This window comes from Netta rufina (assembly GCF_964035555.1).
Source record: "Netta rufina genome assembly, chromosome: 4".
Lineage (NCBI taxonomy): Eukaryota > Metazoa > Chordata > Aves > Anseriformes > Anatidae > Netta > Netta rufina.
The window spans coordinates 46,993,324-47,064,160 of record NC_140127.1 but is presented as its reverse complement, the minus strand read 5'-3'; the positions used below and the strand labels follow the sequence as shown (position 1 = coordinate 47,064,160).

Below are 70,837 nucleotides of genomic sequence, written 5' to 3'. Positions count from 1 at the left end.
AAAACACCGAGCAGGCAGCGCCTGTCTCATCTCCTTTTCCTCGTGTCTGGCTGCGATACTGGAGGGGCTGAGCAGCTAGGGGCCTTGCCCAGTCCGTATGAAGGGACACTGTCCATAGGCCACAACTGCAACGTGGTCCCCATGTCTCTCCCCACTGAGGAGGCTTTTCCTCTAACCCAGCAACCTCTCTCTCTCCTGGTTTCTCTCTTTGGACAAAGAATAGAGAATTGAGTGATTGAAACTGTTTTACCCTGTACTCACAGAGGTGTGAGGGAACTGGAAGGAGGCTGTGGTGAGGTTACAGGTGGCACAAGCATCATCTGAGAGTCTCAAGAGTGAGGACATTCAAAATGGGGATTTTCCTACCCTTTTCCCGAGGAATTCTCTAGGAACCTGGTATTTCTTTGAGACCTGGACAGATGCAAGATGCACATGCCTGGAAAACTGACTGGAAATTCAGTCAGAGAAGCAGGGAGAAATGAAGTGTGAGCACTGTGCTGCAAGAGTTCCTTCAGAACCTGCTCTTTGCAGGCAGCACAACACGGCTCCATGTGGTGTGGACAGCCAGGGTTCATGCATGCCACTGAGTGCTGGATGCAACAGACACTTAGAAGCACATCTCCATCAGCATCACATGAGGCAAGGGGTACTGCTTTCCCCTGCTGGCAGAGAGGGTGGGGTGTAAGGATTGGTTTTGGCAGGAAGCAGGGCTCCTCTGTGCAGTTCCTGAGCTTGCAGCAACTCAGAGCTGCTGTCAGTCCTGTCATGTAGTGAGGAAGAGATGTGCTACGTCACCAGGCCTGGTGTCTTGACACTTCTCTTGGGAGATCCTTCAGGGAAACACAGCAGCAAATCTGCAAGTATCAGATAATTGTAGATAGGTCATTCCTGAAGCAGCAGGTACCTGGAAGCAATTGTTTTGACTAATATCCTGTTGCATACCGTGAAGCAACAGAGAGGAAAGAATAACAGGCACATTATCTGCTCAATCAGAAGTCAGCACAAACTTCTGATGAAGAGCTGGGAGCATCACCAGGAACATTCAGACAGAAATTGAAGGATGAGGAAAAATACTGTATAGCCATCCCCATTGTAAAAGCTACACTAAAAAGGTAAAAGCAGAAATGGGGGGAATTTCTCACTTCAGCTTTTCTGTTGCCTGCTGAGGTCACAGCAGATTTCTAGAGCAAAGGGCAGACGTGACTCAAGAGTCTACGAAACTTCACCAGGAAATTGTCTCAAGACCCCAGTAATCACATCAGAGCACTTCAGCACGGAGCTGGGCGCAGCTTGGACACTCGCGTGCTCTCTGTGCATGGGAAGAGCACTCCTCTGCAGAGGGCCAACTCAGGGATTTGTACAGATGATGCAACCAGCCCAAGAGTGCACATCAAGAAGATAGCTTTGGATAAAGGGTATCTCTTCTAAGTTGCCAGGTGTCTGACATATCTGCCAGAAGACCAGATGACTCCACAGGCATGCAGAGCACAGAATCACAGAATCATCTAGGTTGGAAGAGTCCTCCACACAACAAACAAGTGCAAGATGTGACACTTCTTGTAGCTGGGAGCCCTTCAAGGCCACCAACGGAGTGCCAGAAAAACCTAGCACTGCTTGCAGCTCCCCTCGGTAGCATCCATCATTCAGGGGATACTAACACAGAGTCCTCGAGGTGGCCCAGAAAGTGGCAAAACTCCCAGCAGTTTGAGCCCCCTCAGGCCCCCGTCCAAACCCCATTACCTTTGGCATGGCAGCCAGGCCTGTGGCTTGCAGCTGCACATGTGCTTCAAAATGCTACGAAAGGCAGGTTGTCTGCGTCCTGCCAGGAAGAGCTGTGAGTAATCAGCCACCTGAAGCTGAGGTTGCGCAGGGTGGAAGCCTTGTATCAGTTGCCCAACCGTCACCCCCTTCCTTTCCATTGAAGTGCACAGCATGTGAGATAAAATCAGTTCCAGACAGATTATGACAAAAAGTGAAGTGTATAATAAAGTACATTCTTATCCAAGTGGATTTCCTGGCCTGATGAGTGAACCTGCGTGTTTCTGCTCTACCTTTGGCGTATGCCTGTGCAGCTGGGCTTGCTGACACAACCCTGTCTTTTCCTGCAGCAAAAGGATCAGTTACCCTGGCAAGTGGCCTGCTGATGTGTTCTCTGTCCTCGCCTCTGCTGGCTCAGCCTCAGCACCAGCCCTTGTGAGCGTTTGCTGTGGGGCAGGTACACAGGAGGGAGAAGGGGCGAGCCAACATCCCCTTTTTTGTATTTTAAAGCACCTTGGCTACCTGTAACAAGATAGCTCAAACACTTTCACCTACTGCTCACACCCTCTGTGATCTCAAGCATGCTCATATTTCCGGTCAGATAAAGCATTTCATTCAGCCTGGGTGATTTTTACTAACTCCTTGATTTACTGCGTCCTAAGTAAACGAGCAGCCCTGCAGTCAATTTTGCAATGCACACCGGAGCAGCAGCTTAACAAAAAGGAGCTGGTGAGAGGGGAGAAGAGGGGACTGGATGGGCAGCTCAATTCCTGAGCTTGTCCCAGATCAAGCTACTCGTGTGCAGAGGTCACGCAGTGGTGCAGGGGAAATTTTAGGTCTTTTAACTTGGTCCAGTGCTCTTCCTCTGAGACTGTGTCACCTCTTCATCAGAGAATGGACAGACAGGCCTTCAGGTTTCCACAGACATCACCACAGGTTTCTAAAGTCTGAACCTAACCTGACAAAGTGCTGGCATTGGCCTGATGCCTGAAGCATAACAGGATCCCTCCTGTTCCACCCAAGGAGCAGGGACAGGGGGACTGGCCATCCCACATCTCCCAGGGACACCCATCTTTACCGGAGAATTCAGCAAAAGTTCCATGTTTGCTGCTTAAGAAATACACAACAGAAATTTCTGGATTTCACAAGCTGGAAGGCAGGAGCACAGTAACAGGGAACCACTGCAGGAATGCAAAAAAGTTTCACTGTAGAGAAGGAGGCAAGGCTTTTCTGATCCTGGAGACAAAAGGGGATGTCTCAGCCTGTCCTCTACAAACCCAGGCAGTTCTGCTACAGGCCACAAGCTTAATGCCACACGGGCCTTCCAGAGAATGCTCTGCAAGGACAGATCAGAGGAGATGGGACAGGATGGGCCAGCCCTGAGCCCTGTGTGCCCACAGTGTGGTCATTTAATACAGGACAACTACTGAATGTCTGTGAGATGTGCTACCTTCTGCTCGTCGTGTGAAGGCCCAGAAGCATGGCCTCACACTGACTGCAGGGAAGCCCCACTACACCGTTTGCCTGGAGCTGCTAGCTCCAGTGCAGCAAGGGTGAGAACCTGCATCCCACAGGATGTCCAGCTATGCCAACCCTGCCCAAGGGCTTGAGCTCATCAAAGCTGCAGCCCTACAAGACATGAGGGGCTGCCAACCCAGCTCTGTGCAAGCTTGGAGACCGTCTCACTTCAGTCTTTCCTACAAACAGAGCATGGCTTTCTGTAGTCCTCCGTGTATGCTGAAGCCCAGAGATGTCCAAGGTTAGCTATGCATGCAGGAACAGTCTCCTTACCTCTCACCTAAGGTATAAAACCACACGGTGCAACACTGCACCAGTCACAACGAGCCAGCAGTCCCAGGAGGGAAAGCACGTGGGACCTGGTGCCTGGCACAGCATGTATCTTCCCCATGCATCCAGATACCTCTGGGGACTATAACAGCCAAGACCCACAGCAGCAGCCTGCAAGCAGAGAGTAAAAAGTGTGTGTCCGTGCGTTGCTGAACAGGGCCCCAGCTCCAAGGAAAGCCTTGCGTTACGACCTGGCAGTCTGTCCTATTTTTCCTCTTTCTGTGAGTACCATACTAGAAAAAAGAGAGTACGCATGTACACACACACGCCACTAACAACACTCCCACCAAATCTGTCAAAGCCAACTCTTCCTCAGCATCTGTACTACCACTGGACAATGCTGTGCAGGTTTGAAATGGCAGCACAGCCCATGGTAAGCTGCTTAGCAGAAGATTAAAATTGCCTTTTTTTAGGACAGCAGGGCAGGACAATGCTAAAAGTTAGGCTGAACTGCCTAAAGCCAGCATGGTCATCAGCAAACACAAGCAGCACAGTAGCAGATGGCTCCGGGGCTCCACACAGCTACTATGGGCTGAGAATTGCTAGATTTAGGGATTTAGGTAGCATTCTAACAAGTTTGGTGGACTTTTTTATTTATTTTTTTTTTTTTTTAGTAGCGTTTGCCTTAAAGCTCTGCTTAAAACCAGAAGCTACCATCTAGCTGGCTCTGGAATGCTGACACTGGTTTAACCTTTGTAGCTCCTCAGCTCCGGCTCCCAGCACCCAGCTCAGGGCTGCTGTAGTGGGGTTTTGGTGCCGTCTGTGGGAACACCATGACCTCTGGTGGCCACGCTGGAGCTCGACGAGTGCTACCCTCGGCGCTGAGTGCTAGGCTGCAGGAGGATTCACACCACAGGGACTGAGGAGGAAGGATGAGCAAGGCACACCCTGGACTGCGCCCATTGTCCAGTGCCACTGGTTTGTGCAGAGGGGTGGAACTGGTGCAGACTGGTGCCCGCTGCCCCCTCCCCACAGAGGCACACACAGTGCCAGGGGAGCAGCTCCATGCTGGGGCTGCCGGTCACTGGAAGGGACTGGGCAGGAGCGCAGCCAGCAAGCAGCTCCATGCCCACGCCAGGTGGTTTTCTCCTGTTTATGAAAAGCAGCTCACTGCAGCCCAAAGCAGAAAGGGTTATAACTAGGCTTAAAACCCTCCTTTCACATCTATTTCTTTGGCTAGCCTTCACCACACAAGAGCTATTCCTGCATCGGCCCTGCTGTGCTTTTCTTTGTCAGGGGAGGTGGTGGCAAAGCGCTCTCCGGTATGGCTGTGGTAGGCCCAGACGGCTATAGAGACGTGCCTAAGGATAAACAACTTTAACTAATTACCTCAGCAGCTTTCTCCCTCCCAGCCACATGCACACCTTCCCAAGCCACCGGGAGAAGAATGCAGCCTGCAGCAAACCCGCTGTCCCTTGCATCATCATTTTGGGGCTGAAAGCACGCAGGTGAGAGTCTGGTGTCCCCCAGGAGGGCAAGTGGAGTTGGCGTGTGACCAAACTCTCATTACCAACTTGTTCAAATCATCAGGAATGACATGAAATCAATGTTTAGCTGTGCTTTGGTCTCAGCTCAGTATTAATCTCAGTGTGTTCAGCATCCAGAGTCTATCACCAAATGAGGTCAGGAAGGCTTGTGCTGATAGCTTCAACCACTGTGTGTCTTGGGACTTCCCTAATTACCAGGAAAGCCCCATTTCTCCTTTGCTTTTGGACTACATTTATCAGGGAGCTAAGCTGACTAGCCAGTGAAACATCCACACCTGATGCTTTTTTTTAGCAGCAAATGCAGTCATGCAAGTGCTGGCAAAGCTTTGCCCTAGACTTGTGCTCTTTTGCAGGTTGCCTCCGATTTTGTTGGAAGTCGGGATCCGGCCCTACTGAGAAGCATGAAAGCATCAACTCGGTCTTTGGCTCCTCCTTGACCCAAATGGGAGCCAAGAGGCCAAGGAGCAAGCTGGTTTCCTTTTGTGGCTGCAGAACTTTTCTTATTTGGGCTCACCATCAGCTGAATTTCTTGACAAGGCTTCCAGGCACAGCCAGGGACTAGCAGAAAAGTCAGACCGTTCTGCCATTGCCTAACTGGAGATACAGCAACGGGAGAGCCAGAAATTGTTCATTCCTGCAGCCACGAGCTGCATGCTCCCTGTCAGCCCTGTGAGCTGGGAAGCACCTCTCTCACCCGCTCTGTCACGTAGCCCCAGCACCCCGGGTCAGCCAGGAGATACAGATCTGGCTGGGGGAGTCTCGGCTGCCCTGTGCCTCAGGTCTCACCGACAGTCAGGGCAGGGCTGAGTCTTTTTTCTTAGGGCTGTGTCTTGGGGCCCAGCTGTTACAGGGGTCACTCTGAGGCCCCTGTATAACACTAACCCCAGAAAACTTGCTTTCTGAAGGATCTTCACGCACATGTATGCATCAGCCCCTTAGCAGTGGCTCTTCTTGATGGGCATTTGTATCTCCCTCTAGTCAAGCAGGCTGTCCACCTGGTGATTTATTACACTGCTGCTAGCAAAACACGTGTGGCCTGGAGCAGCTGTCAGTGACCACTGACTGCCCTCTCTTTCCCCAGCAGTGAAATTTTCAGCTTTGAGGCATGACACTGTGCAGCAAGGGTATTTTCTGCCTTGGCCTGACCTTCACCGTTAGCCTCAGGATCCACGTCTGTTGCATCACAAAAATTTGCTCCCACTATGATGTCCTTTATCAAGAAAAGCATCAAGGTTATTGCCTTCTGATATAAGGAGTAGGAAGTGATCACATGCTTGTGCAGGCCAAGAAAAGTGCACGACTCAGGCAACCACAGGGACTTCGTTCTTGTTTGATGGTAACCACCCCTCTGTACTGGGGCCCTTTTCCTTGTGAATGAATGAGGCTGAGGTAACCTGGTCCCCCACTTCTTTAACGTGAGGATGCTGTTAGGGCAGTTGAAGAACATAAAAGGCTGTTTTTCTCCTCCCCTTCCTCTTCAGACTGAGGATGTCATCTCCAGGCCCCATGCATTTCTCAACCCTTTGTTATCGTTTTATTTTCTAGGATGAACTTCACAGAAATAAACAGGATTTGATCATTTTTGAGCTTGCCCTGACCCCATGAGGGCTGGACCCTTCCTGAACACCCTTTTGCCTGGAATAGGTGCATAGAAATGAACCCACGCTGCCTGCTCTGGACACTCAGTGTGAGTTACAGTGCTTTAATATTACCATACAACAGTCAGAATTACTTTATTATTATTATTATTATTATTATTATTATTGTTATTCACTCCTGATCCTCTCTACAACTTAGTGTCTCTTAGCCTGTTAATGTGTGCTGTTCTCACCATGTGTAACAATCAAGCTAGAAATCTTTGATCTATTCACCTCCTTGGTATCAATTGCTTGATTTGACAAAGAGTGTGGAAGCGCTTCACATCCTGCTCAGAGAGAGAAAAAATACCTGCATTCATGATGGCTTGATCATGATGGGACAAAAAGAGAGTCCATAAAAATTAAAATCTCTGTATTCTTGACTGTGTCATGACACCGTCAAGTGAATACCTGCAGGGCAAAGGCTACCATGACAATTGTACAGTTACAATCTAGATACATCTACTACCAGGATGAAGAGGCACGGATGGAATGGTGCAATAAAATAATCAACAAAAACAGGTTTTCTAGTTGGGAAGAGAGCTTTGAATAAGCCTCTTTGAAACCTGTTTGTAACCTGTTTGTCTGTCTCCTGAACTTTCCACCTTGCCTAGTTTTTTTCCTTTCCAATTTCAAACATTTTCAATTTGCATCCAAAAGTAGAAACTTCCCAAGTATAACTGCAGAGAGTGGCAATAAAAAAAAAAATGTTATGATGTACCATTCTTTGGGAGAGGCACTGATGCTGGGGTAAGGGTGCCTGGTTAACTGTTTCTCACTGACATCAGGCCAGACCATCAATCACACGCCTTGTGCTTTCTCATCCCGAATCTGCATTCATGTTGATTTTTCAGTGATTCGATCCCATCAGTGGAATGACCAGGTTTGTTCCCCCCCCCCCCCCCCTTCTCCTTTCTTTACTCCCTTTCCCTGTAATTGAGAGGTACTTTTGATTTCTAGGGCATGTTTAGATAACATAGCCAACTTCAAAAGTATCTCTGCCCACAGTGTTTTTATAGACTTGGTGCAAGAAGCAACCAGAAATCAAAGTAGAAACATCTGGGAAAATGTAAGTGCATAGCCTGGACAACAGGTTTGCAAGGCACAGATCACCCAGCAGGACACAGGGAGTAAAGAGCCAATTTCCCTGCTGTTTCTACTTCACAGGCCACATAAGTTACCAAACTTGTCATAGGTAACAAAGCCATGAGGCTTCCTGACACCAATCCTTCTCCATAGCTGCCTTTGCTCTCCACTGAAGGAGCCAACTGTTGCAAAGAACAGTACATGCTCCACAGGACAATTAACAGTGATGGGGAAAGGGTTTCAATTAGATAGACTCATTATATCTTCTCAAAATAGTAGGACAAATTGTCACCAGCACCCTGGTGGTGGTATTGCTGACAAAAGCAACCAGCAATGCCAGTGCTCACAGGACACAAGGGTACTGAAGCTGTCACTGCCAGCAGTGATAATGGAAAAAAAAAAAAAAAAAGCCACAACACTTAAAACTTGACTTTTACTTGATAACAGTTGTGACTGAATCACTTGGTGGAAGTTTCATCTCCTTACAAATTGAGCACGTCCTTCCTTTCCACTCCTCTGTTATGAAGGACCTATTCATAATGGCACATGGGCACAGTCAAATGCTTTGCAACTCCCATCATAGCTCTGGTTAGACTCAAGCCGATCTCTCTGAGCTCTGGGAACACCCAAATTACCATCTGGGCTGGAGTAAAAATTCCACCGCAATTCTTATCAACGCCGTTTACCTAAGGGACAGGGAAGCCATCACAACAGCTTCATCCTCAGCACAGATGAGTACCTAATTTGTGTGTTCCAGCCACAATGAAATAAAATCCAGCAGGCACAGTCAGGACAGACAGTAAGTGGAATTATCTAGGTCACCAAATAAAATTCATACCCTAACATCTTGATTTAAGTTTCTGACACAGTTTACAGTCAACATTTTACGTCAAAGACTTGGTGGGTGTTGTAGCCCGCAAACATCCTGCCTGATGACTCTCATAACATTGTACCTGAGGAAGAAACTGTCACATCCAGAATTTTCAGGGGGTGGTAGATATTTCACCCTATATCCGTGCACACAGTGGGAGTTAGGCACTTAGATTCTTAAGCTATTTTTAATAAGAATCCAATCCTGTGACAATAGTACCTTAAAGTAAGGGTGGTAGCGTACCATTTCAGAGACTTGGTGCCAAATTCAACCACAGAGCTTGGGCAGAAGCAACACATCAACTGGCAAAAGTCACAATATTTAGTTATTAGTGCCCCTAGTGATTTTAAAAGCCATGCATCCCTCCATCCAGTTTTTCATCTTCAAGAACTCCAAAATACTCTTGGCAAAGCAAATACTCCTCAATTCCCCCATTTCCATAGAAATAAAAATACAGGAAAACCTGTCAGCTCTCAAAGCCACAATTGTGGCTTGTGAATCCTCCTCCTTGTGTTTCATGTCAAGAGAGTTTTGGTCATACCATGAAGTGAGATTTGTCTAGGTAAATGGGGCTTAATTTCTACAAAGTGTTTCTTGGGAGGTTTTGCAAGCAGACAAAACCTCACTTTTAGAACTGTCACATCACTGAGCAAAGAGTAAGAGCACTTCACAACTTATTCTCTGGCTTTCTTTTTGTAATTTGTGCATCTCCTGCTTCCCCCCCCCCCCCCCCTTTTTTTTTTTTTTAAGGAAGTACTGCCTACGAAACAAAAGTAAATTTATCAAGAACTATCCACAATTCTCGCTGCATAAGGTGGTAAAGCCATCTAAACAGCCCCTGGGGCCTGTATGCCTTCTTCCCTCATTGTTGAATTTTGTATGGCCAGCTGCTTGGTCACAGCTCCTTCATGTTCCATCACATTCAGCAGAACGCAAGTCACACTGATGACAACAGCCAGGCCATCATCTGTAGGAGTTCTTCTCCCCATACGTACTCACACACAAACACAATTCAGCTCCTATGCTAACATTGTTTCCGCTGCTTGCTCTTCTCCCACCAGTTCTGAAAAAAACTGTCCAAGGATGCAATGCATGAGTGGAGCTTAATTTAACACTACTTCCAAACATTTCTTGTTACGCAAACAAACTATGACATGTAAAAATATTTATATTAACAAGCCAGTGTTCTCTGGTCTACATCAAATAATCTTATGATCAAGTAACTACTGTGTGTTTACAAAAAAAGTTCTAAGTTAAGCAGCTACTGAAGTTGATGCTTTTGGAAAAAGCAAAAACTGAACTACCCCACTATGTGCTCATTTGATTAGCCCCCCAGTTCAGTGTATTTTATTCCTTTAATTTGTCACACTTGACTGGATTTTAAACAATTTCAAATATGTATTAAAATATATTTTATTAAAACAAGACAAGAGAATTAAATGCGTGCTAAGTGGACATACCTATTTTTGTTACCAAGAACGGATGCATTTACTCTATTCATTTTTTTCTTTTAAAATTCAACCTTTTATTCACTCATCAAGAGCCAATAAGTTATATAAATCATAGTAGTTTTCATTTCCTTACTGAAGTAGTCAACAGATTTTTTTTTAACTTATCTTTATGCTGACTTGGTAGCACATTAGATCCTTAGAATGAGTATATTGGTCTTCGTTTTTCCAAAGAGATTCTTCTTAAAAACACTACCTTGCTTGTGCACATTTCTGTGAAGCCTCTTCCACGTTATTAGCATAACGTTGCAGTTCCCTCGGGTTCCCTCCAGGAGGTACCAAATGCAGCTGTACCAGGCGTCAAGGCACTCGATGCTCAGGTCCATTCACACCTAGAGAACTAGCTCAGGAGGGCAGCAGAGTGGCCAGCGCACACCACAGCCACCCCAGCCCTTCCACCTCGCCACTGCTCTTTAAAGGAAGCCACAAATTACACTGAAGCTCCATGCTGACAGCAGAGGCAATGATTCCATTTGACAGATGTTAAACCAAATACTTCTGTATTTAATTACGTTAAGAGTTCCAGAAGGTTAAAATGGTAAACAAATGCACAGAACTCTTGTAATGACAATGAACAGCATTGTCATCCCCATAATTTAAACAGTGTCTAAAGCAACTTCTAAACAAGTAAAGTTTGGGATACTCATATAGAACTTAGTAATTTTTGTTTGCTTTACCTAGTATGAAGGGTTTCCAGACACTTCAGTAACTTATAACTTGTCCCATAGTTGCCACTTTCCCCTCTGCTTCTTGTAAGCAAATGTTTTGGGTTGTATACCAATAATGGATTTTTTCCCCCCACTAACAATGCAATCTAGTTTTCATTGTAACACACAAAAGAACATTAGTCTTGCTCCTCTTCATCCCCATCCTCATCTTCATCTGCTTGATCTCCAGATTCAATATCATCCTCATCTTCAACCTGAAATGAATGAAGATCTGTTGTGAGCAATAAGGTCCTTTCCGTCAAAGGATCCAATCCTTTGAAGATGAAACAAATGCAGAGGGAGTGAAAGCAGGCTTAAAAGGTAACCTAAAATCATCATGCTGTATCAATTAATTCTTCAAATTGTCATCTTACAATCTCACAGTTTAACTTCTACACATGCTACGAGTACCCCCCCCCCAGACTAACATTTTATCCAGATATCAGAAGCTAGACCAGGTTAACTTAACTACTAAGAAGTAATCTTTAATACATAAATGATTTGCATCAGAAAGAATGATTGCTTTTGGATAAGAAACACAGGCTCAAGTCTGGCATTCAGCCACAAGAACTGCAGCACATCACCTAGTGACATCCACCTTACAGTCACAAGTTCAGCTGCAAGCCACAAGGGTTCTTAAAATCAACTGCCCAGAGTTGCTCTCAGATGCTGCAGTGACCATTTGCAGCAGAGCTAGAAAGCTTTAGTTGCTTGCTAAGTTATCACTTGGATTTTCTGCAGAGCAAGCCCTTGCTTGGATCATCACAATGCCACCCTTTGTATTCTAGCTGGCAGCCAGGACAAGCAGCAGCAAGGGCAGATGGTCAGATAGCATTCCAGACACATGGATATAGTATAAGGTGTTTTCATCACAATGCTTATGCAGGTACCTCTGAACACTTCTTCCAAGAGGCAATTTTCTTGCTAGCTGCCAACTTAAGTTCAGAAAGCAACTTTGGTAGATCCAACAGCCCTACATTTATAGGAGGATGCCTCACCAGATGTGTTGGATAAAGCACTGTCATACCCTGACTGCTCAGGCGAGCCTTGGACCTGAGAACTTACTTGAAACATTGTTTTGCTTACCGGTACACCAAGATCCTTCAGTTTATTCTTCAGGGCAGATAGTTTCTGATCCTGGTCAGCCAAAAGCACCAGAAGATCATCCTGTTCTTTTTTTGATTCTGCAACTTCTTGCTGAAGTTTGCTTTTCTCATCTTGCAAGATGGCAACTGTACTGTTAGATGAATCTAGGTGCTGTTTTAGTGATGCTTTTTCTTCAGAAAGGGCTTTGACTTCATTCTGGCAACAGGAAAGAGCCCACACCAAGTCACACCTTAAGCAAGGAAAACTGCTTTGTTTCCTACAAACACTTCCCATACCCTACTTGTAACAGCTCAATCCCTACCAACGGTCCTGTGGCCTCACTCCTACAGTTCCTTAACCAAACTCCCCCTATTACCAGCCAAGAGAAAGGTAGGTAGGAGTTTTAAAGAGTGACTACCCTCCCCCAGTCAAGTCAGGTTGTCCATGTCACAGTAAAGCTATTTCCTAGACCCTTCTTACTAAATCTTTAAAGGCTTCAAAGGCAGGCAAGGCCTAAGTTCCACAAGTGAAAAACAACAGAAGAGATGCATTCAACTTCCCTTCTGTTGTCTAAAAGAGAAAATCCTGACAGCACAAACCCCCTCCATCCAAAGCGTTTCCAGTTGCACAAGTCCTAACTGAAGGCTGAGCGTCAAGTGACCTGGTCTGGCGTTCATCCACTACTGACCTTCAGATCTTTCACTTCTTGCACAAGTCGTCCCTCTAATTCCAAGTTCTTTGCTGCTGTTGCACTGCTGTCACCTAATGCAGGATCTGTGCTTGTGTTCTGTGCAAAAGAAAAAGCAGTGTCAGGAGCACTGAATGCCTCACAAAGTCAGCATGCCAAGACATTACACAATTACCTGTAGATGTTAAAAGCTTACTTTCTCGCTACAGCATAGCCAAGGTATGGTAGTTATTTACATCATACACTGGAAGGCATCAGAAAACAGACATACACTTTCTGGGGTCTGAATACATGCATAGGCGTACACAAAAAAGAAGGTATAACCTTTAATTCACAGAAATTATGGTGTACAGAGTATTTTCTACGCCAACTCAGTCACTTACAGGCCACCAGCTCTCACCTCAAATGGTTCTTAAGTGCCAAAGGGTTGATTTTTTTGTTGTTGTTTTGATTTTTAATTAGGCTAAATATCCAGCATGGTTGAACCTTAAACCTCACCTAGTTGCAACCCCCTGCCACGTTCAGGGACATCTTCCATTTGTGCAAAGCCCCATCCAACCTGGCCTTCAATACTTGCAGAGATGGGGCAGTATCTGCATCTTTTATGTGACTACTGAAAATAGGAATAGTGTGGTGTAAGCCAGCCCTTCCCAAAATTAAGGTTACCAAAATGTGGCAGCTGTCTTTCAGTTAAAACTACCAACACAGCATGAACGTGCTACAACTGCTTCTGTTGTAGCACGTTCAACTCAGAGCTCTAGGAAAGGCTAGCAGTCTGTTGGATGGCAATGAAATGGCCTGACAGCTGATGATAGCATGAAACACTTGAATGTGCCTTTGCCACACAAGCACACACAGCCAACACATGTTAAATGGAATCTCATGTGGCAGCTGAGCCTTTTTACACTGGAAAATATCAAAACCCTTCCTCACCAAGCTCATCTGTGCATTAAACACTTGATCTTCTCCCCACACAAAGTTCTTTTCTTGTGATGTTGAAATCATACTGTGATGCGTAAGTCAGAACAAGCCAGCCAGAAGCAAGAGTTTCAGCAAACCCAGCTTCCTTATCTTTGTCATTGCAGAGCTACAAACAGGGCACACAACAACTACTCCTGTTCTGCTTGAGCACCATCACTGAATGATCTCCTTCCAGTTGTTCACGTGGCCCACAGACCTACAGCTTGAACCATGAGCTCTGCTGCAGAAACATGTCAGTAGGATGTTCACACAACTCTCTAATGAGGTATGCAGGCTCAACATATGCTTTCTAATGCCATTAGCTAGTTCTGAGGACAGGATTGCCTTTTTTTAAAAAAAAAAAAAAAAAAAAACTTTCCTCAACAGCTTTCTTGGCCATTTTTTTCAATATATAATATTTAGTATTCAACATGTAACATATTATGTTTGGAGGTCTGCACAGACAGTTGTACCTGTTTGCCAAACAATTTTATCTAAGTTTCCAAAGTAGTATCCTCCAATAATTGAAAAATAATCATCCCTCTAATGTATACTATATCATGCATTGTGCTTCACAGGAGGGGTTTGTTTGTTTTTCCCCTTTGGTAACAGTAGAAACTTAAAACACTGAAGGACTTCTGTAAAAACACCAATGACCAATGGCTTCACAATTCGCAAAGCACTAACTAAAGTAACATCTACTCTTTCCTCAGGAAGGATTTGTCTAGGTAATACATTACTTCATTTAAAACAATATTGGAATCACTTTCTGACATGCATGTTTTAAACAAGCTCGGTTTAGGACAAATGCTACTGACAGCACAGGCAGGAAAGTTTGTCTCAAAAGAAAAAAATAAGTATTTTACTAGTACCATTACTTGTAGCTTCTGATTCTCAGCCTGAAGCTTAGCGATTTCTGCAGACTGTAGTTGTATCTGAGTCCTGAGCATTTCCAATTCCTTTGGAAAACAAAAAAGGAAAATACTTTCAGTTTTAGAAAGCAAAGCAGTTCTTCCCACTAGCTTTTTGTTAGGTTAAATGCTACCAGAAAAATTGCTTTGCACTAGCTACATGAGTGGAAGGGTGCAAATGTCTTAGTGACAACACAGCAACCATTTCTCTAGAAGACAAAGCTAGACAGCAACAAACATCACTTCCACCCCATACTCTGAAAAATTTATTCTTTATGCATTGCTCAAAGCCACTTGCCAGACTGATGTTTATAACAGGGTTTCACCCCACTAGCACTCCCACCGGCACCCTCTGTGGATATCCATCCACTCTGTGCAGAAAGTCACTAAGGCACATCAGCCTGGGCATTCTTTGTTTTCCAATCACAATTCTCAATCAAGTTTTTGCAAAACTGCTAGGTATTTTTTTGCACAACAGCTATCCTAAATCATTGAACCTACAGATACATCAGCACTCGTTCTGTGCTGTACATCTGATACGTGGAAGCTTTCTTATGAACACTTAACAATACTTGGCAATGGGTAAACACAAAAATCTCTCAAGTCTGCACAAGTTGACATTTCTATTCCTGGCTTAAAACTGCTTAGCAAAAGCAAGCAATTCATTTTTGGATACATGATCTCCACGCTCCAAGATCACTACTATCATCACAAAGGAAGGCCATGAATATTATCAGGAAGCACAGAAATCCTGACACTCCCTGAAACTTGACCCTTCCCATCCCAAGCTACTGCTGTTCACTACAGCTTTGCTAAAGCAACACAAGTTCACCTTCTGTAGTTCATTATTGTGCTCCAAGCCACTGGATTTGCTCATCTGTGAAGACTGTTCTGTTCCTGTTTCCAACTGCGAAGGCTTCTGTAATAGCAACAGAAAAATCAATCAGACAACTAAACAGACTATAGTTATGTTGTCCAAACACACAGTGAACTGTGTGCTTGAATCACTGTTCCCTGGTTAAAAGGTTAAAACAGGTTAATAAATGCATGTCATAAAGCTCTGATAGCAAGAGCGCAACTGAATCGTCTCCTCTAAGGTAGAAGCAAAATATATCTTTCACCAATTGAGATGCAGAAGGCAAGCAAAAGAAGGCAGATTCTACACTACAGCAGATGAGCTAGAGAGGTTACTCCTGGGAACAGTGTGAAGCAGAAAACAAGTAAGGAAAAAACACACACTCCCATTAAGCCATCCTGCACTGTATTTCTTATTATCAGCACGCAATCATAACTGATTGCATGACTGCCATCACAGTGATGACCTTCGCAGCATAAGGCAAATAAAATTTTAAAACAAAAACAGAAGCCCTGTCAAGATCTGCTGAGACAGTAGTTAGACCTTACCAATTTTTCAATCAAAGAATCCTTTTCCCTCAACTGCCCTTGCAGCAGCTCATGCTTGTTTTTCCATTCTTCCAACTCCTCTTTCAGTTTGCTCACTTCCTCCACCTGAATGCCATTCATCTGAACTGTATCACTGTGGGAGTTATGATGCTGATTGTCCTTTCCTAGGAGACAGATTATAACAAAGTTCACTAACATCATTTTCAAAGTTGTTTTTTAACACAAAAATCAAAGAATTCATTGCTCCTCCTCCCCTCACCCTACAAGGCAATACAAGTTATTTGAAGTAAAGAGCCCAAGTACAGAGTTTTAAAATTCTCTATCAGAAGTCTAAGGACAAGGTCTAATTTGCTATTCCTTATTTGTGACTAATCTGCATGCTGCTCTAGCCATTCAGTTCAACCCAAAGAAATACATACACAGTTCATTCTATAATGACTGGCATGACTGGCAGTTGTTCCCTTACCTTATGTTTAATACTAACAAACCAGGTCAATGGCACACACAGCTCGTCAGGCATCTTGCCCTTGGATTAACTCGCATGTGCTGTCCTGATTTAAGCATTCCATTAGCCCCCTCTACTGACAATGACATGCTTCATCTTGTGCATCTGCCATACCACAGATTCTTCCCTGATTCAAATTTTCACTCTGAGACACAAGCTGTAGCACACATGGACTCCCTCTGTTTTAAGACTGAACAGGGCACAACGGTTTTGGAATAAGCTTCTACCAGCAGTTCCCTAGTAGCCACCACTTCCCACAGCATCAGCTCCAGCCCTTCACCCAGCACAGCTGCAGCTAAGGAGCTAGGGTTGCAAGGAAGGGCTTGTCTTTTCATGGCGGGCAACTGAACTAACACCACCATCAGATCAGAAGCTATTTCTAATCCCAGTATTTCCATGTGTCCATGGAAATGGATTGTCTGGGCTGTAGCCATCTTCTCTAGGTGCTTGTTTTCCCAGGTAGCAGCATGGCAGGTAGGCCCTAGCTCAAGATACACTAACAGGCCGTTCTGAGAAAGGAACTAGTATTGCAAGACTCCTAAAACTTGGGCACAAATCAAAAACAAGTGATACTTCCACCACATTTTCAGGTTGTCCTTTCAGTTCTCACTGCACATTATTCTGTAGTTTGAAGGCATTTAAAGTAAGATATTTTAAGTATTATTAACTTATGATTTAATATTTTATATTTGTTATTTATATTTATTTCTATTTTATATTAAATTGTATTTTAATATTATTAAAAATACCTTACTAATATTTTTAGTTAAAGCAAATCTGATGCTTAAATGAAGTTTATAGCAATGCTCAACATCGACTTTCCCCAAAGTCTTCATCTCTATGGGAAATTTTCATATACTGTGTAATAAAGCAGCATGTCTGCAATGACAAAGGATTATTTGCTGCACCTGTTCTATAGCTTGGCATAAACTACATACAATCTTCAGCACTAGCAAGGTTACTGTTATTCTTTCTGAAGCATACCTAGCTGTACTTTAAGGAGATTATATTGGTCTTTGTGCTGCTGGATCTGCGACACTTGCTGTGTAACAGTTGTTTGAAGCTGCTCATTTTGAGATTTTAAAGTGTTAACCTGTTGTTTCAATTCTTCAAGCTCCTGGTCCTGTGAAAGGAAAAGAAAGCACTTTCAGTAATAACATTGGAATACAATGCTCTAAGGTACAAAAAAACAGATGAAAAAACTTGACTCCACCAGTAGACATCACTAGTTACAGAAATTGTCAGTGCTACCTATGACAGATTAGCAGAAAAGTTTCATACAAATGTAGATAGCTTTCCTAGGGAAAAAGGCGGGGGAAAGATAGAAGCAGTCTGTCACACAAAACCAACGCATTCTTAATCTCTCAGAGGAGAGCTCCACCATCTCCATACCAGGGACAGCAGGAAGAGTCAACGATAAAAAAATCTTTGAATTTTTCTCCCCACCCCACTGAATCCTGCACACATTTGGTCTGCTTACAAAGTCTTGAAAGAAACAGTGGTAATTGCAGTCATATGTTCAATAAAGCCTCACTGGAGGTTCAAAAGTGTCCCTTAATTCCAGGTATACTGCAGCAGGCTGTGTCCAGGAACTATGAAAACCTGCTGCAGTTCCCCTTTAGCTAAATTACTTAGCTTTGCTCCTTTACTTCTCAATTTAAGCTGTGGCAGGAAAAAAAAGAAAAAAGCAAACTACCATTGGAAAAGATTCACCAAGTATACCCAAATTTGATCAAGGAAACTTTGTTTCCTTTTGAGTCACATTTCATCTATTATCTTTTGAGAAGCAAGAGCATAGAAATAAAAATTTCACCTTTTTGAAAAAAGTTGCTGCACATTTCTCAGTTACTTAGTTGAAGAGAAATAAACACAAAAGAGAAAGATGTACCTCAGGAAAGGAATTAAACTTAACCAGTATTCTAAACACTGACACTTGAGTTCAGCCAGTTATTCTTGGCCTTAGTGTTTTTAAAGCATACCCGCATTGCTAGAATCCTTCTTACTTGTTTTACTACATCTGCATTGTGATAGCTCCAAAAGCCAGTATAAACAGCTTCCAAAAACAGGGATATGGAGCGACTGCCTCTTACCTGCTCCCTGATGACTTTTTTGTAGTGAGTCACAATGTTGTCATGCTGTTCCAATGTCTTCTTAACCTCCTCCTCTTTTTTATCTTCTTCACTGGACTTGTAAATAGCTTTACTTATGACACCTGTTGACAAGAGTTTGTCAAGTCTTAAAAAAAATAGTCTTAAAAATAGGAAAAGGCAGTGTTTTTTTTTATAGGAAGGTTTGCATGCTTACTGCTCGACAGTTTCAGAACAGGAAATGTGTGTTTTGAGTTCTTTCCATCAGCAAAGGTGTGTTTCACTTGCATTATGCTCCATTACAACTATTTGCCTAAGTGGCTGCACAAGTAAGAGATTTAGGACTGTGAAGGCAATATGTAGATGAAGCCTTATTAAGAATGGAGTCCCCATTATTTTCTAACAAGCCAGGAAATTCATTATTCATAATTTGTCTTAACAAATCTGCAAAGTGCTGGCTTGTGTACTTCTGTGAGTCGAGCTTCCATCACCACCCATTTCAGTCTGTGTGAACACAGACAAATACACTCCTTTGCCACAGTGTGGCAACTCACAGCACATAGTAAGAATTGTTTTATTTAACAGTAAGTCTAATTACTAGAAGTCCTGATTACGGATGTGTACTGGGAATAATTTTACAAAATATTTGAACTGCAAGTTTGGATTTATGATAGCTTAGAGCAATCCATGTCCCGTGCTTCTTAGAATGCTGTATTTTCATATAATCACACTACTTTTAATAGGACATTCAGCATGTTTGGTAATTCAGTCATCAGCTCATCACAAGGAAACCCACAAATTAAAATACATCTCACCTTCCAATTCCTTTACAAGCTTGGTAAATTCATGATCAAACATCATGTGGTCTGGGCTAGAAAAACTAGGCTGTGGTTTCTGAGCAGCTCTGGAATAAAGTTCATGTTTGCTAATGAAGCCAAGCTTCTCAATGAAGTTCTCCCTGCCAATCCTCTTCTCAATCAGCTGTTTCAGTTTCTCTCTAAAAAAAAAGAGGAGAAAAATCAACCACAGTGCAACAATTCAAGAAAAAAAACATTCTTAGCTCATAGAATCATTCAGATTGGAAAAGACCTGTAAGGTCACCTAGTCCAACCTTTATTAACCTAGTAGTCAAGTTTAGCACTATACCACACTAAGTTCTCAAACTACACATTTTTTGAAGACCTCCAGGGACAGCGACTCAACCACTTCCCTGGACAGCCTATTCGAATGCCACACAACCGTTTCAGTAAAGACATTTCTCCTAATACCCAGCATAAACCTCCCCTGGCACAACTTGAGGCCATTTCCCCTCGTCTTAGTGAGGCTTTTGTTTTCCCAGTTACAATTTTGATTATCTGCCTCAAGTCTTATCTGCATTACATGCTTAACATTCAACACCTAGGATTTTTCAGTGTGACACTGGCATTTGTTCACACCCTAGGAATACACAGGTTAGGACCTATGCAAAACAATGATTTGTTTTGCCTAGCTAAAAGTGGGGTCCAGTTACTTTGCATCCTGTAAGGAACATGCACAGAAAATATTCAACCAAGTATTTAAGAGACTCTTAAACTACTATCTGCCATTCAGACCTTTCCCTACAGTCTTATTTGTACATCATACTTACTTCCTATAATTTTCAAGAGAATTATCGTTGTAGTAGATGGAAATGCCAAGTAGAAGTGCACACAGGCCTTGCACGAGCTGTTCCTCTTCTCCAAGGTTCTCAGCTATCTGCCCTGTGAGCTAGAGCTCTTGTTAAGGATTTTTGAGATACTAAATAAGCACAAAACATACCGCATAGTTCTCTGTTCCAAATCTGCTGTTTCAGTCTAAGTTTCCTCTTAAAATTATTTGCCCATCTAAAACCAAGCTTAATTAGTACACCAACAAGCTATCTTACAATTGAAAGGATTTGAGAAACCAGTGGTACTGCTTAACCTAAGAGATTCACTTGTTCCCAAACAAATCTTTAGCTTAAATAACAGTTTAGCCTAGAGTACTGTAGTCAAATATTTTTCTCAAGAGTAAGCATAGAAATAAGCTTCAATACAAGTTAGAAACATGCCCCCTACTTCTGGAGAAGAGCCTAATTCATACTAAATACTTCAATGAACTTGTTAAAATGAAAAAGAAAAAAACACACAATACTTAATTGGCAGAATCCCTCCCCAAGATGGCCTAGCTTTCTGCTGTGCCTGAAGTTACACGCACATCTTACAGGCAGATTAGCATACAGAGAGCTCTGGCAGTAAAAGGCTGCTTCCATCTCCTGCCCTGATATATTTCCTTGCACTGCATGCAATATCCCTGCTAACTGATCTAGATTAGCATTTGATTTTAACATGGACAGTCCAAATAACTACTAGGCAAGTCATTCTAATCTGCTAACAAGTCAAGGATACAAAAGGTATATTGGCTGGATTGTGAAGGAAGTGTGTGACAGCAATTGAGCAGTTGCTTAGCCAAGTACAAAGCAACATCAGCAGTCCAACCCTGGTCTGTACTTTGCTGCCCTGGAAAAAATAACACCCCCCTCATTACTATCTTTCCACAATCAAAGGCTAAAATACCAAAAAAAGAGCTGTACCGATTCAAAACTCACCTTTCAGTGCATTTTAGAACAAAAAGTAACACCTTTCAAAATACCCATTCGTTAGTTATACTGAACACAGCTCTAGTGCTTTGGTGAAACAAGTATTAAACCACTCGTATTTAGCTGCTTTCAGAGCAAAAAAACAAGCAACACAGATGTGAAATATGACTCAAGGCAAATTAGCATCAATATCAACTCATAACAAATTAGTTTTGCATGTAATTAATACTAGGGTAACATAAAGGAACATACACACAACCCTTGCAAAGAAGGAACAAGGTGTAAATTAAGGCAGGTAAGGATGCCCTGTAAGAGATTCATCACTACAGCCACTTCCATTTGCTGCTGCCTACAAAATACCATGTGTTCTTAACATAATATTGAAGTACCTTTCTATTCAGACAAAAGAGTATGTACATTAAGCCAGGAAGGGGAAAGCTCACTACCATGATTGAGGGATTTATTTTTTTACCGGAAAAAAAAAATAAGAAAGTCTATTTGTGGATGAAAACATCAGTTCTCTCCCCCTTGTCTTTGCTGCAGATAAATATGGACACAGCAGCATTAAGGCAGGCATGCATTCCTTCACAGACGGTCAGCGTTCACGAGGCAGCCTGGCAAAATGTTCCCTGCATGGAAAACCGCTTCACGAGTTTGGTAAAGTAACTGGAAGATTAAGTCAAGTCTCAAATACAAGACAAAGCATATGGACCTGTTGGGATGCCTTCAAAAGGGAGGCAAGAAAATACACTGATAGGAGTGGTCACAGGGATCAAAACAGCAGCAAGAAGTATTAGTCAATGACAAAGAAGAGTCCATGCCTGAGAATTATCTGTGCTTGAGACACTGGACTTCAATCCTTGCCTCTGGTAATCCCTACACTTTAGGGCTAAAGACAGTATTTTTTTTAAGCATTAAAGCACGACAAAAACAAGCTTCCCAAGCTCTTTAAATAAGCCTTTTAGCCACCGAAACAGCCAGTGAGCATCACTCTGGCAAGAAGCTTCTTCTGCAGCAGGCTCCCAGCAACCATCTGCCACTGTGGACTGCAGGACAGACAGGAACGGAGCCTACCAACTCCACTGGGACTAAAGACCATGCCCTGAAGGGACTGCCTTCAAGCACTATTGAGGTGCTGTGATCTGTTTTAAGATATCGTCATCGCTAAAATGAAACAGATATCCTCTAAGGGGAAAAAGAAAACACAGAATTATAGTCAGACTGTGGCAGCCAACCATAATACTGCTTACATGGGAAAGGAGAGTGTTTGGCCCTTTGGCCCTCATCCTCACCTTGACTTCCAGAGACCCAAGTGAACAGTGTCAGAACAGCAGAGACTACAGCCATCAGCACCAACTGCACGTTACCACATTGTATTGCCAGAGTAAGTACTACATATGCTGTTAGGAGTCACTGTTCAGCTTCTCTGCGACCCTGTTGTTGCATTGCATTAATGCACATATTATTTTCCTTGCTGCTAACCTCCTACCTGAAACCCATGACTGGTTGCCACTGACCTGCATCTCCCTGCAGGCTGCCTAGTCCCAGTAAACTTTTCTCTTTTTTGCTCTTTCTGTCCTCAGGACCAGTCCACTGAGCTTTCCCCACCTGCACTGGGGGGTCTCCCCTCCCACCACATACTTCAAAATTAGTTCATAACCTCCATGATCTAGAACACTTCTACATGTCTGCTCATGAGATGACACGACAGTCCTCTAACAACACGTTTCAACAAATATTCCCTCACAAGCCCTTACTACCCACTAGGTAAGAACTGTGTTCACGCTCCAATCCTCCGGTAAATCAAATTTAAACAAAATAAGACATCTCTTGCATTTTTCAAGTTCTTAGAGAAAAAAGCTACCATGCCACACTGGTGCAGTGGATTGCACTAGTACTGCCTTGTCAGACACCATAGCTGATGAACCTGCTGACCACACTGGCCCTTCTTGCTAGACCAAAACTGATGTGCAGGTGATTTTCCTCACAGAACTATGGGGCCACTTAGATGCCACTACGGGGCCTCTGGGAGTCACCTGTTCTGTACATTGCCTTACCACAAAAAAGCTGTAAAAACATCAGTTCTTCCTAAATCCCTTCCAGATTAGATGCATTAACATCCTCATGACACAGGCAACTGCGTAACAGCCTACCACAGAAATGCCTGCAGAGGAACATACCCTAATACTCCCACCTGCCAGTACCCAGTGGACAGGCAGACTGCTCATTTTTCCCCACCGAGTGTTCCTCACACTTTGGACTGGTTCAAAACTGCTGGCAATCCGTTTCCCCAGACCTCCTGCTCTGAGAGTAACTGCTTTAACTGGCAGTCTTGTCCCACAGGACATTTGCAGACTTCTGAACTGACACTTCCACCAGTCTTCTATTAAAATCTAGTCAGCAGCACAAGGCTGCCTGTGCTTGTGCAGGTTGGCATTTCCAGCACACATCCCCCCTGGAAGCAGCTGCACACCACGTGTACTCGAGCATGGCATCCTAGACTGAAGATTAAAATGCTTGGCCTAATCATTCCCACACAGCCCAGAAGAGCCTAACACACACCTAATTAACTAATACACACCCATTTTCTAGCCATGCCACGAGAATCACTACTCTAACAGGTTCCAGTCCTCCATGGCAGCTGTCCTACAATTCATGGCTGGTAACAATCCAACCCCACCCCTCTGCACAACTACAAATAAGCTAATTCAGCACACAACTCCACAGCAGTGATATTTCAAGAACTGTTTCTGCTCAGCTGACTGTGTTGGGTCTGTCTGAGCTGGAGTCACCTTTTCCCTGCAGCAGCCCACACAGTGCTGTACTCTGCACTCGTAGCTGGAACAGCACTGATATCACTCCAGTGTTGTGTCTATTGCTGCATAGTGCTGGCACAGCATCAGGACTCCTTCCAAGCCCCCAAAAGCCAGCAGACTGGGGGTGGGCAAGTGATGGGGAGGGGACATTGCTGGGGCAGCTGACCTAAACCAACCAAAGGGATATTCCATAACACCTGATGTCACACTCAGCAATAAAAGGGGGGGCTCTCGTGGGGGAGGGGGCTGTTCCTCCTGAACAACCACTACGCGTTTGGGGCCCTGCTTCCCAGGACGTGGCCGAACACCGCTCGCTGATGGGAAGTAGAGAATAATTTTTCCTCTCTCTGTGCTTCCGCGCGGACTGATTGCTTCTTTTGTCTCTGTTTTTTTCTCCCATTCCCTTTCCCTTTAATTAAACCTTTCTTATCTCAAACCTCGAGTTCTCTGTGTTGTATTTTCTCCCCCTTCCTCTTTGAGGAGAGGGGGAGTGAGAGAGCGGTTGTGGTGGAGCTCGGCTGCCCACCTGAGTAAAACCACCACACTGACAACTACATCAGCAGTGCTCTAAGTAACACAGCCTGAAAGTCAGGCAACTCACTTCAGGGGTCATTCACTAGTAATAAGTAATTGAATGCTAGTAATTTGAATGCTATTCAAATCACTGGCTCCGTGGTTAAAACTCAAAAGCTTCTGCTGTTAAGTGTAACAGAGTGGCTGAAAGGCAGGTTAAACACCATCTTTCTTTTAGCAGCCAGGAAATGAGCAGCATGTTCCCACTTCAGATGGCACCAGCTGTTTGCTACAGGCCTGTCTGAGGAAACAGAGTTTCTAACAGTTTAATTTTTCTTAAAAGCAAAGTGTGCCTGTCAGGTGTACAAACGGCAAATGAGTACACCCCATTGGAAAGAAAGCACCCATGTTCCCCAAGATCTTGACCCCATAGTTTTATGGAGCACCCCCAGAGAATCCCCTGGAGACACAGAAAGAGGTGGTTATGCTAGGAAAAAACCCAAACCCAACTGCAACACAAAGCTGTGAGTGGAAACACATCAAAGAGCAGTTAAAGAAAACCTCCCCAGCAAAACCCAAGACAAAAGGAAAAGGCCTGCTGTTGGCAAGAAAATGCCGAAGCTGTGCCAAAAAATACATACCCGTCTGTCGATCTTATCACCCTGCAAGTTACACACACGTTACTTGAGAACGTTTAAGATGAACACATTTCAGAAACATTCCCCCAAAGTTTCAATCCCCTGCATCATTTAAGGCTACATAGCCACAGGCAGTTATATCATCTCAAATTCATCTTAAACAAAAATGCAGGGAAAAGGATAAAGAGTTCTGCTTATAATCAGGGAAAGCAAATTAAAGAAGTCCCATCAATTAATTTAAAACTCCAGCATTTTGCCATTATTCCTAACTGCAGGAACTGCCCAGAGCTAACCATCTCCTTATCATTACAACCATTTGGGAAGAAAGGATGTGTAACAGCAGTTAATGTCACAAGGAAGCGTGGTCTGGAATGTAAAGTTAAGCCACCTGTTTCCAAAGCCAGGTATTAAAACTGTACAACTTCAGAACAAGTTTTTGGCTTCCATCAGCAAAACCAACAGCCACCAATAGATGACAGACTGTTCTTCTAAAGATGTTTCAGGTTTGCAGGTACAGGCTAAATGCCAACCAGGCACTTCTGCAGCAACAGCAAGATGTGCCTGAGGATCCTGCCTCTCTGCTTTGTCTTTTAAACCAAGTTTAAAGTTCCATGTGCTTTAAAGCCCACTGCCTACTGACAGCAAGCAAGATAAATGCTTGATGAATAATAAGATTTGCTGCTCCTCCCTCCCTTCAGCACAGGGTGCTTTAAGCAAATTTTAAACAGGAGGGGAGAGAATCCTTGTCCTTGGGCTAACACTAACGTCTTCCTGTGATGCACCTGCTCAAGAACATTTTTCCTGTACACCTGAATTTTTATCCCATTGATGGGCCAGTCAGGGCCATACCTGTGAGAGGATGTTGGTGCACTGCTGTAGCAGCGACACTGGTGGGTTGCCAATGCTCGTCGCCAGCTGAACTCTCAGGAGCTGTTCTTTCAGAGTCGCGTTTTCCTGTAAGGCGTGGGCCAGGGCCACGGCAGCACACCAGTTAGAGAGAGAGTCCGTTGAAAAGAGGCCCCCGCAGAGCAGCTGACCAGCCGATACGGAGTTACCTGTAGCTACCAAAAGGGGCCGGAGGTACAAATGAGATTACAACACACCACAGAAACAGCAAGATATTTAAGGCATAACTGTACCGTAAATGAACAAAAAAATTAAAGGCCACCTATTTCAAGTCTTAGAGAAACCCTAAACCAAATCATCACGCTTGGATCTGGCACCCAGTAACAGGTAAATAGTTTTGGGGAAGATAACACTTGATTCAGTGGACTATTCCACTGCTTCACAACTCAGTGCAGAGATGGTGGTCTTACGTACCGTCAATAGTAGATGGCAAAAGTGTCGAAACAATTTCTCCTTGTCCTTTTTGGTTTTTGTATAAAAAGCACTGGAAACAGTAGAGAACAGCACATCGGAGCACAAAAGGCTGCCTTTCATTTACCATGGACATCAGAAGCACTACAATTGCAGGTCTATTTGGTAATAAAAATAAAGGCTATTAGGACAAAGTTGTGCATGAAGACAACTGTAGATAAACCATTTGGGGTGTTTTCTTAATTTCCCACCTGTTTTTCTACCCTCTAAATCCTTTTGTAGACTATCCTCTGGCTGACAGCAGCAGCTCCTCCTGACCTAGGAACTTGTCAACTAATTGCTCATTCACTTTTTAAGTACCACCAAGTAAAGTTAAATGAAATGACTTCTAAGCCTCATCTCTGTGGAAACACAACTGACACCTTCATGCTATACCTATTATGCCCAATGTGAACTTGAAGCTGTTTGCCTGTATCTGAATTTCAAGTTCTGAACTGAAAAATCCTTTGGATTTGACTGTTGTTGTCTATACCAATACATCATTACCTGACATAATTGAACACTTGCCTTGGTGGATTAGAAGGTGCATTGACAGAGGCAAAGTAGTCTTGATTCATCTGGCATCCTCGAATGACCTCTGACACGGTATTAATGGTCTACAAAGAGGGCAGACAAAAAATGGAACAGTTAAATATGAGCAATAAAAAGACAAAAACAACAAAAGAAATAGACACAGATGGGAAGAATGTGAATTAGTTCAGCCTCTTTGGGATATCCTGAAATCCAAAAGAAAAAAATAAGCAAACGCAAGTATTTTCTGGCTGCAGATTATAATTCAAAAGACTCTTAAATGTGAGTTCTCCATATAGGAAGCCAACATCTGAGATAAATGCTTAACAAGTACTGTAACCAGTTGCTGCAGAGACACTGCAGTCATCCCTGTAGATTCCTGTTTTCACCCACTCCCGTGTCTATTTGTTCCCTCTTACTTCTGTCAGGATATCAGCAGGAACTCCCGTTGCCATCAGGATAGTGCAGAGCTGCTGTAACAACCCACAGTGAAACATGGCCTTCTGACAACTGCTGGTAGCACCTGGAGGATTTGTGGGAGACACGAGTACCCGAACAAGCTAGAGGGGAAAAAGAAGTCCATATGTAAAGAGTCACAGACTTTCCAAAAGGCAGAACATGATTTATCCATAAAAAACAATTGCTCCTAAAAACAGGCATAAAAGACAACAATTAAACAGCATGTCCACCTCATTACTAAGTATGGTCAACTGATGCTGCGTTTAGTGTAACCCTCAAAGTCTCAAGTACTGGACTCCATTGCAGAGGTTCCAGCTAAGTTGTGAACAATCACACTGATTTTTCATTTGGCTCACAATTTGTCAGAGCTACATTTTGGGAAGCAAGAAACTAGCTTCATAAATCTCAAGTTTCTACATGAAGTGTTCCGTAACAGGAAAATGTGTTTTTCTGGAGGGGTGAGCAGAAGGCAATGTGTCCTACAATCAATAATTATGAACCCACCATAATGGTAAATGCACCATAACTACACATGAATTCAGGAGGATTCTTTATAAGAACACCTCTAGTCATATATTTAACTCCGATCACTGTTACATCTTAAGTTACATGAAATGAAGTTACTTGATGCACCACCCATTACGAGTTCAGCATTTAGAAATAGTACGTGCACTGAAAGGAGTATCTCTCATTAATACTGGCACACTAATACTGTGAGCTAAAGAAAGCACACATTTCTCAGCTGTCACATGTTGCACATGTTCCTCACTGTAAGCAAAGCTGAAGAAGCCTTGATATTGGTACTAGCAGCTAGAAGTGTTTTACCTGCAGCATTAGATGAAGATTAGTTACTTTCTGTGCAGACCAACCACAATTGTCATCCCCGACTTCAAACCAAGGCTTCATGCGCTGAATGTATGAACCCTCTTTAAAGAAATTCTGATTGGAATTATTATTCTTCAGTAAGTTTTGTAAAAGGAGGAGACAGTCTTCCACTACTATTCCTGGTGGAACAAAAAGAAGATTAATCAAAGGTGAGACAGAAGTTACTAGTTTCTCCACATTCTCAGCAGATTCTAGGAGGCACAGAACACACAATTCTGAACTCTTTGTTCTTAACACCATCAAATTTTGATCAAGAACTGTGAACCTCAAGCATGAAAAAATAATCAAAGATCAAGTGAAATATATCACTGTTGATCCAGCATATTTCAAATGAAACCAAAATTATGGTTCTTCCACAAGTCTGAAGCAGAAACTGTATTTTCGAAGAATACATAGTTATAATGATAAGTTAATTGGTAGTCACATGAAGGACTTGAAACAAAGCCTCACGAACACTTGGTGTCTTGAAATATATGTACTTCAAGTTAAGACAGAGACAGTAGTGTTGCTTAAGTACTAAAATTAAATTCCTCTTAAAGTGCACCTAAATTTTAACTGATTATACACGCTTGTAATCACTAGCTACAATTTTGGCTCATTTCAGAGTTTCATTTTACTTTTTTAATGAAGAATAAAATGACACGAGAAGCAATTCTTAGCAACATCCCTTACAACAAACCAATATAGACTGCGCTCCTTGGAGTTGAAGCAAATGGGTTTTTTGTTTGTGGGTGTTTTTAGGTTTTGCTTTTGTTGCTTTTTTTGTTGTTGTTTTTACTTACAGACTGCATTTGCTGAAAACAAACTACAGGTGCTAATCAACTATGTGCTCTGAGAGAAAGTCCTTGGACAACTTAGTCCAGAGGACAACACAAATAAAGGTAGCCTGCTCCTGGTACTGCTGGGCTGCCTTCTGGACTTCATAGAAAGGATAAATATTTAGTTCTTACACTTGTTAGAACACACAGACAGTGCCAGACTTGAGAGTGGGATAACCAAGAGACCAGCTGTCACATTCCCCCCTTCCCACTCCCACTGCAGAGCCACAGCTGGTAATCCAGCCCTCAGCAGGCCACAGGCAGGAGGAACACACATGTAAAAATGAGAAAAGAAACAATTCTTGGCACATGGGAGTTTACATACCAAGTCCCCTAAAATTATTAGCTGCCCAAAAATAGCAGCTTTAACTTAAAGGATTGCTTAATCCTTCCACGCCAAGATACCTGGAATAGCTCGGCTGGGAGAGCAGCAGTATGTTAACTGCTGCTGCAGCTTGCAGGAAGGTCATCTTTTTACTCAACTAGATCCTGCACCAAACTGCAGCCGGTGGTAAACTCAAGTTGCCAAGAGAAAAAAAGGAAATATGTAAGAACATCATTTTTGCTCATTCTTTTTCTTATCCTTCACCCCCAGGTAAATGATTTGCCTAGGAGCTGACCAGAAAACTGAAGTCACCAGTAATGCTGAAGATACACAGCAAGCTGTTACTTCCAAGCATCCAAGGATTTTGCAGGAGGAATGCCAACACAACTCAGTAAGTGACAAAAGGGGACACTGCCCAAGTACATGCACTCACAAATATAAACCAAATATGAACACTTATGCACACATGCCCATACAAATTAACTGTTATCTTAACTCAAATATCTCAAAGCTAGATTTCAAAATATGCTGAGAACCTGCCTACTTGCTCATGTTTCTGCTTAATTTGTTACAACCCAGGTATGCGTTTTGATCCTTCTAACCATTTAACAAGCTCCAATTGCACACTCATGTCAACTTTTAAACAGTCACCCATTAACTTGTGTAAAAACAGAAGGAACAATCATGAAAAGAGCCTTAGACACATCTGTACCTCCATCACTGTTCCCTTCTTCTGTTATGATATCCAGAAGTCTCTCAAAGGCATTTTCAAAGGCAACAATCTTCTGTATGGCTGCATTACTTTTTGTCAGTTGCTGTAACAGCAAGACTCCCTTGGTAGAAAGAGGGAAGAAGTGATTAAAAACTTAGTTTTACTGAATTTTACTAAAGAACACCACTTGTCACAAGTCACAGCTCTCAGAAGAATGCTAAAAGAGCAGCATAAGCCCTGGCCAGGATCAGAGAACAGAATCGCATATTCCCCGCATTCTGGCACAGGTAACCAAACCCAACATGGACATCACCCAGTATTTACCACACGCCTCACCACACTTGAAAAGAGAAGCACAACACTGCCAAAAAGGATGCTAAGTGGCTATACACAAGAACAAAGAGTAAACTTGTAAGACACCTCATTTTTTCTGTACTAAGTAATTTGAGCTTTCTGCTGTTTGATGAGTAAAGAGGAAAAAGACAATTGAACCTGACAGAAGGCCACGAGAAAGATCAGCTAACACAATAGGAATACAACACTCGATGCTTGCAAATACACAGGAACAGCTTGTCTTCGTTATCTGATTTGTGGCAAGACATGCAGAAACCACCTGACTCAAGGGAAGACTCAAGTATTTTTAATTAATAATCATGATGCTTCCCTCACATGCATTCTTTTAACTTAATCCAAATTCTGCACAAATATTAAGCAGCTCACACAGTTGACAGCTGCTAATTATGAAGAGAATCAACAGCCTCTGTTCTATACTTACATCATTTCGTATAACTTCCCTCGAGTCTGCTAATAAATCCATGAGTCTAGAAACGCCTGCAAAAAGTACACAAAAACAGGCATAAACATAAACAGGCATCTTTTCTTGCTAGAGGTCTTGATAACACCTCACTCAAAACTGCTCTAGCTCTCTACCTTCTGCTTGGTGAGCTTCCAAGCTGAAGCTCACATGCAAACAACGGGAGCACTCACCCATAGGACTGACAAGAATTATCTGCTGCACCTGAGGTCCTTGCTGCTTTAAAAGTGATGTAAGTAGTTTCACTCCAGGCCAACGAACATGGAAATCAAATTCCTGCAAAGATAGAGAGGTAATTAAGTAGTAAATTCCTCATTATTCCACTTCCTCTTGGAGACAACAGTTATGAACAGACACAAAACTGGCAAGGGATTTTATCTCCTGTCCATTTCTTTTTCCATTCATCCTACATGTATTACAACACATGGCCGACAAATCAAAACACTGGTTCTTGATTTTATTATACAAGCAAGACGAAGTCCCAGCGGTTTCCTTCCCTCCCTTCCCCCCCTCAGGGGTTGCTTTCCTAGCTAATTCTTCTTTCTAGAACAGACAGCCCAACCCTCATGGGATCAACCCATGTTACTCAGAAATTTTGGGAAAAAAAACAATGCCTTTGGCTCTTTTTTTATCTTCTCCCCATTCCCAAACAACAACAACTTCTGTTAAAGTAGGATCTTGAAAGAAATAGAAAGCTCAAGAACTAATGAGTCTACACACTGGCTTTGACCACCACCACCACCACCACACCTTTGGGCTCCCCAGGTCAGCTTAAACTCAGGAACTGGTGACTGGGCCTACATCTCAACTGAGTCACCCCACAGAGCTTTCTGTACTTCTAAGCCTTATGGTTTTAAGGCGTCACCTTGAAGTCACCCACTGAATCACCAATTCAGATGACAAATATTATTTTAACTCTGTACCAAGTTACAGGTGAAGACTGAACGTACATCATCCCTTCCTCAGCATCCCCTCCTCCCTCTCAGTGGTATCTTGTTTTAAGGTTGAAACAAATGGCTTTCATCCAGGTCATAGACTTGGCTCATTTCCAACCCCAAACTTGCTAGGCAGTCAGGCACTTGACATTTGACACATGTTTCCATGGAAAGGTGAAAACATGCATTAAGGTAAGCTCACTGTGCAGCACTACATATCCTTCAGTATTCCCAGCACCAAGCCGTTGCTTACCTCCACAAGTGTCAACAAGAGTGTGACATTTTCTTGCTGTTTAATGAAAATCTCTGTGAACTGACTTCCCAAATCATCAACTTGTTTAGGTGAGTTTTCTTCTGTAATAGTCAAAAGCAATGTATTACAACACATGAACAGAGTAGCTTTGGTTAGTTGTATTTTTATTCTCACTAAAATAGAGCCAAGGGTGACAGACAAGCTTTTGATCACTGATACGGTGTTAATAAGTTTAAATAATTTTCAAAAACCAAACACAGCCACAAGCTGTGCACACAAAAAAAAAAAAAAAAAAAAAAAAGCAGCAGCTTAGGCTACTCTAAATTTTTATTGAGAGCTGTTTTAAAATCAAGGAAGGAACTAACAATCTACCAAACAGAAACCTAATCCAGTATAAATATTAAAAAAAAATCCTCTTCCCATTGATCACATCCACATTCACAGTTCTCAGACCGTCACCTATTTCAGATAAAACCAAACAATTCTATGGGACCAGAGAACTCAGACAAAGAAAGAGCCCTTGCAGCATAGGAGGAGCAGAAAGACTCAATATTTCCACGAAGGTCACCTAAACTGGTACAGGATTTTTCACCTTTCACCTTTTTGCAAGGGTCATGTTTATTTCACACCAAGAAGCTTCAAAAGAGAGTAGTGAAGAAAGTAAGCCACAGAATCACAGAATAAATAACCTCAGTTATATTTTGACACAGCAGTTAGACAGGACTTAAACATCAGGAAGAGAGAATAATTGTGAAAGAGCTAAGTATCAAAACCTCCCAGCCTTGGCATCTAAATTAATTTCACAAAGAAAATCAAGTGTCATTCCATTTACTCTCTGGTTGTGCGCAAAGTAGTGGATCAATTCAGTCTCACAGAATTATTTGATCATTGTTGCATAAATGGATAATAAGCAAAAGTATCCCACAAGACAACACAAAACATGCAAACTAAATCTCTGCCTCACTGCTGGCTTTCCAGTCTGAGTGACAATTTACAAAACTCTCTCACAAAACTATCTTATTTAGGCACTAATGGTTGGCACAGTTAATGAACTTCCACTGACATACTCACAAATTGCAATTTTAACTCAGAGGTAGCTTCAGATTGTTTTCGTTTTGGACAGGAGGAGAAGGTATTTTCAGCTCCAATACAGTTTCTGGGACTGGAGCTTTTCAGCCAAGGCAGTTGAGCAACCCAGTCCCACTCAAGAGATGAGAATTCAGTTCTGTGACACCTGTGGCCACCTCTAAGAAATTAGTATCTCATTGAGTTAAAAAATCACATCAGTTCCTTGCTCAGCTGTGTTTCTATGAGGTTTCTCAAAGCGACATAACAAACCAAGGGGCTAAATGCACATTAATCAGCCACAGGGGTAGCAACACAACACAGCCACTCACATTCCCAACTCTGGCTTAGCACTTTTCTCCCTACAAAGCTTCTCGCCCCACACGTATCTCCTGAACAGTTTCCTTCATTGTTCCTCCTTTCTCCATAACCTCAAAGCAACTCCCTTCCCACAGAGCATGCTGCCATCAGCCCTGCCTCTGTCCCATGTGCCAGGTAGGACAGACCAGAAACACAACAGGTAAGGCCTGCAGCAAAAGCACTGCCACTTACCTTCTAAACTAGGTTACCCTACCAACCACACACATACATTCAGCACTGCAACGCCATCCCATGCCAGCTGATGAAACCACAGGCACAAGAATGGCTCGAAGCATAATACACAGGGAAAAACAAAAACAATTTCTGACCAAATCTGAATGTCTGATTTGGGTAATGGAAAGCAAAGAGAGGATTTTTTTCCTTTCACTTGAACCATAAGATTCACAGCCACCAACTGCTGGCAGCCAATCTCCTATAAATAGGGTCAAAGACCAGAAATAATCTTGAAACTCTGTACCTTGTTAGGGGCACACCAAAACTGAGAAATCAAAGGACTACCTATTTGCTTGGACTGGCGCCAAGAAAAAAATGTAATTCAGTCAAGCCAATTTCCTTCAAGTTGAAACTGTTCCTAACCATAAAACACTGCAAGCTGAGTTTATTATAACATCTATTTTTAAGGATTTCAGTACAGTTAAGAGGTCTTTTTATGTGGCCTTAGAGTAATCAGACTGAAGCTGATCATTCCTGTAACATAGTCTTGTTATAATCCTCCCAATGAGGCTGAGATTGGTAGGTAGTTTACATGAGGGACAGAGAAGCAGCACCAATCTGCTGCAAATTTTTAAGAGGACTAACTATGAAATACAGAAGGTAGCAAAAGGGAAGACAAATCACATGCAAGATTAACTCTAGCCCTGACATCTAGCAAAATGCAAGTACACCCTCTCTGAAGAGGAGGGGTCTTATCAAGTCTGGGCCACTCCCACAGTGCATCAATAAAAAAAAACCACAACAGACAAACCAAATCCACAAAAGGGCAGTTACCAAACTTGCTCCTGTAGAGTAGGGCAGCAGATCCCTACTGAATCATATATGGATTGTGCACACTGTAGCTTGCTGCAAACAAAGCAAAGCATAAACCTGAACTTCTTTGCCCTTTATTTAAGAATACGGGCTTAGATGAAAATATTTCACTTGGAATTTGCCACAGGCTGTGACTGCTCGTCTCCTCCTCCAGCCACGCTCAGCTACAAACAGCAAGAGTTTGAACTATGGATTCTTGCTAATCCCAACCCTCATCCTTGCACAAGTTCTGGGTGCTAAGGCAAGAAGAGAAAAAAACAGCAGCCATCAGTATGCACAACTTACACAGCCTCTTACTAGCTTGCCAGAGATCTACTTTTATTCCAAAAGCTTGGTTCTAGTTCAGCGTGGTTTTGACTCTAAGAAAAGGAAGAATTAAATAATTAAAGTGAGGGGATGGGGAGAGAGGTGTTTGTTTTTTAAGCTCTTGCTGTTTCCAGAATTATACCTAAGATTGCTCTTAAAAATCTACATGGATGTGGCTCAAATGAGGAGAACAGTTTCCATTTATTAAGATTATCTTTTGAAGATGCACCAATATCCAGCACTATCAATTAGAATGTAATCTTTAAATCAACACATGAAGTGCATTTTAATAAAAAGTTGAAGAAATAAGGAAGAATAAGAATAAGCATTAGTGGTGAACTTATGGCAGAGGTGAACACTATTTTTAACATGCATTGCTTAAAAGGGACACTGTGAAGGATTTGTGTCAAACTTCAGGGCTTCTTGAAACCAAAAAACTCTGCACATCCTTCTTCCCATTCAAACCCTACCAGAACTGAGGCTGCACTTTCATGACATCCCAAACAAGAATTTATTATTACTATCTCAACAAGTCTGCCAGCATTCAGCACGCCCAGATCACACGAAATAGTACCTTGGGAAGCCACTTCAGCTCCAAAGCAAATTTGTACTTCAGAGCAGAACACAAAATGCATTCAACTTTAATGCAAGTCTTTACAGTGTCCTTTTTAAACAGCAGAGTGTGTTACGAGTGTGAGTAGCAACTACATCTATCAAGTGCCATATTTATACAAGTAAAAGGGTTTTTACCTTCAGAATCATCTGTCAATGCAGATCAAAGAAAAAGAGAAAGAGAAAGGTTCACAAGTTGAATAGTTTTTCAAACAGCACAACCAATAGTAGCATAAGCTCAGATTTCCAAGGCAGCCATCCTCATTTCTGTGGCAAATCACTCCTTCAGGCAGCTGTACAGAACCACCCTGTACCCTTTGCAACACCCATCATCTCACATACAGAACTCAAATTTGTCAATTCTTTGCTCTTCTTAAGACTGCTATTAACATTCTTGTTGAGTCAAGAATGAAGGCTACTACCACGAGCAGGGAAAAGGAGGGCAAGTAAAGCTAACTGCCAACTTCAGAGAAAATTAAGAGTAATGCATCACACAAAGGATTTCAGCTTACATATCTCTTGCAGCCTCCTCAGGTAAGAGAGAGCACGTTGCTGAAGGTACCTCAGAAGGACATAACGTGATGCAAACATACTGGCAGAAATGCCTACATATCAGACAATCCTCGCCTACTTCCCAACAGGATATTTATCAGTTGTTAAAGCAGGAAACGCACACAAGCTCAGCACCTGATGTTGTTCCCTGATGAAAGCCTCCTCCCAAGCTAGCGCTTGCGCAGCCCCTCAGCTAGACCCCATCCCTATTCTCTGCACACATCCGAGAGGCTAAAGATGAGGGAGCTTGGATCATCCTGCCCTCAGCACCATTCAAGAGCCTGAACTCGTTATGATCAGCAGCTATTTTGCTTGCCAGAACATCTGGCTCTCTTGGATCCAGCACATCTATTAAATTTTTAAACCATTCTTCTTGCTCAAGCCTGATTTGGGTTACTACTGTCATTTTCGTCAGAGCATCCAAGTTTTTGTAAAATAAGGAGTTACTTTTCATGGCTGCCATCATTTCATTGGCCTTTCAGACCAGATTTGGTGCCTGACCAACAAATAAAAATAAAGGCTGGAGGGGCAGCAACCACAAAATATCAGTGTTGGCTAACTGTATAGGCCTAGTCAGTCTGGGTGCTGCCCTTACTTTTAAGGGACTAGCATAACGAGCCTCGGAAAATAAGTTCCACAACATAACTGTCAACTGTGTTTCTAAGTCTAATTATCTTGCGAAGTCTTTTCATAAAATACTGTAACAAGGCTGGCAAGCAACATACTCACACTTACTATAACCACCTTATCAAAGCTACCTGAGACTTTATCTCTTGGTATCGTTAAGTTCTCAGAACGAAGAGTCCTATTTGACAGTAACAGTCCGAACTGTCCTTTCCCAATAGCAGAGTATGACCTGGCAATATTTACAAACTAGAAAAAACAGAACCTGGGTGCTGTTCACGTAACATTGATTTTCAGATCAGCACGAGATCCAATATTGTTTTAGTGCCAGCTGCGTCAACAGATTTTCTTCACATCATCTTAACAGCTATGCGATAACAAAGCAAGTCTACATATTAGTAAACTGGATATTGTTACTTTCATAGCTTGAGCAAAACCAGCAAGGAAAGCACCCCCGAGTTAATACAACTATATCCATCAAGAGCTTACCTTGTTCTTCCTCTTCTAGGTCATTCGATATTACATTGTAGAGAGTGTCCAAAGCATAGCCAATTATTTCAGAATCTGAACTGCAAATAAAAGAACCACTTTGCTTTAATGACTTACTTATTTGCAACTTCTCTTACAATTTCTTGTTTACAATGTTGGTTTTCTGCTCAGGCAGTTGCCTTTACAGCACTACTGCAAGAGAGAACTGACGTGGATAGGTATTGTATAATGCCATGCTTTTACCAACCATGAGCTTCCCAGTCCCTTAAATGAAGTCAAACTCCCTTTGCCCGTTCCACTCCCTGAGGTGGCCACATCCACAAGGTCTGGTGACACAAGACAACCACAGGAAGCTTCACGGTGAGCACGTCTCCCATTTCCTGAGTCACACCTTCCAACCTGTTCCTGCCAGGAGAAACCTCGAGTAGGGACAAACGTAGCAGCTATTTTCATGTCTTGGCCAAGCATTGGAAGGGCACACTGTCAAAACTAAAACCTCTCATTCAAACTTTTAAGCCTTTGTTTTCACTAATCTCCAAGGCATACAAAGTGAGGATTCCACACCACTGAATATTCATTCATATTTCAGGAAGCTACTCGGCCAGTTCACAGCAAACCCTCAAAACAACCTGTCCAACCAGCAGCGTTAAGAGCCAAGCCCTAACTGAGGCCAGCTACCTCTGCTAGACCACTAATTAAAGATGACAAACTTACAGCTGCTATTACAGCCAAAAAGCAGAGCTGCCTTAAGGTGATCCACCAGCTTTGAGAAGACAGAATGGAGCAACCCACCCCTACCTTTCTTGCATCACTACAGCAAGGACTTGAGTAGGCTCTCACAGCAACAACTCACCCCCCTTATATGACACACTAAATCCAAAACTAGCAGTTACCACGGCTCAGCATGGTTTGTCCCTTCCCATTGGGTTCTGAGTTGAATCCTTGCCCTGCTTGTTGTCCTAGGCAGACACGTGCACTTCTTTTTTTTCCTCAGTGTCACACAACTCACCACCTGTGTTTAAGCTGTGTTGTAAGGGAAACAACAACTACAAAAAATCTGCCAAAATCTAAGTCAAAGCAAATAAAAGAAGTTTTTAGTCTACATAAACCTTCCCGTCCTGCAGGTATGATCACACTTCCCAACTGCATGTTTCGCCCTTTACCTTTAATGTAATTTTAGTTCAACACAGTATTACAAAGCCTGTGGCTTCCTTTGCATGTAACTGAAACAATTCCACATCTGAAAAACACATAAGTGACTTCCTGGAGACTTTTGGGGAGGAAAAAAAAAGTCTCAGCCTTGCTTTTCCTTTCCTCTCCCAGGAAAATCAGAGCTGCTACAAAAGAATAACCAAATTTTATGTGCATATGGAAAAAGCTGGCCTTGTTTTTCTTGTTGAAAGAAGAACACATCACAAAATGAGGACAGCAGCACCGTATCTTTGCAACTCACTGCCTTGCTTCCATCTGGTCTTCATCACACACAACAGTATTTTCCTGATTATTCTGTTCAGACTGAAGCTGTGCAATTTTTGCTCTGTAGTGAAAGTCTTCAGCCAAGAAAAAGATTTCCAGTCTCTCACACATCCATAAAAGATGCAGTCTTTCTGAAATGCAGCAATCCAGCGTAAGCCACCTGGGGCATCCTCCTGCTGCTAGTGGTGCTTTTATGTGGCATTCAACCGAAATGGCAAGTCAGCACTCCCCGAGTTCACAAACAATAGCAGAGAAGAGTCATATGGAAGTGAGAGTATCCACATATTGTGCTGCCCAGGTAGGGTGCCTCAAAAAGCTTTTACCTCCTCTTCCAAGCATGATCTATCCTGTCAAGTGAAGTCTGAAATAGCTGAATGTTTCTATCATGTCATCAGTGATAGCACACCTGGAAAGGAAGGCAATTTTTTTTTTAACCCTGAAAACTCAGCTCATGGAAGAGTGATCAAAGGACTAACAAGCAACATTACCTCTTACAAAAGCTTTAATTAAAAGCATAACACAACTCTGAAAATTTGGAAATACGAGTACAAAGCAACTGAAGCCTGTACTTTAAGCAAACAAATTCTCTCTCTCAGGTTCATATTAGGTTTTTAACTACTACAACTGCCACAAGTAAATTTAAAAATTCTTGTTTTATATAAATAGAATAAAACGAGTCAAAGGTCAAGTTAATTTTTTGCTCTTCTGCCTTCCTCCACACCAACAGTTAAGTGGTGCTGATCTGTGCTACAGCCCATGCCAAGCTTTTTTGAAAATAGTCCCTGGTGGGATGTGGCAATATCCAGACAGCCAGCAAGGAGAAGGAAAGGTCCTCCTGTAGATCACAGTTCCTTCTTCATATTACAAAATAAACATATGGCCAAAGAACGCTGGTTTGTATAAGGGTCTGGAACATTTGAAGGCTGACTCCGGAGTGTTTTCAGGCTGCAGGATGGCTGATATGCATAGCTGAAAAGCTAGTCAAAGAAGTCAGTGTTCTATAGAGCCAGTTTCAACACTTGTATCTCAGCCCAGGCAGGAGATGGAGCTTATGGTAATCTACAAGGAAACGGGGTACCAGGTAGTGCATCTTGTACACTTAAAAGAGAAAGGGAGTTTATTTCTATTCCACATAAAGGCTGGGAAGAAAAAAAGGAAGCTGCCAGAAGCAGCCATGAAAGATCTGAAGAGGAATAAAAAGGAAGAAAGAAGTACCCAGCACTTCCACACAGCCATGCAAACCAGGACCTTTTCCTAAGGAAATTAGAAGATGAAGCTGTAAATCTTTCTTTCTTACTTTTCCTGCCATATCAACTTCACAATGAGGAACACAGGAGCATGACTTGCAGCTGAACAGAGCTAAAAGGCAATTGACAAGGCAATGAGCAGCACAGAGATCAGGCAGAAAATCAAAGAAAAACTGCTACATAGCTGGTGCAGTCCATGTGCTTATCACATCAAGTTTCAGGGGAAGGAGCAATTGATCCACCACAACCAAGAAATGCACTGGAGATAAAAGATGTTCCTGCTTTTACTCCAGCTCTACAGAAATAACAGTTAACTGTTGTGCTGCCATACTTGACTGAAAAGGCCTTTAATCCAAACAACTTTTCCATTAGATCACAATTGCACAGAAAACTTGTTTGCATTAGGAAAAAATAACTTCTTATCAGAAAAGTTGCTTCAGCTTTTCCATGCTGCTGTTAGCACCAGCAAGGCAGACTCTGCTGTTTCAGTGACCCCTGCCTGTTGCTGGCTCCTTCCCCCAAATTCCTTCCACCCAAACATCCCACCCCTGCAAAAAAAGACCAGAGAAAATAAAAAAAAAGAGCCTCAGCCGACAAAACTCAAGCAAGACCCACTTCTACTCAACTAAAAACAAAGAGGAAAATCCCATGGGCTAAGATCATATTTTGATGCAAAAAAAACAAAGCAGCTGCAGGCACACATCTGAGACAACTGCCTGATCAGCAACATCTCCTGGCAGTGAGGCAACAGCCATCAGCAGCTTCCCAGCAAATAACCTGCACCTCCGGAGCTCCCTCACCCATCTTCAGGGCAACCTAATGATCACCGACAAAGTATACCCTTCTAAAGCTAAGCAACAGGAAAAAAGAAAAGAAGAGAAGATTCAGCATACTGTTTTCCCTGCTCCTTTCATATTACTAATCATATTTCTAGACCGCCTGTGAACTTGAACTTCACCGCAGCCAGTCAAGGTACAGAAGCAGCACATGCAAATGAGTTACATCAACGCAGTGCCATGTGAGAGGGCAGTCTGAGTCAATCACAGACTTCTGTTTTCTGAAAAGTTGGCTTGCTTCTTAAAAAATCTTAAACAGCTGCAATCCAAAAAGAAAAAACTAACTAAGGAGGCCAGGAGGAAGAAAGGGGCATTTTTCACTTCTGCAGAAAGCTTCAGTGCAGTTCGAGTGGGCACTGCAATGGTCCATCACAGATGACACGCAGGGGTGGCCCCTCACGTGGGGATGACAGCACGCCAGCTGTCCCCCACAAGACACCACCCCAACAGCTGAGCCTGCGACTCATTTCTCAACCCTCTGTGCAGATCAGCTGGCAGTCACTTGTACTCCCACAGCAAGAGCCCCCAAAGCCTCTGCTCTGCTCTCACTGCTACCAAACAGTGTGCTCCCACAGCCCATAGCCACAGCTCTAAAACAAGCCACAACATACAGACCAGCTGAGGCACCCGTCCACTAACACCATGCCATAGGAAATTGATCTAGGAACTTTTTTGTGGAAGCCAGTATTTTTCATCTAAAGACCCAAGACACAAAGATGTACCTCCCGGTTTTTGAGCTGCTGAGTCACACAACACCCCTGAACAGAGCTCCAGTACACTGAATTCTGAAGGGGCACGTGGAGGTGAAAAAAGCCCAGAAAAGCTCCAGGTTGATGCCCAGCCAAGTTCTCTTTTAGCATCTCAAAGAAAAGGAGATCAATGGAGCCCCGCCCCCCTTCTCCAAGTTCAAATCTGGCCTGAACAGCAGATAAGTGGATGAACCAGGCTCCTTGACCTCATTTTTTTAAGGGCTTCCCCTTGGGGTGACTGTTGCTCCTGCTACCTCCCTTGTCCTGTTTCCACCATTTAAGCTGCATGCAGCCCACACGTGCAATTTTAACTCTAGCATGGACTTGTTTAGACAGCAGCCCCAAACCTTCTTCACAACCTGCCCGGTAGGTAAGCAGGGCCACCAGCAGCCTTTGGTGAGCACAAATGGCTTTCTTGTCCTGTATACCTCAGCAAAGCAAGATGCCACAGTCACTTAGATCCCGAGGCCTCCTTCTAGACCCTGAACCACTGCTTAATTCCTGTCTTGACATCAGGAGACACTGCTGCTTCTGGTGTGTGGGCATGCACATATCCCACATATCCCTTCTGATATATCCTTTTTTTAAAAAAACAAGTTTGACATTCAATCCCAGACTGAAAGCACGTTACAATACACCTGCCTAAGAGCCAGGAGCAGGCAGGGTTTGAGCGTTAATCAGAGCCCTGCCAATAGCTTTGAAGTTGCGACACACGACTGCTATCAGTGCAAGCAACTGCAGAAGGAAAACACAGCCAAGATAACCAAGTTGTATATTGCATAAATGTTGTATTCTAACCCCTCCAAAGCACCGAGACTAGCATTGTAAGAGCAGGTCATTCAACATGAGGGGATCCATGCCTCCTATTTGAACCCTTCAAATAATATTCCCCGTGACAAAACTATTCATTCATTTAACATACTCATTCATTTAACAACATACACAAGTCCTAAAACCACATCTGCTGACTTTGTTAATTTACTCTTAATTCCACCCATATCACCTTTTGTCCAATCTCAGGTTGACATGAGTTGCTTCAAAACCTTTTTAATTAATACTGCAGCTTTGGATTCACCCTTCCCTAATGCCACCTGTCGCAGCAACGGGACAGTTGGAAGCACGAAGCTGCACCTTACGCAGAAGGGACCTCTGCAGCCCATCCAGTCCCAGCCAGTGGCATCGCCTACGGACCACGCTGCGGGACGGCCTCCAGCTGGGTTGTAAGTACTGCCGGACAAGAAGCCTCCATGCCCTCTCCGGCCGAGCTGCTGCAGCGCTGTCCCCTCGCAGGCCTCCAGCTGTGACCGCCGGCCCTACAGCCGGCCCCACACTGCCCACCCCACACGGGCAGCCCCAGAGCCCCGGCGGGCAGGCCTGGCGCTTACCGGTCGGTCTGCAGGACGCGAACCAGGTGCTCCATGGCCTGGATGCCGACCTCGAGGCGGTATTTCTGCGGGACACAAGGGACACACGGAGCCGTCAGCCAGCCCCAGCCCCAGCCGCAGCCCCCGCCCCGTGCCCGGCCCGCCCGGCCCCGCCGCCACTCGCCTTGGACAGCGACTTGAGGGCGCGCACGGCGTCCCGCCGGTCGTCCAGCAGCGTGGAGGAGGCCACCCGGTCACACAGCTTCTGGATCTGGGGGACGGAGGAGGAGCTGTCACGGGAACCGGCACGGCACCGGCACGGTACCGCTACCGCTACCGCCGCGCCCCGGCCCCCCCCGCCTCACCGTCTCGGCGCCCGACGGCTGCGGCCCGGCGCTGGGGCCGCCCATGACGCCCCGGAGGAAGTTCATGGCCCCGCCACCGGCACCGGCACCGGCACCGCCACCGGCCCCGACACGGCCCCGCAACTCCCGGCCCCGGCCCCGGCCCCGCCGCCGCCCCCGCCACGGAAGCGGCCGCCGCGCCTGCGCCGCGACGTGGCGCCGACGTGGCCGCCGGGGGGTGGGGCCTCGCGCCGTGCTGGGCGGGGTCTGCCGGAGCCCCGCCCCCCTCGGGTACGGCGCTGCGGGGCCGTGCGCGGGGTCGGGGTGCAGGGGGGGAGCCCTGGGGGGGCGGCAGAGCGGGGCTGGGGCCGGCTCGCGGCCAGCCGGGAACTCGGCAAATCTCTGACTTGTTTTTATTTGAATTTCTGACTTCTTTTTTTTTGAATTTCTGGGGCGCTGGGTCAGCCGGTTGTCTATTAGCGAGGAAAGAGGTTGAAAAGGGAAAGAAAGAGAAACGGTAAGAACACGAGAAATGTCCCTAAGTAGAGGTTCAAAACATTAAAAAAAAAAAAAAAGAGGAATTATAACACGAGCAGTGTCCCTAACCACAACCCTTCTGGGTGCCGCAGAGGTTGAGCAGCGCCCCTGCCCCCCCGTATAAGCCCAGCGGGCCGAGGGGCGCCGTTACCCCAAACATTCCCCCCTCACACCCCGCCTCAGGGCAGCGCTGCGGGGGGCACCGGGGCTGCAGCCCCACAGCCCGGGGGGCTCTGAGGGGAGCGGGGCAGGCCCCAACGGTCACCAACGGCCGCCCTCGCGCCGCCAACCGCCGCTCTCCCCCCCCCCCCCACTACGTCACCGCCGGGGATTGGCGGGGCCGTGCAGCCCGGCGCACGCGCAGCCGCCCCCTCCCCTCCGGTGACGCACGCGCGCAGCGCCCAGGCCCGCGCGCACGGGAGCCCCGGCCTGCCCCGCCCGGCCCGGCCCCTCCCCTCCCCCCCCCGCCCGGCCGTGCCGCCGCCGCCGCCGCCGCCCCGCTCCCGTCAGCGCCCAGCAGGCCCCGGGCGGGACCCGCAGCCCGCCCCCAGCGCCGAGCCCCTGCCCGCGGGTGAGCGCGGCCGTTACGGGGTGAGGGGGGGTGGGGGGGTAACGGTTGTAACGGTCGCGGCGCTGAGGGGAGAGGGGGAGCGGCGGCGGCGGAGGGGGACGGGGAGGGGGCTGCGCGCCCTCAGCTCGGCGGGGGAGCCCTGAGGGGAGCCCTGAGGGGGCCGCTGAGGCACCGGGGCCTCCGTGCGCGGCCCCCCGAGGGCTGCGGGGAGACGGCGGTACGGAAACGCCGCCCGGAGCCGGGCCTGGGCGTGCGCTGCGCTGCGCTGCTCTGCCCGGCCGGTGGCACCCCTAACGGGGCTGGGGCTGGGGCTGGGGCTGGGGCTGGGCAGGAGGCCTGGCTGCCCGCACACAGGGGCTGCTCCCAGCCCCTCTCGTTTCGCTGCTGCTCCTCCGAGCACCCCGGTAAAGGTCACTGCAGCCCCAGCCCGGGGGCACAGGAGCAGACCCCGGCCAAGCTTTTAGCTGCCTGGGGCCCGGAGCTTTGTGCCCAGCGGCGCTGCGTGAAAGAACTGACACAGCAGAGGGTGAGGGAAGATGAGATGATGGCTCGCTTCCAAGCAGGAAGATTGGCTTCATTTTGTAGCGTTCCTGATTGCGGTCTCCTCTGTGGCTTTGGCAGTTCCTGAGCCCTCTGTGCCTTGTAGGTGCTGCAAGTTCAGTGTGCAAGCGTTCTGCTGGGTTGCAGAAAGAAGCGTGAAGACGCCAAAGGTATTTTTGATCCGTTGAGAAATGGAGTCCGTTATTTTGTTTGTAAATCAATTCTTGTGCAGGTAGGCTACTTACGTGTAACCAGTGCGCTTAAAGCCAGCTCGGTGCTCTTTGACCTGTGATCTGATGGAGGAGTACAAGGGGAAAGATGATTTCCCTTAATAAGCTTTTCTTTCTAATGTAAAGCACATCTTCTATCTCAGGGTTTTCTCATTTCTCTTATGGGTAGCTTTAATTAGGGAGCAGTAGCAGAAGGAGATCGGTGACCAACTTAGTGGGATGGTTTCGCTGCAGTGTCGGCCACGCTGCCCTACTCGGTGCTGTGTGGCAGTCATCAAGTGAAGTAACATGGAGCAAGCTCTCTGATGTACACGTGAGTCCCTAACAGGAGGACAGCTGCGTTATCACAGCGTTCTGACCGGGTATGGCTTTGTCAGCTTGCCTTCTTACCTGAGAAGGTGTTATTGCTGACAAACCAGCGTTGTTTTAGAAGTTCATTTGTCATTACCAACACATTGTGTGTTCATTGTGTGTAAGTATGCCTGCAGGGCCATATCTGCATCAGGAAAGCTTTCTCATTCCTGCGGGAACATCCTGCTCCCAAACTTGTTCTGGACTCTTGTAGCTTGGGTTCAAGAGACGTAATCCCTGTTTACCATTTGAAATGTTCTTATAATATTCTAATTGGCAGATTTTGGCTCGCTGTGGAGAAGTATGATCTGTATCATGAATTTTTCATTAGCAGAATAAAATCTTCTGTGATAGTGAAGCTTAAACTGGAGAGAAAACGGAATGAGCCGACCAATCTACTTATCCGCTGGTGTCCTTATGGATAAAATGTTTTTCTGCATGGAACTGAGGTTTCAAATTATGCATCTACAGCCACACTTAAAGAGTATCTTACAGTGCTGAAAACATGCTGAGGAAACAGCATCTTAACACTCAGTGTTGGATTTGATTTTTCCTTCTCATTGTAGCAGTTGTGACACTGGATGTCATTCCTTTTGAGAGTATTTGACAAACGAAGAAGTGCTTTGCAATTTAGGGAGCACGTGAAAGGACTAACGTGTCAGACTAATTGGTGTATCTGCAGAGAGCCCAGAAAAAAGGCACCAAACCTGGCACTGGATGGCAGCACCCAGGGAGACGCAGCGTGGTTTCCCCACAAAGGTGGTGCCGCTGCCTGTGATTCCTGGGGCTGTCGTGCAGGTGGGTGTCAGCTCCTGGAGGACACAGCTCAGCTACCCAAGTGCTGGTCCCCTGTGGTACTCACGCACCTAAAGTACATGGGGCTGCTAAGCTCTTCTCAAGAAAAAAAAAAACAACACACTACCACAGAACAGCTTGATTGGAAAGAACTGTACGTTGTGCCTTGGGGCTCGGCCAATTCAGATGGGATTGGATTAGGTAAAGGAGATCATAAAGTAATGTGATTCTCTGAGATTACGCGGGTTTGCTGGCCCTCACTTGCAGACAGAGGATGATCTGAGCACTTACCTTGCAGAGCACGAACAAAAGAAGGTGGTTTCGGTAAGGAACTGGGTTGCTGGGGACTTTCACTTGCTCTTTCAGTATTTTTCCGGTGTAGTTGCTGCTTGTTTCCATCGAGCCCAGATACCTACTAGCCTCACAGGGCTTTTATTGCAGATGCCCCAGCTTGCACTGTGAGCTGCAGTTTGCTTCTGGAGCCCGATTCAACGTGTTACAGTAGTAGGATCTCACGTGGATCCCAGTAGCAAGCACACCTTTGTAAGGCAGTATTTGGCCTTGACATGAGCTGCAGGAGCCTGGATTTAAGAACAAACCATGCTGTGGCAGGTTGGTGTGAAACTGTAGCTTGGTAGCCAGGTGCCTGTAGTCATGGAAGAACTGCTGTAGTCACAGTTTGGAGGATGAGACTTCCATGTCAATAAACCAAAAAAAAAAAAAAATCAATAATTTCTCTAAGGGAATAACAGAAAACTTGCATTTATTTTGGGGGAAAAAAAAAAGGTTTCACTAATGTGAGAGATCTCACGTGAGCAAGATGCATGCTGGTGGACATTTTGACTACCCAGCACTTGGTGGCCTTCAGTATTTGAGAAGCAATCGCTGCTGCCTTCCTGCACCGACTGGTGAGTGAGTGGTAGGTCTGTTGATTTCCACCACTCACCCCCCCCCCAGGAAGTGTTAACAAACACAGTTTAATAAAGGCAAGTTTTGTGTCTAAAGAAGATTGCAGGCTGAATGAATTTGCACACTATTAATTCAGTGTGCATTGGAGAAATTATTGCAGCAGTAGATACCCGGGTGTTTGAGCACAATAGTCCCAGTGTCAGCTGTGTCTCCATCTTTTATCGCTGAATACTTTCATCTAGTTGCAAAGGCTAACTCCCTTTGGTTGTCATGGCTGACATTTGCTATCCTAGGCCATCAAAAGATACTTTTTTGCAGAGCTGACCCAAGTCTGTAATAATCTTGTACCTGAAATTAACCAAATGTAGCTTTGGTGCTGTCACAAAGTTACTCTAACATTGCTGGTCATTTCAGCGCTATCCTGCAGTTGCTTTTCAAAAGAAAACCTCCTTTCTGTTTTTGTTCATTTGCTTATCTTCACGTGCAAATAACAGTTCGTCTCTGTGGTAACTCTCTGTTTGCTTTTGTTTTCTTGCAAAGAGAGCACGGACATAACAGGAGTTTTTCAAGATAGGGCTTGGTTGTTTGAGGTAACGGTGCCGAGCCTGTCTGGTCCTGTCTGCAGACAAGCAGTGATTGCACGAGCGTTCATGCGACTTCATCTGGGTAGCTCATGCCTTTCCTCAGTTTATGGCATGGAAAGGGGTCCTTTAGCACAACAGTTGTGCTGTCAAGAAACCAGCAGACAAATTTTTGTAATTCCTGGTGTTGCCAACACTGTTTCAGTGTTTTCTTTTTGGCTAGTACATTCTCTAGTGCCTCCAGCGCTAAGTTCTCATTAAGACGCTTTCCCAAAGACAGCTCGGGCTAATCTAAAAATGTTGTTCGTTTTATTCGAGTGAGAAAAACGCTCAGATTGCTTCTTAGCTGTCATTCCTCAACTCGCGAGTACATACATACCTATGAAAACTGGAAAAAGAGCTTTTATACAGTGTATATCTGTGGGCCTTCCATCAGTGCCCAGCAAAACATGGAGATAACCATGGGTTTTAAGTTATTTAAACAGTTTTCATCCGTTTTTAACTGTTTAAATCGTTGGTACAGATCCGCAATTGCCTTCGCTGGCAATTTAGCTATTGTTGGAAATTTGGCAAGTTAAGTTTTGGGTTAAATTTCCCTTGGGCATTCACTCTAAAACCCTCAGGCCTGCTTAGACTTGGGCTTGGAGGAGGCGTAGTACTAATTGGGACATGTGGAGATTGAAATCTTTTGAAAAAATGGAAAGCAAGCAGTACCTGCATTTTTATTTTACTGCCTTATCATGACTTGGAGACCTGAATGCTTCGTAAAGCCTTTGGCAGTTTGGTGGGGATGTCTGAAGAGGTGGTACAGGAAATAACACTGAGACAGCTGAAGAGTTGTAGTGAGACATCCTGTAAAATACCAGCATCCTGTGATGTAAACCAGTCATGCTGTCACTTGAACCATGGACAGAGGGGGACTGCACCCATCTTGTTTGGGATGTAGACCCAGTTCTCCCCCAGGTTGTCAGGGAAGAATTGGCTCGGTGTGATCATTGCATATTTGCCTTTCTCAGATCTTCTGAAAGGTTTCGGTGGCCTTTCCTGAAATAGCACAGCTTCCAATGAAGAAAAGATCTAGTGTGATCTGATGTCGTGTAATGACTTGTCACAGATTATTATGTTTTGTACCCAGAGGCATTTTCAGTGTTCCTTGTGGTATGCCAACAATTTGTTAACATATGTACTTTGCCTAATGCTATATTCATAAGAATGTGTGCTGCCTGTGATCTGCTTTTTAGCAGGTTCTGCTTAAAAAAAAGGGAAAAGTTACAAAGCTCTGTCCTTGTGGGCTCTGACAAATGCTTGTGGTGATTATTGTTCCGTGTTCATCACCTGCTGCGGATCAGGGCAGCAGCAAAACTTGTGTACGTACAGAAATCACTCTTTTAAGGTTGGTTTCTCAATAAGATTCCTGCATGTGTGCTGTTGCTGTAGGATGAGTCAGGTCAGGAAGATCCTTGAGCTGTTAAGATTTTGTTTATTTGGAGGATCCAGCCCTGGACATGGGCAAGGCTCAAGTTGTTGGCGTCCCATAGCATTTAAGCTGATGTTTTTTAGATCTGATGATCAAAATGGCTTCTGACCGGGATCGCTGTGAGTCTTGGCTAATGCTGTGCTCCAGAGTCTTGGAAGTTTATAACTGAGATTTTGGATAAGCCTAAATAAGTTTTCTGCTTCCTTTTCTCCTGGTTTGAAATTTGTATTTCAGGCTTTGCCTACTGCCTTGCCTGCACGTTTGTAAGGCCGCTCCTTTGGGTGTGATTCCTGCCAAATGGCATTTGGTAATGGATCTTGGTGTTGCCTTGTGGCTCTGCTGGAGAGCTTGAGGTTATTTTGACAGTCCGTTACAAGTAAACTTCTTGAGCTAAGTATAGTTTTTATTTTATGTTTTTGTTTGTTTGTTTTGTTGTTGTTTTTCATCAGTTCCCTGTTGATGGAGGATATGGTGTGTTTGTGGTGGCGCTCCCATGTACGTTACCTTTAATTCCAGGCTCTTCTGAGCTGAAGTGAACTTGCAAATTTCCCCATGTGCATTTTGTCCTGGCCAGCTGTGACTGGGAGCAGTCCTTTGTATTGTCCCTTGGGCTTAGGTTATTTTGATAACAAAGCAGAAATCTCATTTTAGGATTATCTCCAAGTTCAAAAATCTGATCGCTTGGTCATTTTTGCCTGCTGTCCTGCCTGCAGGTTTGCTTTCTGAAAGACAGAAAGTAGGCAAAGCTTTCCTTCAGCAGCTGGGGGCGATCTCATGGGGGACTTGAGGCACCCTAATGTGAGCCCATGAGTAAGAACTGACCGCACTGTCAGCGTCTGAAGGTTGTACTCAGTGGTACAAAGTCCAGCACAGTACCAAACGTTTCTCCAGGGGCAACGCTGGGGCTGTTCAGCACCTTGCTGGTGATGTGCATGACGGGCTGCAGTGATCCACAGCAAATTTTTGGAGGGATAGGCTGGGGAAGGTGGCTGACAGTAGCGTCAGGAAGTTCAGTAAGGGGAAATGACCGAGTCCTAAATGCAGATGGAAAAACTCCAGGGACAAGTCAAGGCTGGGAGATGACTGGTTAAGAAGCAGCTTTATAGAAACAGACTTTGGTGTCCTGGCAGAAGAGCTGAGCTCGAGTCAGCGCGCTAATCTCGCGGTGATGAAGGGCGATGGCATTACGGGCAGGGTGAGCAGAGGTGATTTGTCCTTTCCAGTTGCCCTTCGCAACATCCAGACTCATCCAGGACAGGAAAGGAGCCGATGGGTCAGAATGGGGCTGGCCTAGGACCACCAGGACTGCTGGGGCTGGAGCACCCGGAGACAGGAGACTCAGAGGGCTGGGGAACAGAGACCGGGCTGATATATGACTGCTGCTTTCAGCTACTTGCTGGGAGGATGTGGAGCTGTGCTTCTCCCAGTTGGACCATGTTAAAATAACGGCCAGCTTGTCCAAATTGCAAGCACAAGTTGCATATTGCAAACGCGTAAATACTTGCGCAGAACTTGTTTGAACAGCCAAGGTGACACAAAGAGGTTGTTCTGTGCTCAGGGGGTTGAAGCAGGTGACCTCCAGACGTCCTTTCCAACCTAAATTATTTTTTCTGAACCTAAGGCTTTGGTCATCTCTGCGATGTATTGGTTTCCCTTCCTAGTCTTCATGGAGTGTGAATCCAGCCTATGGATTCACAACTTCATTCCAAATTCACAGTATCAGTGCTACCTTCTTTGTACTACGTATGTGTCAGGAGCTTTTTGAAGCGGATCTGCTTTGAGATAAAGAAATGTTACTGGCTGACTTAAGAAAATGTGTTCATGTTCATTTTGTAGTGTTCTTGGTCTTAGATTTTTAGTTTGTCTTCAGTTTATTGCCAAAATGTTAAATAAATAGTGCTAGACACTTAAAAGTATCGTTTTGGGGCAGGGGGTGGGAAGTGCTTGTTTTATAAGGGACTTAGCAAGAATTGATGTGTTAGTGCCGTTCCCTCTTAGTCAAAATAGGATGTGAACTGACAGACATCTTTTTATTCAAAGGGAGGTCAGGGTGAGTTAAGTTCCTGAATTAAGTTCCCGTTCATATAGTTGTTTCACTTCTAATTTTATTATGCTCATCCTTTTATGAGGAAGATGTGATACACAGCCTTCTTTTCAAACTAACACAAATATTTTTAATTACAGCATTCGACACTGTGTACCAAAGAAATGGTGATGGAGAAGCCAAGTCCCCTGCTCGTAGGGCGGGAGTTCGTGAGACAGTACTACACTCTTCTAAATAAAGCCCCTGACTTCTTGCACAGGTAATGCTCTCACACTGAAGTACCTCATCTTTTGGAACAAAAGTGCGTACTCTTCATCAGAAATGAGATACTCAGAATTTCTGAGTGTGGCAGGAAAATGACCTGGTTAACCTCTGGGCTTTTAGAAAAGAATTCATCTTAAAAAACTCTTCAGGCTCTAGAACCAAATGTGGCCAATGTTTACAAGGTATTTCCTTTATGAAAGAGAGAGCTATTTCTTAACTGATGTGATGGTAACGTGGACATATTGCAGAAATAGTTTTATAAGAAGATAGGAAAGGAAAGAGCATGGCAGAGGAGGCACTTGTGTGTAGCACCTAAGATGAGCACAATAATAATTTCAGGATACCGTATATTTTATATTGCCTCTGGGGAGTTTTTATCCAGATCCTGATTGGAGATATAAAAGTTAGGGCCCAGACAAGGTAGGTGACCAGTTCAGTAGTTTTATTTACCTGTGTCCACTGTTTAAGCAGTACCCTGGATGTGTTCCTTCCTATTTTTTCTTATGACATTTTTCATTGGCTACATGCAGTTTGTCACTTAAGATTTTGCATTTCCACATCTGGACTTAGAGCAGCACTGACTTGTAAGAACTAACATTGAAAGTAGTGTTTCAGGTGTTGGTTGTGTTCGGTTTTGTTCCTTTTTCTTTTTTCTTTTTTCTCTTTAAGCAATCACTGCTTGGATTGCTCTTGTCTCGGAACTTGACATAAGGTTGATGGTGAAAAATTGAGCTGTTTGAGAACAAGTTGGAGCTCCCTGACAGCTAGCTTAATATTTCAGTCTTTTGAATGATGTCTCTTTTCACCTGTAGCTTTGAGGTGGGGAAAATGAACTGGTTTTGTCTTAAGTGAATGAAGTGCTGTAGAACCATGTTTGTTCTGTGTTTCAATTTAGATTTTAAGGTGTGGGGTTGTCCAAGCAGTGGATATTGGGCTTTCCTTATCTGCGTTGCCAAGTCTTACAGAAATCATTAGTAGCATTTTCAGTAATGGCAGATTTTTTTTCCCTGTTGCTGAAATTTCAACAAAATGGTTGGATCAGATCAACACCTGGACAGACATGTCCATGTCACACATTGATACCTGATACACTAACTTGCTGCTTGCTCTTAGCAAGGATTGCGTTCCTTATGTACATGTCTTTTCTGGGTGATTTCCCCAAACGGCCTGCAAAAGCACCTTGGAAAGCCGAAGGAAAGCCAAAGTTGGTAAGACAGCTTTCTTGGGAAGTGTGCTGTCATTTTACCTCAATTCCCAGAAAGTGTTTGCATAACCAAAGGGACAGAGAATTATCATGTAAGGGATGATTAGGCTGTGCTTTGCAGCTTAACACCAGAGGTAGAACTCTCACCATTGTACAGTGAGGTTGCCTTTTCCTTTTTGTGACATTTCTGTTTCGGTGGCAGTTGAACGTTGGGTAAATCACCCATGCCTCAAACATGGTGTTGAAAATAATCTTTGATTTTGTTCACAAGAGCGTTTACCTGTAATGATAGTGATTATAACCTTGGCTGGACATGGAGGGGAGTAGATGTGTGTTTTGATTTAAAAAGCAAAATACTGCTGCTTTGTTTCTTTCCTAGCTGCTTCAAAGAAAAGCAGGCAGCTGTTCCAGGCTGGCCTTCCCTCTGCTTCCCCTTCGTATTACAACAGTAATTCTGTTCCATCGATATTAACGTGTGCTATGAGAGCATTATGGAGCTGGTGTTCCCAGTACATTGGGGATGTTTCCACTTTGGGGTGACACAAAATTGGCAGAAGGCTACATATGAAGTAAAAATGTGTCTGTGGAGACATGTAGCATGTTGAGGGTGACTTGGGTGCTTTACAGAAGGCAGTAGGGTAGGCAGTACTCCCAGCCCTCTGTCTCAAGCTGCACTCTAAAAGTTCTGAAATGCGGCTCGCCAAATTGTGCTGTGTGTTTGGTACGTTGAGTGGGAACGGGCAATTCCGTAGCCTCCAATTGTCCATAGAGCCCTTTTATCACAGGCTCTCAACCAAGAACTCGACAGAATTTTTCCTCTCGTTTAAAGTTGAGGGGCTGCGGGTGACTGGCTGGTTACCTGCTGCCTGGAGTGACCCTGCTGAGGCTGGGGAGCTGCAGTGGCAGCCATCCTACAAGCTACGCTGTGTCTGAGCACTATCCTCTGTTCATTTGAAAGGTGACACGAGTGTCACCAAAAACAGCATTTGTGAAATTTCTCTTAAACACTTCTGCACAGATTGTCCTAGAGGTTTGATCTGGTTTGGGTGAACAAGTTAGCTAGCTGTTTGTTGTCCCTTTTTCAGGGCTGCATGGGTGGCTGCTCCTGTCCAGCAAGGCTTGGATAGGGAGGTCATTTATTTTTGTGTTCTTTGGCTGTATGTTGTGTCTGAGTGGGGCTCTTCTGAGAGAGCATCTTATCTACGATCTTTCTCTTGCTGTTAGTCTAAACAACGATTTGTTCACTGCCACAGAAAGGTTTTGGAGTCAGGGCTTCCCAGAGCTTGATGTCAGAAGAAAAAGGATTTATTCTTGCAGTGAGTAAGGGAGTTTGGCAGCAAGTGGTAATGTGCTTGGTTTATCCTACTAAAAGCTTGAGAAACGCACCAAGTCCTGTCATTATTCTTTATCCAGAGCTTATCCACAGGTTTTGAGTATGAAGAGATAGGTTCACCCTCCAAATGGGTTTTAGTCAGTGTAGTTGCCATGCCTGGCATGCTTCAGATGAATTTGTGTGGCTTTACTGGCTTCTTAACTTAAAGTGGATATTTCCATGTAACTAGGGACACAGTGGGTGCTCTTTTCCTAATTTGCAGATCCTGCTCATGTTTTCTGCCACCAGAGATTGTGAACAGTTTGTTAAAAGCAAGTTAAAACTCCTGGTCTCCCTCTGAAAGCACTTGGTAGGATGTGCTGCCTGTCAGAGGGCTTGCTTCGAAATTTAAAGAGTTGGTAGATCTTTTCCCATCGGTTTGCGAGCTGGTGCCACAGAACTTTTGTTTGTCTTTGCTGTTGGAAAGTGCTAGAGCACGCTCAGCAATTGGGTTATGCAGCTGGTACCAAAGAAAATAGTCAAATATTTCCCAGAATTCTTTCTGGACACTAAGGACATCATGGGAGTTAAAATCTTGGATGGGTATATTCAAGCAACTAGAATTGGAAGGAGTTTCTTGGTTTAGTGGGATAAACCAAGAAATGGCAAATGCCCAAGTTCAAGTGTTTAATTCCGTATTTTAACATAGCCTGTGTGCTGGCTTGTTTGGCTAGGTAGAAACAGTCCGTATGCTTTCTGTTCTGTGTGAGAACGGGCTGGTCGAAACACTTCAAGGAAGTGATATTTCATATATAAAGTATAGGGGTGGGTCATAGTGGTATCCTGTAGAGAGAGGTGAAGTACAGGAATTGAGACCTCCTGGCAGTCATTGCCATGGTAAGGCTTCCTTCTAAATAAGAAAGGTGTAACATGATGTTTTTGCCATATCTTTTGCTATTTTGCCTTATTTTGCTACTTATGTAATTTTACAGAAGCTGTTAAACATTTGTCACATGCTTTAAAAGCTGGCAATAAATATTCAAAACAGAACTTAGACTGTTCTAGGCTCAAAATTTGTTCAATTGTGGTGCCTAAAAGAATTTATTCTTCTCTAATGCCTCAGAGTTCGGTAATGAGCTCTTTGGCCATTGATTCTGAGAAATGTGAAGTGTAAAATTGCAGCCATGTGTACCGGAGAGATGGGATGGATGGGCAGGTGGGGTGGCTGGTCTGCATAGGCAGCAGCCAGGTCAGAAGTCCTCAGTGCTGCCAGAAGTGTTGAAGAAGACCAGGGTCCAGAGCAGAGGTTGTTCCTTCCCAGGGTCACGTGTTGGGGTGGGTGTGACTAACCCAGGCAGGTGACTTCAGTTTTGGGGGAGCCTCTAGCTGAAACAGCCACCTTGACCAGAGTGGGCAAGCTGCACTTCTGAATGTTCATCTTCTTTGTTTCTGTAGCCTTGGAGCCTGCGACATAGTGGGTGTGTCTTGAATCATTGTTTGCCCTGACATTCCTACTGCCTTGAGCTCTGTAATTTGTGGCTAAAACACTTGTTGGATTTTGTTTTTTTTTGTTTGTTTGTTTTTTCATTGGCATGAATTTCATTACATCTCTTCACTTGCAGGTTTTATGGCAGGAACTCTTCTTACGTCCATGGAGGACTGGATGCCAGTGGGAAACCGCAGGAAGCAGTGTACGGTCAAGCTGTGCGTATCCAAACTGGTCCTGAAGTCCTCACTAACGTGCAGAGCTTAATGTATACATTGGTCATTTTCTGTAATCAGTTAGTTGGACTTGCTTACCTGGGCAATAGTGTATTCTGGTACTGTCTCCTCTTCAGAGGCCTAAATGTTCTTGGTAGTTGATGCTGTTACTGTGGGTTGCGTTTGATAGATCAGCTTTGCATCTGGACTGCAGAAATGATATTTAGGGTGGGAAACAAAATCAAGAGGACCTGTTAGACTAGCCCTCTAGGTGTATTGTGTTTCAGTTAGACATGGTTTCTGGGTGAAAGGACTTTGATCTCGGGGAATTAAATTGAAATCTGTATGGTACCAAATTCTTCTCTGGGTGGATGTGTCTTGTAATGGAAGATAACTTCAGAAGAAACAAACTAAGTCCAGAAAAAGCATTTCTTTTTGCTGTGGCTGTAGCTTTTTATCAAAATGTCTGCCATCTAGGAGCATCTGTCCATGTGGTGGCTGCATCTTTGAGCAATGTTGGTTTGAGCCCAGACCAGGTTTTGTTGCTTCTCTTTTCAGCAGCAGAACCTGGTTTGGCAGTAGGAATATCATGATGGTGCAGATGTTACTCACTGCTGTGATGTTTGGGTACTTGATAGATGCATAGAGGTGTGTTTTGTTTGTTTGTTTTTTTGGGGGGGGGAGGAAGGCAGGAAGGAGGGTTGTTTGTTCTTTTTTTTTTTTCTTTTCGCTCTAAGCACAAAATCACATGAGCTCATGTAGATTCCTCACAGTGAAAGATGGTTCAGGGTTCCTGTATTTGCCTTTGTGCTTCAACGGGCTGCTTTTTGATGTTAACAGACACATTACAGCTTCTCAATAGGTACAGAACTCAATGTAGTTAATATGTAACTGTCTGCTTCTAGGAGATACACAAGAAAGTGATGTCACTACAGTTCAGTGAGTGCCACACCAAGATCCGTCATGTGGATGCTCACGCTACTCTGAGCGATGGGGTGGTTGTGCAAGTTATGGGGGAGCTGTCGAACAATGGGCAGCCGATGAGGAAGTTCATGCAGACTTTTGTACTTGCTCCAGAAGTAAGTATCAGCAAGATTGTTTTTAACTTCTAAGAGCAGTGATGAAAAACTGGCCTGTGAGCACAAACTGCCATACCGGGACAGAAGATACTGTCGGGCTTTTAAAGCTTAGCCCAGAGGCTATTGTTAAATAATAAATAAATAATAAATAATGCCCACCAAACCATTCTGTGATTATGTGCGTGCAGAGGAATGAGTGTATGGGACCTGTCCTGAGCTTTTTTAGATTTGAGTTATTGTAGTAGTAATGCAAATACAAATTGAAGCTTGCTTTTTGCAACTGCTATTTGCACAAGTGAAAAAATACTGGTCAGCTCTGCAGATCATGTCTCCAGCGTAGTTCTGTACTTGATTAAAGTTTGCTGTCACATGTAAGCATGTCACTGCTTTGCAAGTTACTGCTCAAATTCAGTTCTGAGTGAGAGCAGAGCTGTGTTGTGATAGTCACTTCTATTATTTTTTTTTCCTACATCCTTCCCCTTTTTCATCACAAACTATTGTGTGGCTGGTTGATCATTCATGTTTTAGAACCTTGTTGATTTGCTTCATTGTTTTTCTGTGCAGCAGTTTAAGCATACAGTCACCCTGTGGAATTTCATTCCTTTTTTTTTATTAAAAGGCTTTAGCAGTACAGAAAATTCCACAGGTGACTTGATGAGATGGAGGGGCTTACCTTTAGGCAGTACCTATGACTGTTGTGAATTAGCAAAGTGTTACTTTCTGCTTGAAATACTGTTTTTAATTTGGACAGAAGTTACCATTCAGTCGTTAGCTTAAAGAAAAAGTGTCACTTGGAAAATGCCATTACGAAATAATCCTATTCCAAAATGTTGGCATGTATCCCCAAAGCTTAGACCTTTCATCCATAGGAGTTGCTGACTGCTAAAATATTGTATACGCAAAAAAAAAACCGCATGTTGCTCTTTTACAGGGGTCTGTTCCAAACAAGTTCTATGTACATAACGATATCTTCAGGTACGAAGATGAGGTATTTGGAGATTCAGAAGGAGAACTTGATGAAGGTGAGAAGAGCTGTACTTGTGGTGTTAATTTTGTGCTGTTCTATCCATCCAGTACCTTCAGGGACTAAACTGGCTTAGGGCAGGTGAGGCTTGGTACAGAACAGAAATAGTGAGTAATAACGCTTTGCTGCAGCTCAGTTTCATTCAATAGACTTGGTTTCTCTGCTCAATCAGATTTGTAGGTACAGTGCTCTGAATAAAATTTAACTGGCCTTTCACTCTGAGCTGTCTTTCTCTTTTATGTCATCATCACATTGAGTAGTTCATTTCAATCCGTTGGCTGAACTTGGCTTTATTGTTCTGGATGGGTTTTTTCCCACCTTGTCCACTGAGCCCAAGAGAGTACAACTGGAATGTATGTATGTGTGCATTCTGAAGCTGGAATTTCTATTATCTCAATAGAATAAAATGGAACAAAACACCTTAGGTAAATCATTGCTCTTCTATTTGAGGTTTATCTTCTTAGTTTTAGGAACTGTGATTTAAGAGCTAATAATACAGTGTTTCTCTTTTACTGCCAGCATATGAAAACCATCTGCTGTTTTAAAGATCCTTAAACCCTCCTCCCAGAACTTCTTAGCAGCAGTATGTCATTAGTGTCTCCTTTTTGTGGAAACAATAAGAAACGAAGCCTCTTGAAAGAACAGAAGGGTCTTCCATCTCTCCTTGCAGCTAATTCTTGCCTTATTTTGTTGATGAAGCGTTCCTTTGTTTACTACTAGTTAAACATGCTTGTATTTTAAGTGCGACTTGCATATGCTTGCAGAGGTGTTCAAGGAATTTTTTCTCTTGTGTCAGAGTCTGAAGAAGAGGTGGAGGAGGAGCAGGAGGAAAGACAACCATCTCCTGAACCGGTGCAAGAAAATGCAAGCAGCACTTACTATGAAAACCACCCTGTAACGTAAGATGTCCATGTTATTATGTGGCAGTGCTTTTTTAAGGAAAAACTACATTTAAACTGGTGTGCTGTGATCTATGTATGCTATGTTAACATTATTTTTTAAACATTGGATATCAAATGGAGAGAGGAAGTAGTGGATGTTCTCATGTTTGCTGGTTGTTTTCACTTCTAGTTACAAATGTGAGGTGAAAAGGTAGTAAATACATTTATGCATGTGCTTAGTGTAGTTTTCATCATGTAAAATGTAATGTACTTTTCATCTATTGAACCAAAAAACAGCAGCCTGAGGGGATCCTGGGAGTCTCTGAGGGAGACAGACAGGAGGTGTACACCTGCCCCTGCTGATGCCCAGCAGTCCCACCGAGGTCCCTACATGGGGTAGTAGCTGACCCAGCTGCTCACCTGCAGGACAGAGGGCTTGACTGCCTGCAAGAGGAAAGGGAATGGACCCTCATCTTGGCTCAAAGCAGACTGCCCCTGACACCCCCGGTGCCACCAACCCCCACAGTGTCCCTGGGTAATAGATTCAAGGCTCTTGGGCAGGAAAAGGAAAAGGTTGAGGGTCTGGATGGCAATCAGAACCCAGAAAGCAACCCTGAGAAGCATGTCAAGGTTGGGGGAAGTACCAAGCATAGGGAGTGGGGCGGGGCAGGGCACTGCATCAAAACCAGTGCCCCCAAAAAAGGGCGGAGAGTCTTAGTGATTGGAGACCCCTTGCTGGGGTCCCTTCCAACCCCTACAATTCTGTGATTCTGTGATTAAACTAAAATAGTGAGTTGGTGGTACAATGGAATTTATATAAACAGATGACTTAACAAAAGGGTGGTTAATGATATATTAGTCCTCAAATTTAGCTGGCACTTAAATCTGAGAGGAAAAATGAATTTTTGAGAAGTTGCTGTACAGTTGTACTGGAATAATAGGCTTCTGCCCTGAGTGTCTTAAAATCTAAACAAGACAAGAAAAAAAGAAGTTTCCTTATGTTTTTATGTGAAAAATATTTTTTGTTATGGTTTGAACTGCTTTTTTCAAAAGTTAGGTATGTGTTTCAGACAAGCAGAACTGACTGACTGGATTCCTTATTCAAAAAATATGTATGTTTATGAAATTATTAGAGGATGTCCATTAAGTGCATCAGCAGTAATGCTACTTTGCTGCTGCTGATGTAGTGCTTTTCATGAGAAATCTTATGGGAGAATGGGATCTGCTGAAATTTTGGCAGTGGCTTCTTCAAGATTCTGCGGGGAGTGTTTGAGGCTTTAAAGAGCTACGCCAGGTCTTATCCTTAGGTTACTGTGCCAATTGGAAAGAGCTTAAAAATGCAATAGTCATTATTTAGGCATATGGTAACCCGTGGCTGGAGCTGCATGGGCAGAAGTATGTGGAATTTGGTAAACTTTGGGGGTGACTGAACAGAGAAGTGAATAACTTCAGGCCCCTTATGTTTCGTGTACACAGAGTGGAGAAGGTACATGTAAATTTCAATAAGTAAGACTTGGAGCTGCTTCTGTAATGAACTTTTATGGCACTTCTGTAAATAAGCTGCTGATAGCCTTCCAAAATCAGCTTCATTTCTGTGAATAGCTTAATCTTCTGCTGGTCTCTCATTGTGCTGCTTTTCCTTTTTTAGGAGCAGCAGCTCTTGAGTTTAGTATATATTCCTTTCAGGGCTTATATGTCTGTGTAATTTTCAGATTCTTTGCAGAGAAAAGTATAATGTCTTCACTTCAGCAAAAATAAAATGTGATTTAGTATGCAGCTACAGGGGTACAGCTTAACTTCTCACAGTATCATATATGTAGGTACCATATGGTCGCAACTGGAAACCAAATAATTTTCAAACCAGTCATTACCATAGTATAACTGAGAAACAGCCATAAAATGTGAACCAATTGAAAAGCTGCATAAAATGCATTTGATTATTGTAGCAATGGAATAGAGGAGGCACTGGAAGAATCGTCTCACGAACCTGAGCCAGAATTGGAATCTGAAACAAAACCTGAGGAACTGAAAGCTGAAGCAGAAGAAAAGACCCTTGAGGAGTTAGAAGAGAAGTCTCCTTCTCCACCTCCTGTAGAACCTGTTTCATTACCACAAGAACCACCAAAGGTTAGTTACAAGCCGTATTTGTGCTTCTAGGTGCAGGTGGTAAACCAGGAGTCTTGGTGTTGAACTTAGTCTTTTCGAGTGGCCAGACTGGTATCTCTTTTCAGGGTCATGCTGTATGAACAGCTAGGCTTGAAGCTTGAACTTGTGAAATTTCACCGAAAAAAAGAATGTTATTTTTCAGTGTTGCTCATTACCTATTGTAAATGCAATGTTTGCAGAGTGTGCGTGTGGTTTTATGCATGTGTCAAACTTTTTAAATGTGGAGTTAAGATACGTTTTTAAAAAAAAAAAAAAAAACTCAGGAAATGGAAACCACTGCTCTTCCTAGGGGAAAATAAATAAATAAATAAATAAATAAAAACACAATGCATGGACACTTGGAAAATTACAGTATAGGTCTAAAAACAGTATGAGGGCTTTGACTGTCTCCTTTAGAGGCAGGCTGCCTGTTCCAAAAAACACCATGAATGCCACGCGTCGTCTGGTGTGGTAACACGTAGGGAGTTTGACAGAGATGGGAGGAATGGATGAAAGCTGGAGAGAGGTTGTTTTCCAGCTCCAGTATCAGTCTCCCGTATCTTTCCAATTCTGTTTCTCTTTTGCATTTTTACCTCTTAACTCCTGGCACTCACTTTGTTCTGTTGCGCAGAGGACGCTTCACGCAGCAGGGTTTTCAGTCCTAGGTTTGGTTTCATGATGGAAAGCAGTGATCTGGGGATGCTGAGGGAACCACGCTCACCCAAGTAGCAGTAGCGAGTATGGTACACCACCTGCTACATGCTGACGAGTTCATAGACAACTACAACTGCAAATCCTTCTGTATCCTCGTTGTAATGCTAGCACAAATGTTATTTAACAGTCAGATGTGAACCAAAAGTGTATTTTCAGCGGACAAATTTCCCTGTAGGATTGTCAGTGGTTTGCCATGATTAGTAGCCTAGGTTTGTTGCATTTCCTGCAGGCTTTCTCTTGGGCTTCAGTGACCAGTAAAAACCTGCCTCCTAGTGGTACTGTTTCTTCCTCTGGAATTCCACCCCATGTTAAAGCACCAGTCTCACAGGTAACCCATCTGTGAACACCTTGGATTGTCTCATTACTTGTGCAAACTGCTTCAGTTTTTAAATTAACAGATCAATTTGTTTGACTTACGTTGCACAAATGAATTGTGTCTTAAATGTTACTGCACTCACCTTCTTTTTGCAAGTGAAGGCACGTACACTTACCTGGTGTAACTTTGGGTGATGGTAATTTTAAAAACTGCTGATGTGGAATCAGGAAATGACTACTGATATTTTGACCTATCTTACTGGGATATGGTTTGGTTTATGAGGAGAGAAAAAAACCACTTCCCCTGTGTGACAGTAGTTTCCTAAAGAATGTGTAGAAGGGGGAATTTCTTCTGGCAGAAGTGCCCCAGCAGTAAAGGGGATTACATCAATTTTTGAGTACAAGCAAGTTTGCCTTGAAAGGGTCACATCTACAGAAGTATTTTGGACTCCATTATCCATTTACAATTACTTTGTCACAGAACCCTGTACCAACTTATGACTGTGTGAGGAATGGAAGGATTCACATTTCCTGGCTGGGACAATGCTGTCTTCCCATTCCTAGGCTGACTGGGGGAGGAGGGCAAAGAGGACAGACAGTTTGACCGGGTGATAGCTCATGTTCCACACATGCCAAGCTGGTGCAAGATGGCCTGAGATTCTGAATTCAGCCTCCTCTATGCCTACCAAACCCCCTCAATATAAAAAATAGGTGCTTTAATCTTTTCTACTGATGCCATATTCCAGAAGTACTGGATGTTGTGAGTACCTCATGTCCACCTTTTTACAAAGACTGCCATTTCAGTAGAGCAGCTGGGTTATTGCAGCTGCTGTTTTTGCACTGATTTCCTTTTTTTTTTTTTTTTTTTAACCGACAGAGGAATCTGTCTAGGATTGCCCTTCAGCTAAGTGCATGTGTAACAAAACAACAGCAGAAAACCAGGAAACATTCCTTGTGTGGTGTTGCTTCTGGTCTTACCGCTGTTGTGGAAATCAGATAATGGCTATGTGATGGGTTGGGAAACTCATCTGTTTTCATCAGCTTCAACAGGGCTTTGAGTTATTCAGGTGGTATTTGAGCAGTAAAACTCTTTGTTCTAGTACAAAATAGATTTTCCTTAAGCAAAACCAAAAACCAGCTTTGTTTTGTAATGATGATTTATTTAAAGAAGCGAGGCTGGATTTTTGTTACATGACTGCAAGTAGCATTTAAAATTATCCATGCAGGAGAGTCATAGAACACAGCTTATAGACGTCCCCTTAAACTCACATGTTGCCTCTGCAGCTCGTCATGCTCTTTACCTCTTAGATTACTTGTGCTGTGGTTTCATGTTTAAGTAGTTCTGCATGGAATTTTCTGAAGTAGGAAGAGCCTACGCTTGGCTCTTCTGGAGACAGAATTAATCTGTTCCTAGCTCCTTAGTTTGCGTTCTTTTCAGACAAGGTGTTCAGAAAGCTGGTGGAAAAGATGTCAAGAATTTCTGCAAGGGGTTAGTAATCAGGGGCAGCCTTGTCCCATTCTGTCCGATTCCTTGACATTGGATACTGTGCATGTAAATGAGGGCAGAAGATGGCACCAGTGGATGAGTGACTCCATTGGGTGCTGTTCGAACCAGCAGCAGTGATGCTACAAAGCAGCCAATAATTGCCCTTTTCATTCTTTTCCCCAACATCACCTCAGTTTGCCCTCATAAATCAAGTTGAAAATCAAGCCCCTGTGGTATAAAGTCAGAACCCCTTGAAGGACTGTGCATGTACTCATTTGGAGGTGATCCAGCTGCAGTTTGTTCACACCTGTGAGGCCAAACAGCTCAGCATTCCTCGCTCCTGTTTCTGTAGTCATGTTGAGAAGCTGATGGGGAATGATGCCTGCCCGCACTGATCAACTGGACCTTCCCTTAGAGCATTTTTGGGTAGTCAGACTCTGTCACTGGCTGTCCTGGAGGTGCCAGGGGGTGGAGGTAGGCAGGGTGCTCCTCGGCTTCTGTCTTTTGACATGGAAATGGTGAGTTAGGGAAGGATCTGTTTATGGAAGATGCGTTCCTTCAACTCCTGAAATCTCTTGGGATTCTGGATAGATTTTCTGCAGAGGGGGTTGTGTGTTAGACATAGCCACACGTAAATCCCATGTATTTTAAGGCAGACTCAGGTTTTATGGACTTGAGTCTAAGAGGACAAGGAACTGAAAGCTGTTTTATTGTTTCATGCTTCAGGTGCTTTGGGCATTTTTAGATCTGTAATGCCCTTGTGAAGGTGACTGAGTGCCTCTTAGTGGGTTTCATGGACCACATTTACCTCAGGCAGGGTGGTAGCAGTTGTGTGGTATGCATCTAAGCTAGTCGCTGGTAATTAGGTGAGACGATCTGCTTATTTTCTTGGTTTTGTTTCATTTTGGGTTTTTTGTTGGTTTGCCTTGCTAGTAGGTTGTTTGTGTGCATGTGTTTCCACCGTGGGAGGCATCGCACTGTAGAGAAGCTTTTAAAGCACGTAAGATTGCAAAACCAGACACGTACCAGCCTCTGGAGTCTCCTGTTCTCTCGCTCTTCCTTCCCCATCCTCCTGTCCCTTGGGAATGATCACTTCCAAAGTTTGTGAGTGAAGGCTGACCTGTGGTTGGTTTTGCTGTGGTTGCCAGTAGCATTGCTGTAGCATCAAGAGGCTGCTTTCCCTTCCACTGTGAGCTCCAGAAGAGAGTGGGGACAACATCTTCTTTTCCTTAATTGTTCTCTATGCCCCAGTAGGCTGAGGTTTGTGGCATACTTGGCTCCTGGGCTTGAGAACTCCTTTAGTCCTGCTTGTCTGCTAAAAATCCTTACTCTGTGGCTTCCACTCCAGTGTCTGTGCTGTCTGCAGTCAGCTGCTTTTTGGTTTGGAAATGGCAGCCCATAACAGGCCTCTTGTGATGCTGACGTTAATGACAGTAGTTTGGGGGAGCACAGTTTTGCAGCAGTGTTTTCCCCTTGAGCAGCACCAGAGAACTCTGCAAAAATGGGTGGTGCTGATTAGGGAGCAGCTAGTGAGGTCAGCTGGTGGGCTGGGAGAGAGAATGAGTGTGGTAGGTGAGAGGGTGAGCGGAGGGCAAAGCAAGCGGGTAGAAGTTACCCATTTCTTGGGATTTAGCAGAAGGACATGAGGGATTTAGCAAGTGTTTTGCTATGGGTGGCGGCAGGAAGGAGTGTTGAAGTCTGATAGTGTTAAGTCTCTAAGAAGTCATGGTCTGAAGGCCTCGAGTTTTTCTTCTGAAGTACAATTCTTCATGCAGTAAAAATGTGTGAGTAAAAGATGCCAGGGGAGCTCCAGTGACCCACCAGGAGGTCTGATGAAGGAATGCTTTCTGTAGGAGACAAAGCTGATTTTTCCAGTTTATTCTTAGAGCTGAAAAACACTGTAGAAACATAAGGATAAGATAATGCCTAGCTAGGTGAAGCATGAGTGATACGAGGGCTGAAACGCTGATTTGGTGCCGAATAGCAGGGTGTTTCTTGTAAAACATCGTCTCTTTACCCTGTGAGCTTCTCTGACTGTAACTGGCAGTTGTCTCAAGTCCTCAAGGAAAATAAGGGAGATGTTTAACATCAGCTCCTTTTCTGTAGTAGTCTGGGCCTGTAGCCATTGGCCTTGTAGTTAACCTTCCTCAGAAGCTCGTGTTCATCTCCGTGTTCCTAAGGATGCGTTTGTTTTTCCAAGATAAGCACCCCGTGCAGCAGCAGCTGCTCCACTGTCCTGCAGAAGATGGAATTTGAAACATGTTATACGTTGCGTCAGTAGCCAGCAGGCTACATAGAAATATTTTTGTTGCTTTTGTCTTTTGCAAATTATCTTTACAAGCAGTATTTGGTTGCAAAAGTTTGAATGTATGTTTCCTAGTCCCTGAGAATTTTAAGGGTGTATTTTGTGGTTTTATTATATCAGAAATAGCATAATTTGAAAGGCTTTTTTTGTTTTGTTTTGTTCTCTTTCTTTTGGGCTACCTCCTAATCCATGAAGTTGGAGCTTGGCATGAGGAAGCTTTATTCAATCCATCTATTTCAGTCAGGTCGAGGGATTCTTCAATTATGGGGCGTCGGGGTCTCAATGCCTGGTCAAACATGGAAAATAAACTTTAGCCATGCTATGGGGAGACGTTCTGATGGAGAGATGCTTGCTTTGCACCTCTTAGCAGAGATTATTAACACTGCAGTCCTGGATTGGTACAGAGGAATTTAAAGAAATGAAAAAATGTATTCCCAAACATGTTTACATGGATGTGTATCTTGCAGAGTTTGTGTTGTGCATGCCACTTACCTGTGTCTTGTGTTGTTGTTTTATTTTTTGTTGTTTCACTAGGCCTGTTCTTTAAGACACGGTATTTAACAATGTGTGTTCTCCTGTTTCAGCCAAGAGTTGAAACTAAACCTGAAGCTCAGTCTCAGCCTCCTCGTGTACGTGAGCAGCGCCCAAGGGAAAGACCAGGTTTTCCACCCCGAGGACCTCGGCCAGGTAACGTGGGACAGCTTCTATGTCTGTTTGGGGCCAGTCATGAGAGGCATCTCCTTCAGGGATCTGGCCTGCAGCTGTGTTGTATTTGGCTGATAATAAACTGTCCATTCCCACTATCTTCAACTAGAAATGGGGAAAACGGTTCCCTGTCCAAGTCGGTGATGAATTGATGCAAAGATTAGGCATTAATTCCAGTCCTCTGTGTTGATGAATTCTTTTTTAAGTCAGGCCACTCACTTACGTGCCTGAACACCTTTTATGCAGCTCGATACAATTCTGAAAAGGTAGTCTGCACATAGGATGTGTTTTGTTTTTTTTTCCCCATGTTATCTAATTTTGCTGAACTTCGAAAGTGAGAGGTCTTAAATGGCTGTTGTTGTGGCCTGCGCTACTCTTTGTTTTGGAGTAAAACTTTTCCACCATCTCAACCTCAGTCAGCTAATAATTTTAGATGCATTTTTCCATCTTGTATAGTCTCAAATGGTGAGCAATCTTACCTTCTTAAGAAAACCATTTAAGCAAGCTAGTAAGCTTTTTGTAAATGGGGAAATGGAGAAAAGGGGTACATATGACCCCTGTCATATCTGAGGTCCAGAAGGGGTGACAGTGTGCTGTTGTGACACTGCAAGGCAGGAAATGGTTTAGTAGGGAGATACCAGGAAAGATTTTCATCTGGTACAGTGCTAAATAAACTTCAGCTGAGTGTGGGAGAACGTAAGGAACTCTGGCTTTTGTTTGGGACAAAATGGTGGAAGATGAAAGACAGAAAAGGTGACTGGCAAACACAATTTTTAATGAGTACAAAAATACAGATACTGTTGTTAGGTTAAGGAAGTGATGAAGAAGTGATTTAAATCCAAATATTAAAAAAAAAAAAAATCAACCTACATTATAATAACTAGAAACTCCTTTTGAGCATGATTGCAGATACAACAGGAACATGACAGAATTATTAGGACTATGTAAAGAGGAAGGTAGTATCCCTCCCCCCCCCGTCATCCATGGTAAACAGGAGTTGGAGAGCTTGAAGGTACAGAAGTGTTTGAGCGTGTGTGCCTGGTGCTTGTGCACATTTATGTGTTTGTTGGAGTCCACACAGAACTCTAACCTTGGTGGCTCTCCCTTCTTTCTGTTCCCGGTAGGGAGAGGGGACATGGAGCAGAACGAGTCGGATAATCGTCGAATAATTCGCTATCCGGACAGTCACCAGCTCTTTGTTGGGAACTTGCCGCATGATATAGATGAGAGTGAACTGAAAGAGTTCTTCATGAGTAAGTAGCAATTTCAGCTGCAGAGACAAAGGAGAAAAACAAATGCTTGTCCTGTGTTGAAAAGACATGTAGCACTCGCTGTGGCCACACGGGGGAACTCTACGTGACGTAACCCCACGAGTGTTACCTGAGAAGCAGGAGAGGTAGCGGATCTGACACTGTAAGTTTTGGTAACGTGGCTTTTCCCTTTTGCTTTCACAGGTTTCGGAAATGTGGTAGAACTTCGCATAAATACTAAAGGAGTGGGAGGAAAACTGCCTAATTTTGGTTTTGTGGTATTTGATGACTCTGAGCCGGTCCAGAGAATTTTGGTTGCAAAAGTAAGTATTAATTACTGAACATCCATTGAAGGATGCCCTAAAACTCACGTAGTTAGGCCTATTTAGGCCAGGCTCAACATCAGGAAGAGGTTCTTCACCAAGAGGGTGGTCGCACACTGGAACAGGCTCCCCAGTGAAGTAGTCACTGCATCAAGCCTGTCTGAATTTAAAAAGCAATTGGACTGTACACTTAGTCACATGGTCTAAACTTTTGGGTAGACCTGTGCGGTGCCAGGAGTTGGGCTCGATGATCCTTATGGGTCCCTTCCAACTTGGGATATTCTATGATTCTATGATTCTATTCTAGTTCATGCCACTGTTATTTCTGACATTCATTCATAAACACGAGTTGTAAGAAAAACAGGCACTCCATATGAATAGTTTGGGCCTACTCAGTCTGTCAAGAGTGCTCTGTGGCTTACGTGAGCTGTGCCAGCGTTCCCCCAGCCGTGTCGTACTGAATTCAGGGATTTTACCTCGCACTTAAATACCACATGGAACCGAATACTTACTGTTAGAGACCCCTGTAAGCTGAAAGCTCAGCATGTGAATTTTTGAAGGGCATCTTGAGGACATGTAAATTCTGTGTCCTGGGGCTGAGAGAAAGGAGCCAAGTTATTTGCAGCTGTGACTTGAGGAATTGGAGAGGAGAAAACAGCCACTGCCATTTCTAGTATGCAAGTCAGACCTGGTGGAGCAGTTCTTCAGGAACTTAAGCTTTGAAGCAGAAAGGTTAAAGACAACCCCTGCCTGTATTAAGGAAGATATTTTAATTCTTTGCATGCCAGATGAATTAAAAAATGCTGTTCCATTGACTGCAGGCAGTTAGGGCTAATGCTGTGTGTCGCAGGGAACTGTTAGCAGTTAGTTTTTGTGTCTGACTTGTAAGTGAAGGTAGCCTGAGGCGTGCAGCGAATGCTGTGTTTTCATACGCGTTGTACAAATGGACTTTGTGAAATGGTGACTAACGTGTGCCTTGAAAACTCTTCCCTATAAGCCTATTATGTTCCGGGGTGAGGTGCGCTTGAACGTAGAAGAGAAAAAAACAAGAGCTGCTCGTGAAAGAGAGACCAGAGGCGGAGGCGATGATCGTAGGGATATTCGGCGCAATGATAGAGGCCCTGGGGGTCCCCGTGGAATAGTGGGTGGTGGCATGATGCGAGACCGGGACGGAAGAGGACCCCCGCCGAGAGGTGGCATGGCACAGAAACTCGGCTCTGGACGAGGAACCGGGCAAATGGAAGGCCGCTTCACAGGACAGCGTCGCTGAAATCTCCACTGTGGGCAGACAGTCTTGGCAGTGGTACATTATCCATCGTGTTTGCATTCTTGTTAATTTTTTTTGGCTTTGGAATGTGACACAGCCCTTCTGATCATTTCTTTGATGTGAAAGCATCCTTTGGTTTCCGGTTTAAATTGAGGTGGACGTTCTTTCCCCAGTTTCACAACAGAAGTCATGCTGTTAATTTATAAATGTAGACTTGGAGAATTGAGGACTGGAAAATTAAAAAAAAAAAAAAAAAAAGACCAGTAAACTATCTGCAACAAAAGTGAACTGAAGGACATGCCCAATAGAATTCAGGTCCTTGCAGTCAAAAACCCTCTGCTGCACATTTTGTGTAAGTGTTACTGTTTCTGCCTGTTACTGTTGGAAACACAAATAGTGCAATTTGTGCAATTGGAGAAGCTTGCCTTTTTTTTTTTCTTTTTTTTTTTTTTTTTAGAACACTTGGCTCCAAACAAACTCGTGTTTACGCACTCATCAAAATGCACTAATGGGTACTCTGAACTCATTTATATTGACATCTGCAGGAGGCATCGGAGGAAAAAAAAAAACCCTTCATCCTCTTATTCAGACAGAATAGCTTGTGAAACGATGCGGGCATCTGATCTGCTTGCTGTGACCAACATATGTACACACACAAACCTTAACAAGACTACAAGTTTATTCCAGAAGGAATCCATTTAGCTGTAAACTAAACAGAACCCAGAGTTTCCAAGTCGTAGTCCCGAGTACTAAGCAAGTTTGATAGCTCACGTCAGATTTTTCTATCTGCCCCTCTTCAGTACAGGGATGGCTGCTCAACACACTCCTTCCCCTTTCCCCTTCAATAAGCATTGTACAGTGAAAACTGTCTTGACTGTATTTGAGTTCTCTGGTAATGTAATAAGCATGATGGTGCCTTCTATGAATACATCATTCCAGTCTTGCTGGTGATTTTGTACAGTATAGTGTATGAATTACTGTGCTGCAAAGCCAATCGGCTGCAAAGCATTTAAAAGAAATCATTGAAAATTGTATTAAAAATTGCAGTATCTTTCAATCAGTAAACGTTGCTAAAATTATCATTCACCTTGCTCTTCAATTAACAAGTTCGTCTGTTCTTTTGCAGAGGGGGGGAAGGGAGGAAGAAGGCATCCAAGTAGTCTCCAGGTTGTCTCTTCTCTTTAATCAATGTCAAAGTTACAGAAATCGGAAATGAAATCTCTCTTGGACATTTCAGAAGCCAGTCGAGAATGGTGAAGGTTTTGGGCCAGCTTGTAATCAGTAGAACTGAGCATCCTTTGTGAGGGTGAGCATATCAAATGAGGATACTGCAATTTTCAGAGAACAAAATAGCAGCTCTTAAGTATTTGCATTTTCCAGTTGTGCTTTTTTTTTAAACTCTTACTCATTTTGCACATTACTCTCAGCTGAAGTTGACATTGTGTGGCTCCGGACTTAAGGATAGAAAGGAGGCGTCCTCTTCTTCAGTATTACTTGTGGGTTTGTCCAGTTGAGAGGTCTGTTCCGGGGTGACGTTCTGGAGCACATTCCCATGAACTGCA

At 43.9% G+C, this 70,837-nt stretch overlaps 2 protein-coding genes across 7 annotated transcripts; one reads left to right on the top strand and one right to left on the bottom strand.

Moving 5' to 3' along the window:
- Nucleotides 1-10,680: 10,680 nt before the first annotated feature.
- On the bottom strand, nt 10,681-43,443 carry USO1 (USO1 vesicle transport factor). Of its 3 annotated transcripts, none has more exons than XM_084286263.1 (26): nt 43,287-43,443; nt 43,106-43,192; nt 42,943-43,007; nt 37,250-37,329; nt 35,723-35,734; nt 32,195-32,295; nt 31,180-31,282; nt 30,968-31,023; nt 30,193-30,313; nt 28,278-28,456; nt 27,413-27,553; nt 26,991-27,079; nt 26,427-26,581; nt 25,956-26,167; nt 25,110-25,130; nt 20,949-21,059; nt 20,171-20,289; nt 19,359-19,540; nt 18,547-18,668; nt 17,441-17,579; nt 15,952-16,115; nt 15,380-15,466; nt 14,509-14,595; nt 12,677-12,775; nt 11,989-12,204; nt 10,681-11,117 (listed from the first exon to the last, which is right to left on the bottom strand). In XM_084286263.1, the coding sequence occupies exons 1-26, from the start codon at nt 43,350-43,352 to the stop codon at nt 11,040-11,042; spliced, it is 2,892 nt and encodes a 963-aa protein (XP_084142389.1). In that variant the 5' UTR covers nt 43,353-43,443; the 3' UTR covers nt 10,681-11,039. The 3 variants fall into 3 exon arrangements, with proteins under 3 accessions (XP_084142389.1, XP_084142390.1, XP_084142391.1); XM_084286264.1 differs by having other exon boundaries at nt 25,956-26,161; XM_084286265.1 differs by lacking the exon at nt 35,723-35,734.
- Nucleotides 43,444-44,266: 823 nt separating this feature from the next.
- On the top strand, nt 44,267-69,724 carry G3BP2 (G3BP stress granule assembly factor 2). 4 transcript variants are annotated; one of them, XM_084286466.1, is made up of 13 exons: nt 44,294-44,373; nt 45,020-45,083; nt 51,441-51,559; nt 55,703-55,784; nt 56,687-56,860; nt 57,792-57,882; nt 58,681-58,783; nt 60,712-60,892; nt 61,854-61,952; nt 66,315-66,417; nt 67,560-67,688; nt 67,890-68,008; nt 69,006-69,724. In XM_084286466.1, the coding sequence occupies exons 3-13, from the start codon at nt 51,465-51,467 to the stop codon at nt 69,276-69,278; spliced, it is 1,449 nt and encodes a 482-aa protein (XP_084142592.1). In that variant the 5' UTR covers nt 44,294-44,373; nt 45,020-45,083; nt 51,441-51,464; the 3' UTR covers nt 69,279-69,724. The 4 variants fall into 4 exon arrangements, with proteins under 4 accessions (XP_084142589.1, XP_084142590.1, XP_084142592.1 ...); XM_084286465.1 differs by having other exon boundaries at nt 44,306-44,373; nt 44,995-45,083; XM_084286463.1 differs by lacking the exon at nt 45,020-45,083 and having other exon boundaries at nt 44,267-44,373.
- Nucleotides 69,725-70,837: the final 1,113 nt, after the last annotated feature.

Coding starts and splice junctions, on each gene's coding strand:
- G3BP2 (XM_084286463.1), top strand. CDS start 51,465: ATGGTGATGGAGAAGCCAAGTCCCCTGCTCGTAGGGCGGGAGTTCGTG. Junction 55,785..56,686: donor AAGCAGTGTACGGTCAAGCT/GTGCGTATCCAA, acceptor GTCTGCTTCTAG/GAGATACACAAGAAAGTGAT. Junction 58,784..60,711: donor TATGAAAACCACCCTGTAAC/GTAAGATGTCCA, acceptor TGATTATTGTAG/CAATGGAATAGAGGAGGCAC.
- USO1 (XM_084286263.1), bottom strand. CDS start 43,352: ATGAACTTCCTCCGGGGCGTCATGGGCGGCCCCAGCGCCGGGCCGCAG. Junction 17,580..18,546: donor AAAAAGTCATCAGGGAGCAG/GTAAGAGGCAGT, acceptor TTCCTTTCACAG/GACCAGGAGCTTGAAGAATT. Junction 11,118..11,988: donor TGAAGGATCTTGGTGTACCG/GTAAGCAAAACA, acceptor CATTCATTTCAG/GTTGAAGATGAGGATGATAT.